The sequence below is a fragment of the Populus nigra genome, chromosome 7 (genome assembly GCF_951802175.1).
Source record: "Populus nigra chromosome 7, ddPopNigr1.1, whole genome shotgun sequence".
Taxonomy (NCBI): Eukaryota; Viridiplantae; Streptophyta; class Magnoliopsida; order Malpighiales; family Salicaceae; genus Populus; species Populus nigra.
Window position 1 is genome coordinate 12013511 of NC_084858.1, and position 72089 is coordinate 12085599.

At 32.7% G+C, this 72089-nt stretch overlaps 3 protein-coding genes, 3 non-coding genes and 3 pseudogenes across 9 annotated transcripts; 7 read left to right on the plus strand and 2 right to left on the minus strand.

Moving 5' to 3' along the window:
• Positions 1–26567: 26567 nt before the first annotated feature.
• On the plus strand, positions 26568–33689 carry LOC133698124 (tRNA (guanine(26)-N(2))-dimethyltransferase 2-like). Of its 3 annotated transcripts, XM_062120951.1 has the most exons (14): positions 26568–26714; positions 26839–26938; positions 27481–27783; positions 27922–28009; positions 28214–28335; positions 28577–28716; positions 28802–28874; positions 29061–29149; positions 29242–29347; positions 29902–30114; positions 30660–30854; positions 32453–32507; positions 32842–32919; positions 33098–33239. In XM_062120951.1, coding segments are annotated over exons 1-13 (1521 nt in total). In that variant the 5' UTR covers positions 26568–26712; the 3' UTR covers positions 32877–32919; positions 33098–33239. The 3 variants fall into 3 exon arrangements, with proteins under 3 accessions (XP_061976935.1, XP_061976933.1, XP_061976934.1); XM_062120949.1 differs by lacking the exon at positions 32453–32507 and having other exon boundaries at positions 26570–26714; positions 33098–33689; XM_062120950.1 differs by lacking the exons at positions 26568–26714; positions 32453–32507 and having other exon boundaries at positions 26721–26938; positions 33098–33689.
• LOC133700276 (small nucleolar RNA snoR83) lies at positions 30902–31027 on the plus strand (annotated as a pseudogene).
• Positions 31208–31324, plus strand: LOC133700274 (small nucleolar RNA snoR83). Its single transcript, XR_009843373.1, has one exon. It is a non-coding gene; the product is annotated as a small nucleolar RNA snoR83 (small nucleolar RNA).
• LOC133700273 (small nucleolar RNA snoR83) lies at positions 31518–31639 on the plus strand. Its single transcript, XR_009843372.1, has one exon. It is a non-coding gene; the product is annotated as a small nucleolar RNA snoR83 (small nucleolar RNA).
• Positions 31803–31924, plus strand: LOC133700275 (small nucleolar RNA snoR83). Its single transcript, XR_009843374.1, has one exon. It is a non-coding gene; the product is annotated as a small nucleolar RNA snoR83 (small nucleolar RNA).
• Positions 32105–32230, plus strand: LOC133700272 (small nucleolar RNA snoR83; annotated as a pseudogene).
• On the plus strand, positions 32403–32536 carry LOC133700277 (small nucleolar RNA snoR83; annotated as a pseudogene).
• A 586-nt stretch (positions 33690–34275) lies between the features above and the next one.
• LOC133699551 (UDP-arabinopyranose mutase 1-like) lies at positions 34276–37115 on the minus strand. Its single transcript, XM_062122843.1, has 4 exons — positions 36514–37115; positions 35237–35487; positions 34985–35153; positions 34276–34819 (listed from the first exon to the last, which is right to left on the minus strand). Exons 1-4 carry the CDS (start codon positions 36853–36855, stop codon positions 34484–34486), a joined length of 1098 nt encoding a protein of 365 aa, XP_061978827.1. The 5' UTR covers positions 36856–37115; the 3' UTR covers positions 34276–34483.
• A 12346-nt stretch (positions 37116–49461) lies between these two features.
• LOC133698949 (cytochrome P450 85A-like) lies at positions 49462–53004 on the minus strand. Of its 2 annotated transcripts, XR_009843213.1 has the most exons (10): positions 52331–53004; positions 51507–51828; positions 51272–51421; positions 50933–51178; positions 50765–50851; positions 50603–50681; positions 50242–50348; positions 50034–50158; positions 49800–49948; positions 49462–49706 (listed from the first exon to the last, which is right to left on the minus strand). XR_009843213.1 is itself a non-coding variant. In XM_062122062.1 (9 exons), the coding sequence occupies exons 1-9, from the start codon at positions 52519–52521 to the stop codon at positions 49861–49863; spliced, it is 1395 nt and encodes a 464-aa protein (XP_061978046.1). In that variant the 5' UTR covers positions 52522–53004; the 3' UTR covers positions 49462–49860. The 2 variants fall into 2 exon arrangements, 1 of the variants encoding a protein (XP_061978046.1); XM_062122062.1 differs by having other exon boundaries at positions 49462–49948.
• Positions 53005–72089: the final 19085 nt, after the last annotated feature.

The window sequence follows — 72089 nt, forward strand, 5'->3', positions numbered from 1 at the left end:
AAAAGATATATAACAATAGGGTTTATGTTATGGGATCGATTTCTAATGAGTTTGAAGTTGACCATTATGGGAAATTAGAAGAGGTAATTGAATTGAAATATCATAACAAGCATAATAGAATATTTTTATTCAAATATTGGTATGACACCACTGACAAAGAAATCAGAGTAGATCCCTATCATGGTTTGGTCAAAATTAATTCAAAAGCTAGACTCTGCAATGTCTATGATGTCTTTATTTTCACCAAACAATACCAGTATGTTTATTACACATACACTCTTTCTTTTAGAAAGAATCGTTCAAGAGTTAATTAGTTATCTATATTGAAAATCAAACCCAAGGGTCGTGTCGAGGTTGTTCAAGATTAGAACAATGAATCAAATATGAAAGATGATGTCTTTCAAGTTAGTGAGTTAATTGATCCATTTCGAGTTGCTCTATCGATTGACTTAGAAGAAAATTCAAATTTTCATATCTTCGATAATATTTTTGTTGATGTTGACGCCGATGAGTTCAATGTTGTTCTAAATTCCAGCACACAAGCACAAGTCGATAAAGATAATGATAGCAATGAAATCAACATAGAAGATTGCGATGGAGCTAATGATGAGTCAATTGAAGAAGAAGAAGACAATGCTGACTAACTATAAAAACACAAAAGTGTACTGCCATAAATTATAATGTAATATTTATTGATGAAATTCTTTACAAAGAAGTATTTATTTTATTATTGTTATATGAACTTGTGTTATTGTGTTGTGTGTGTAGCTATCAATTTAAGTATTTACAGTATAAATAGATAAGGAATACATATATAATTTGACATCAGACACTGTTTCATACCAATGGAAATACCAATGTTTTGTTTTTGTTGGTATATTCCAGAGGTGAAGGGAATTGTTCCCCTTCCTCCTGGCATTATTCATGCAGCAAATTACACGCGGGTATATTGACAGTTTGTTTCCGTTGGTATATTTCAAAGGCAAAGAGAATTGTTCCCCTTCTTCCTGATACTATTCATGGAACAAATTAAACATGAGTATACCAATGGTTTGTTTTTGTCGGTGTATTCCATAGGTGAAGGGAATTGTTCCCTTCACATGTCGATGATGGCAATTAAAGTTTTCATATTGCCAATGAAATCTCTGATGGGCTGCGAATTACAACACGCTTAATGCTTTTACTAATTGAGTTCAAGGTTTCCCAATGGAATCACCGATGAAATGTGAACTCCAACACGCTAGTAATTAATGCATTTCTGACTGTTGACTATTTACTATTTTACCGATGAAATCACGAACAGAATTAAAAAATCTAGAGAGTTTTTTTGAAATTGTTAGTGCAAAACAAAAATTTCAAAATGACTTTACGGACGGAATCACTGATGAACTATTTAAAAATAATAATATTTAATATTTTTTCTGTAATTTTGTCTATAAAACATAGTTTAAAAACATAGCGAGCGCATCAGAACTTCATTTTTTTTCTTGACTAAATCTTAGTTTTTTCTCAAATTCTCTCCTCAATTCTCTACTATTACATTTTGTCTCTTAAACATCAAAGCTAGAAATCAAGTTTTCTTTCTCTTAACACAATCAATAGTTATCTGCAAGTGAATTTTTTAATGTGTTTTTTTTCATTTTATTTTTTTTCTAAGGTATATTAACAATGTATTTTTTTGTTTTTTGTATCACATCTACTTCAACTCCGAAATTAAGCATGCCATTAAGGTAAGAATTTTTCATTCCATAGGCCTATATTTGTTTTTGTATTTTTTTTGTCTATGTTTTTGTTCAATTATTTGTTCTTTATAATTTTATGAAGTAATAGTTGTGTTAAATTTTAGTTGTTATTGCAAAATTTTATATTGTTTTGTTGAATTTTAATTGTTATTTTCAAATTTGTTGTTCAATTTCAAGTGAATACAAAGGATTAAATTTAATTAGAAAAAATCTTGTCAATTTAGGATTAAAAATATTATCACATAGAAAATGAGAATTTTCTAAAATATTGAATTATTCAAAATTGTTGGTAGAAATAAAAAAAAAATCAACTGGTTTGTGGCATATATGTTGTCTATTTACATGATTAAAATTTTTGGATAGTTTCCTGTATAAAGGAGGTGCTACTGATTTTTTATAAAAAAATAAAAATTGTTGACTTTTTTGAAAATTTATGCAGATGCATAGGGGAAAATCAATTGAACATTGTGAACACATGATCACAACTAGTTCTTCTAGCAGCGATGATGACAACAATGTTTCATTAATTATCGACCAAGAAAAGGCACTTGATGCACATGTGTTGACTCACGACGCTGTCTCTTTGAGTGCGATGCTGCAACGTAAAGGCGGGGTCCCTTCACAACGGGATCCATTCACCCAAAAGTACAAGACAAAGTGGAAAGTTGACCTTTGAAGAGTTAGTTTATGTTTAACAATTTATGAACAAATAATATGTCATTAAATTTATTAATTTTCAGGTTCACAAACATTGAGGCTACTAGAATAATAACATCGACATTTAAATTGTCGATGAAAATTCCATTGTTTCAATGGAACCAGGTATCTAAACATCTTGAATGAAAACCACAAGCCGATGCATGATTTACAAGATTTAAGATTAGTATTAACTTAAAAATTGTACTATTTATTATGTTAATTCATTTACTTTATTGAAATTATTGAAATTTCTCTTTTTATAAGTTTTTACTGCAAGGCTTAATTTGAGTGTGATAGAGCAAATGATAATGTTGCGAGGAGGGTTTGGGAGAATCACGCTGCAACTAGGTAACATCAAAATCAAGATATTTTTTTATTCCAAATATTAAAATTTCATTTGTCATTTACTCATATATAATACGTTTGTACCATATAGGTTGTGTGATTTTGGCATGAGGCGCAAAAGAAATCTAAAAAATATGCCAAAGAAAGCGCTTTATCAGGCTGGAATGATGTGACGATTTGGAAGGATTTCAAGTCGTCATACATCCCGGAGAATATATATATAGCACGTGTTGTCCAAGCATTTCACACGATAGTCACAGTCTAGTGTGGGGAACCAGAGCTAGAAAATTCATGATTCGGTTACCACGCATACTAGCGGCTCCGTTTCGTTAGTTTCACATGTGAAGCGGATGGTAAGAGTTATTTTAATCACATCTATTTTTAATTAATTTGTTGTTATTTATAATATATTTAACTAACAATATTTTTATCTTACAGGCTACAACTCTTAAATGTGAGCCAAGCTCAATAGAGCTTTTTTATGAAATGCACATGTGGAGTGAAGGCCACCAAAAACATGTGCAGTAGTTCATGGACAACCGAACTCAACACTTTATAGTACGTTGGTATTTAACCATTTTCTTTCTTAAGTTATTATTTTCTTGAATTTGATGGTTTCATTTTTTATTTCCAAGAAACATATAATAGTTGGACGAAGAAGAGATATGGGGACAATCCTTCGACCCACCCGGATTTCGATCCAGATTTGTTGTTAGGGGCAGGATCGTTTGATGGACTCTATCACACCCGAGACATCGCGGCGACCAATTGAATATTTCTTTTGGAAAAAAAGAACAAATATATGATATCTTGTTTTTTTTTTGGGAGGGGGATGACTAATTTAAGGAGTCGCCACCTAATATTATGGTCACTAAGAACCCTAACTAGTTAACAAAGATTCTATGATACAAGACTGGTTACGCAAAAGGGAAGATGCTATCACCCCTTAAGCGTCTTACCTGAAGCGGGCTGATTTGCTGATTTTGTCTAAAATTGCTAAGAACTTGTTCTTCTTTTTTTGTTCTTCTTGTCATGTTCCTGACTTTGGCATTAGTGAACAGTATCTACAAATATTTCCAACTCTGGCGTTGGTATTTATAGCACAAACCCAAAAAATACAATATTCCTTACTCTAGCACTAATGAATAAGTTCGCAAAATTTTAAATTTTTTGATAGAGAGGAAAACAACTTTTTATGCCTTTTTCTTTTTGTTTACCTTTTTATTGTTTGCTCTTTTTAGACAAGAATAAAAGAAAGCATTCCACAATAGTTTTACATTTAATAGTAATGGTCCACAGATTGAGCATATATTAGTGTGAGGGGCCCATAAATAAATCAACAAAAATTTTTAAATATTTTTGGGATTTTCTTATATTGAAAATGGCTCGTTTGACCAGATATCAAAATAAAAGGGGCATAAATTGCATGGGAAAGGCATAAGCATATGTTTTGCCAAACACACCCTTAACAAAAGTAGTTTGGGCTGGCTAGGCCTGAGACCCAAACTCGACCCGCTTTTCTTCTTTTTTTTTACTGGGCTAGACCTAGCTAGGCCAACCTGGTTTCTGGTTCAAACCAGTAACCGGCCCAGGCAACAGGCATGCGTGAATTAACTCACGCGTGCACTACACAATGCGAAGGTAATTATAATTACCTTCGCACTATTTTGAAAAGTTTAAAAATGCAAGATGGGGGAGGAAAACAAAGACTTACCTGGGTAAAGATGAAGACAAAGACGAAGGCAATGGTCTTCACACTGGCCAGAGAATGTCCTTCTCTTCCTCCTCCTTTCAATCTCTCTTCCCTTCGTCTCTAGTTTTGTTTTTGTTCTATGGGTTCTCTCTTATTCCCTCGGTCTCTTTGTTTTTCTAGTCTTCTCTATTTTCCTTTGCTCATTATTTTTTTTCTTTGACCAATATGTGTTGTTAAAAATTAGGTTATGACAGACTCGATAAAAATCAGGTGTACAGACTCTCCAACACTACTATCAAGAACTTGTGGATGGCTCGTAGTGTTTCAATCATTGGGAGCTTACAATTGGTCACAAGCACTCAGTCTTTGGAGTTCACGACCTTGTTAGATCAAGGAGTGTAAGACCGTACCACCGATCTCAATGAAAAATATGAACAACTCTCTACGGTTAATGATTTTTAAGATAATTTGTAATAAATATTTGGCTTTTATATTAAGATAATTGATTTTTACATACTTGAATTTAATACAAATTTAATTTTTAAAAAAATTATTCTCTATTTTTGTTCAATAATTTTTTAAAATATATATATTTTTAAATTATTCCTGATGGGGTCACCGACAGAATGATTTAGTTGGCATATTCTAGAGAGTTAAAAAAAATTACTACAAATGCCATTGCAACTATTACATCACCGATGAAATTATTTCGTTAGTATATTCCAGAGAGTTAGAAAAAAATTATTGCAAATGCCACTACAAATTACCGAAGGAATTATTTCATCGGTAAAATCTAGCGGGTAAATTTTCGTAACGTGCATTGTTTGTTTGTAAAACCATCAGTAATTTTTTTATAATGACGGACTTACCGACAAATCAGAAATTATCGACAAGGTTTTTCCAACGGCCGGTTTCTATTCATGAATCTATCGGTAAAATAATCACCAGCAGTATATTAGAGTAAACACCGACAAAATTTTCATCGGAAAAACTGTTAAATGTGGTAGTGATGAAAGCTGAATTATTAATTATCAAGAAAGAAAGAAATAGCTTAAAATGTTAAATTACATGTTTTAAACTCATTGCAGTTCCATAGGCTCAGAAATGTTCTTGTAATAAATTAAATTATTAGAATATATAAGGTAATCTGGTTTTTGAAATGGTGATGAAGGGATAGATACTATGATTTAGAGCAAAGAAAGGAGAAAAATAAAACAAATAAATAAGTCTCATTGACGCTTTTAAATCATAATTAAACAAGAGCAAAGTATAGATAGTATATTATGATGTAGCATCTAACATCTATTGGAAAACGTGACATGATAGTTCACCCACTACAACGTGTACAAGAAACCAATGGATGCTAAACTTAACCTCCTTGGGATGTTATAGTTGTTTCCATATGAAAGGCAAGGCTCAAGCAGTTAAATAGATAATTAATGCGACCCTTAGGTGTTTCTTTCCCTCCTGGGGCAATAATTTTATATAGAAAAATCTAAATCTAAATCCAAATACGGGGACAATAAGAAGAGTTCAGTCAGTAATATTAAAGGATTATTTGTTTTTATGTTTCAAAAATGTTTTTTTAAAATTTAATTTTTTTTACTTCAAATTAATATATTTTTTATGTTTTCAGATTATTTTAAATTGCTGATATTAAAAATAATTTTTTAAAAATAAAAATAATATTATTTTGATGTATTTCCAAGCAAAAAACATTTTGAAAAATAACTGCTACTACACCCTCAAATACCTCTTAAGTTGATCAGCATATTAATTGAACCAATCAAACTTAAAAAGAAAATTGTGAAATAATGCCAAAGAAATAAGTATATTAACTATACCTTAAACAACCTTCCTTCTCGTAAAAAATATTTTACGTAGAAAAAAAAGAGAAGAAGACATTAACTCAAATCAACCTCCTTGGATTTGTGCTCTAATTAATAACACATTATAACTTTCCATATTTTCATCCCACAATTATATACAAAACATGGAAATAAATGAATTTTTTTATATTAAAAGATATAAATACTTCAACATTAATCTTTTATTTCTCTATGGTTTTTCAATCCATATCATGTACTTCTAAATTAAATAAATCAATATTTTTATATATGTAAAAATAACTCAAAATCATGATCATCATTTGAATAATCAATTTTCAATATTTTATTAACCCCTGGTCATAAATATATCTATGATTTTTATATCTTTAAAAGGAACTTTTGTTTTCACCTAAAATTTCTTATTGTTTTGATGAAAAACTTTAGCTTTTTAATTGCTAAATTTATTCTTATATGTTTAAAGAAACAAAAATATAAAAATATCTCAAAATGCAAAGTCTTTTTTTTAGTAAGTTAAGATATATATAAAGAAAAATATGAACAAGGATATGAGAGGCATACCCCTAAGAAATACAATGAATATGTTATTCAGATTCAAAAGTCATGAAACATATAAGATTAAGGAAAATAAACTACAAAAAAGCTTAAAAGCTAAACAACATCAAACCAAAATGAAACAACATAATTAAAACAATAATCAAAGTTTCCAAATAGATCTAATCTCTGCAAATATCTAGTATAGGGCTTCTATGTCTAGAAACCATAATTTCAACCAACTGAAAATCTCTTTCACCATTTCTTGTTGTGATAGGTTGCGCTAACAGAAGACATGAGTATTCCTCTCATACTATATAAGGTAAATTGTGGCAAAGAGTGACAAACATGCTAGAATATGCGCGAAGTCCTTCCTTTCTCGAAACTGAAGGGAAGCACATTGAAGAAAAGGGTGTCATGACATAAAAGGCCAATGTAATAAAGTCATGTTTGAGATCTCTCTTTATACTGAAGCTGAGAAAGAGCACTAAAAAAGTAAATGATCGTGAGTCTTCACATGTGAACCACATAAGATATATATTGTAGATGTGATGATCTGAAAATTCTATGGTGTGTCCATAGTATGTAAATAACCTAAAGAGGCAAGCCATAAGATGAAGAAGTGTCGTGGGACATGTCTTGGAAACCAGAGAAGATAATGCATAGTATTTTGGGCCTGGTATCTTGAAGTGCCTCCCAAGTTAAATTAATAGTGAACCTCCCTATAGAATGACCTATCCAGACATAATGATCTAGAGAGCTAACCTAGGGTGGAATCCAATGAGTCCCAGATCTGCTGGAGGTTCTGAATACCTAAAAGAAAGTCTCAACCACCATCTTTAACAATGTCTGCAACCTTTGCATCCCAAGAAAATCCAGTAGATGATAGAGTTCTGAAAGGTAAAAGGTCAAAATACAAAGTTGTATATAGTAATCGATGGATTTAGGATTTATATCAAAAATATTAAGCCTAAGATATAGAATATAAGGCACGATTTAGGCCTAAGACATATAATATGAGGCATAACCCAAGTCTAAAAACTAATGAATTAGGATGTGTACCTGAGATCATAAGCAATTGATTTTTAAAATGGGTTTAGGGTTTTTATCAAACCTAACAAAGTCATGTATCCAAGCAAAAACACAATTTCAGATATAGGAAGGTTAGAGACCTTCCTATCATAAGTGCTTTATTAGTTTATCTAGATCTCCAGTAACAAATTCATTAAGTGAGAATGTTCATGTAGGTCATCTTAACAAATTAAAAGAAATTGAGAGTTTTACCTCTTCTATAACATACAGTTCCTCTATTAGCACCATCTCCTACAACTTCTAATGGGTGAAACAACTTCAGTATAAGAAGAAGGCGAGTTAGAATAAGGTGCAAGAGAGTAGAAGAAAGAATCATTGCTCTTTTACCCTACCTAATAGCCATTCTCACCATCTTGAAAAATATTTGCTATGTTGATGCTCTAAACATGGAAAAGAAAATTCAAAGAACTTATTAGTAAATAGCCATAAAAGTTATCACTTATATTAACATTACTCCATATTCAGATCTTTCTTGGATAGCTTGGATAAGAGGATAACCTAAAAGGAAGTTAGGTCCATTGTGATACAAGACCTAAATATAGAAATGTATAAACCTCACTAGAAGAGAGGTTCTCTATTGGTTAAGCATGTGTTGGACACATATCTCCTAAAAGACATCAGCTCTATCATGATGAATTTAGACAGTTATGAGAGGCTAAAAGACCTAAAAGAGCATTTGTAAAATATATATAGTAGTTTAGAGTTGATATTGCAAGATTTTTCCCATCACTTTTTAAGGGCCAATCCAAATGTAATATCCTAATTAGGATTTAGGATCTATCTTTAATTTTAAGGATCTTTGTACAAAGCTCATAGCATATTTCAATATAAGTATCCGGGCCAAAAAAATCTCCACTAAATTGTTTAAAGAAGAATGAGAGCATCAATTACCACTTAAAGAGGTGTGATGAAGATATATTAAACATAGAGAATTTGTTTGAACTAGTTCTACCAAAGCCTTAATAAATAAGATCCATAACTTGATTTTATGAAAGAAGTTATACATCCTTCCATACAAAACCCTCTTGAGTGAAATAGATTATGGAAAATTATATTTGAATAGAAAAATAAGTATGGTCATATAGGCTCATCCATACTTTTAGAAGCATAAGGAACAACTCTCCAAATATAGTTAGTCTCTAGACAATCTTTAAGCTCGTAAAAGAAACCCTAGAAGGTTGGTTTATAGCCACCTTTTATTTCCTAACTCTTTATCATACTCTCAAATATAACTTAGACAAATATTTTTACTACCATTAAAGATAAAGAGTTCGTGCAATACCTCCTCTCATGAAAGGTGATCCTCACACTTGTAACTAGAAGAATTATTATATGTTCCATAAAGATAAGGGACATAACATAGAGAGTTACTAAGCATTAAAAAAGAAGATAGAAAGGATAATTAACAAGGACTATCTCTAATTGTTTGTAAAAAAAAAAAGATAACTAGTTTAAATGAAGGGTGAGAGGTCAACACATATCATAAAATATTTCTTAAGATTAACATGATCTTAGATAGGATGTCTATAATGAAAGCTCTCCCTAGTGGGAGAGAAGAGCTTATGAGAAGTTGGTACTACTTGCTTTATATGACCCTAACAAGAGCCTATTATCTTTACTTTGGAGGATGAAGATAGTGTGGCTTCCTTCTAAGAACACGCCTTGGTAATAACCACCATCCTCTCTAACCATAAAATACATTAGGTGTTGATGGATGTCAAAAGGGTGATTAATATTCTCTCATAAGAAGTGATCATAAGTAACATGGGTGTTGATAACTCCGAATTGGTTTCTATTAAGACTCAATTGATTGAGATAGAAAAGGTAAAAACATGCCCATAGAGGGCATCATTGAGATGTCAATCGTTATTGGTACCTATTTGATATAGAACTTTTTAATATACGTTTATGATGATCGAGATTAACTTGGCCTATAACTCCATCATTGGTAGACCTATTCTATATAAGATTAGTGTTGCTATTAACACATAGTAACTAACCTTGAAATTAAATATTAAAAAAGAGATAGTGATAATTAAGGGGAAACAAATGGCATTAAGGAGGTACATCTCAAAATATATTAAAAGGAAGAAAACTCTAGTTGTGGACTAGGAATAGTTTATTAAATAATAAAAGGAGATACATGTCGATATTATTGAAAAGTTACAAAAGGTTAATCTTTATAAGATAAAAACTAATGTTACTACTAAGATTGGGTCTAATTTAGACCCCAAGTAGGAAAAGGCCCTAATAAAGAATGAAACATCTAATAAGACAACTTATCTTTTGAGTCCTCAAATATGCCCAACATCAACCCTAAAGTGTTCTTTATAAGTTGAATGTAAACCCATATTTCCCTCTCAACACTAGAAAAAGATAAATTTTAAAAGGAAAGAAAAAAGGTCATATCTAAAAAAGTGGACAAACTTTTATGAATGGGTTTCATTCGTTAAGTGATGTATCTTAAGTGGTTTGTTAATATGGTCATGGTGAAGAAAGCAAACAAAAAGTGAAAAATATGTGTACCTTTATTGATCTCAATACACCTTGCCCAATAAATAGTGTCTCCCTATAGAATATTGATAAACTAGTGGACTTTATAGCCGAGTTTGAATTCCTAAGCTCATTGGATGCAAAGTCAAGTTAGCACTAGATCTTCACGCACCCAAAATATAAAGAAAAAACTTATTTTGTGATAGATAAAGGGGCATCTTGTTATAAGACCATTATGTTTAAGCTCAATAAGATAGGAACCACCAACTATAACATGGTGAATCAGGTCTTTAAATACTAGTAGGGTAGGAGCATGAAAGTTTATGGTTATGACACACTAGTGAAGAACAACCTTTAAGAAACATATCTAGGATCTCTAAAAGATTTTCTTTATTCTTCACTCGTAAACGATGAAGTTGAACTGGTTAAGTGAGTATTTTTTTTATTAAAGGATGAAAATTCTTAGGGATTTTGGTCATTAGTGAAGGGTGGTTCCCAATTCTAAGAAATTTTAAGCCATCATAAACATGATGTATTCTAAGTGTGTGTAACATATACAAGGACTGACATGAAGAGTAGTTGCTCTCAACATATTCATTTTCTATTTGATGTAATGATGTTTTTCATTCTTTAAAACACTCAAGAGCATCTTCAACTACTGGTGGAATCTAGAATACTAACAATTGTTTTCAAAGCTCAAAGAACATTTGTCTTCTCTAAAGGTTCTTTCAAAACTCTAAAAAGGTGAAAATCTTTTCCTTATGACCTAATCATAAGCTTTATTTTGGTTAGGAAAGAGAATGGGTTGCATAAACTAGTATGTCATACTAGCAAGACCCTTCATATATTGAAACAAGATATATAAAAGTAAAAAAAATATACTTAACTTTGGTATGTACAATAAGAAGCTAAAGCCTTCTGTTTAGACACACCAAATGATTATCTTGACTAGTTAGCTTCTTAGATAAATTCTTTATAAGCTAGACATATTTGAATGATTGGTCAACTGGAGCATTAAATTAAGAGTGTTAGGTCTCTAATTCAACCAAGATCAGCTATAAAAGCTTAGTTTTTAGTAAAATTTATCATCAAGTGTATTGATAATCCCCTAAAAGAAAAAAAGAAGAAAAACATAGACTTCGATTTGAATTCTCCTCTACCAACATGGTTGAGTGTGTAACTCTTCTAGCTAGGCTTATTTGGGTTGAGGATCTAAATTCCTAACCCTTCATGTCTATTGTGACTTATAACTTATTATGTGCCAATATGAGGGATAATTTGATTTCAATGAGCCTTGTATAATTAAGTACTAGTAGAGAACATTAGGATAGTTTGCTTTTAGAAAAAAAAAATGAAAGAAATCTTTATTACTAGGATCCCCCGATAAGAAATGACAAGGATGACCTCTTATTAAATTAGAAATCTCCAATCTTAAGAAACTCTATTTTAATCCTTAGATAAGATTTTTTTAAAAAGAACATGTATTGAACAAAAAACAAAATAATTAGGCATTATTCAAGTCGCCATGGATATAAAAGAATATATAACACTAATTAAACAATATCTACTCGCAAAATGCATTTTCTTGGATAGAAATGAAGTTATCTTCCTAAAAGAAAGAGGGGTAAGATATTGTCTTATAGATGATAACTTGTATAAAAGGTTAGCAATGACTTCACTTATAAAGTACTTGTCTATAAAGAAAAGAAATTATGTATTAAAAGAGATTTATGAAAAGGATTGCAACATATATATAGGTGCAATGGTCGTTGTTAAGAATTATGATGAGTGTTATAGATTAGCTCTAGTGTCATTCTAGCTCTTAGCAAAAATAACCAGTATTGCCTTCCCCTAGTCTTTCTCTTAATAGAGGATGAACATCTTAGAACTATTCATAAGAAGATAAGAGAGCACTGCAAAAGGCTACATGTTAAACATAGATTATCCTTTATGTACCATCCCTAAAAAAAAGAAAAATAAAAAAAGGAATAAACATATCTCCTAGATAAAATCCTATAGGAAAATAAGACCACCAAGAAAGAGTAAAACGCCATTTCTCCTTACCTATGGTATCGAGGCCATAGTACTAGCTAATATTGGTGCTCTAGTTATAGAGTGCCCTACTATTCTTTCTAAAAAAAAGAAAAAGAAAAACCTCTAGGACAAACTTGGATTTGTTAAAAAGTACTTCACTACTAGCCTTTTATAAGAAATGAGGTTTATAGATAAAGAACATCCCAATATCATGATTGTAAACCCCTAAAAAGAAACTCATAAAATTAATGAATGGAATATTATGATAAGTGAGAAAAAAGAATAATTAACTCATGGGAATGATGAAAAATGGAAGAAATTAAAATAAAATGTTTTAGGTATGGTTTTAAAAAATAAGTTATGAAAAATAGCTAAAATATAAAAAATACAGAAACACAAATAAAAACTAAATGAAAATATTTTTTTGGGGAAAATTCATGTGATATAAATTTTAATGAAATTCAAATTCACCTATTTTAAGTCTAGTATAAATCGAATTTAGGACCTGGGAAATAGTACCCATAAGAAATAAAAGGTTTAAAGGAAAGGATATAAAGGGAAGTTTTTAAATTGTTCTTTATGTGTGTGTGTGTGTGTGTGTGTGTGTGTGTGTGTGTGTGTGTTTGTATGTGGCCAACCATTGGGAGAAGAAAACTAAGAAAAAAAAGTGTGAGGAATAGAGAGAAAATTATGAGAAAAAATGAAAAATTTTGTGAGAGTGCACCAAATCATACATTATCTCTTAAGAAAACTATAATTTATGATTGGTTAATTGAGATTTAGGAAGAGTAAGTAAGGTATTAGAGACAGAAAGTAAGGAAGTTGAAGAAAAAAGGTGAAAGCCTAGGGAAATTCTCATTTGGCTAGTATTTTGAGGCCACATTAGTTTGTGGTAATAAGTTCTACGCTTGTTCTAGGGAGTTCAATGGAAAATTAACATTAATTTTGTGTAATTGTTAGAATTGTTAGCTAGGGTTCTTAAGTGTAAAATTTATGGATTTTTAAATTTATGGTTAGTCATGCTTAAACATGGAAGAATGAATGTTAAGAGGTGAAATTTAAGGTTATTGAAAAAGAAATACTAGGGGGAAAAGGTATATGTGGTCGCCATACTAGAGAGAGAATGAAAAAGTATGGTTTTGAATGTATATGTGTTAATATTGTGAGAACTAGTGTAAACTGATATGTTAAAGAATTTGATAGTTTTTATTAATATTGATGAATATATTGAAATTGTTGTAAATTTTAATAAATTATTAGTATAATGAGTGTGGTTTGGTTACATAATAGATTTCAATGTGAAGTTGAAAATTTACATTATGGTATAATGTAAAAGAAAAAAGAAAAAGGCATCATGGCTAAATAAGTATAAATAGTGGAAAATGGACTTTAAAATGTGGTGTTGTTGAATTTGATTTAATAGAAATTTATAGAAGGAGAAATGAATAAAATGAATAAATGTGTGAGAAATATAATTAGAGTGACTATGAATAAATAGAGAAACGAAAGAATATGATTTGATGTATATAATGTGATTAACGAGCTAAAATGATGATGGATTACGAGGTGATAAAAGTATTAATTTATGGTACCTTATCTGGATTCAAGAAAGGCACCAGGAGCAACATCATCTGTTGCAGGAGGAGCGCACACCGCTAGAGCAAGTAGGTGCCTTGCACCTTGCTTTTTGTTTACCTAAATTTCTTAAAATTCCGTGTTATTGGTATGTATATTCTTATTAAATTACTAAAAATGTAAAGTTATGTGATGTGGGGAATATAATGCTAGAAAGTTAGAAAGAAAAAGAGAAATATAAATTTTGTGTCTATGACAATGAATGGATGACTGGTTGTATTGAGTTACTGAGATTATTACGTGGTTGTGGAAGCAAGGCACTGCAGTATTACCTGGTTGTGGAACCAAGATGGTGAATTCTTCCTAGTTGGTATTACCTGGTTGTGGAACCAAGATGGTGAATTATGACTTGCTCGTGGAACCAAGGTGGTGGAGTATTACTTGGTTTGTCATTATGGAACCAAGGTAAAGAATTATTACTTGGTTGACCCGGGGTGGAACCGAAGTTGTGGATATTATGGAGTCACCCTCGTAGTAGGGTTAGGGTAATAAATGATCTGAAGTGTAAAAACAACATAATACATGAGATATATAGGAAAGGAATGGAATCATAGAGATTGAGAATTTAATATTAATAGACATAAAAAGACAAGGTTAAGTTACAATATTGACCTAAATAAAATAAAAGAGTTATGATTGTTAATGTCGCATATTGTTTTAAAAGAATCTTCTCTGTTGAAACTATAAATATATCTCTTGTTGACTGATGTAAAATATAATTTGATATTTTTTATAGGCCCATCTTATACCGTAAGACAAGGATGATATAGTTTTAGGAGTAGCTTTTGTCTTAGGTATAATTGTGTGATTTTAACCTATCATGTATAATTAATCAAATTTATATTTTTCTTGTAATTATTCCTTTTTTTTATAAACTTTGTGAACGTTTGAATTTAGTATCAACTTTACGTATTTCTATTTATCTTTCTTTCCTTTTATTTTTTTTTATATTTTATGTTTTTAATTATATACTTCTAGATTATGTTGTATGTTTACATCGATATTTCTAATAAGTGTTTTGTGTGTTAACGTGGAATGATATTGAGTTTTATGTGGATTAAAGTCTAAGATGGTTGGAATAGGGTATGATGGAGTTGGTTGTTGTGTTATTTATGAAATGGTCAACAACTTGGCATGGTTTGGATATAGAGAAAACTTTGCTGAAATTTTGGTTGAATAATTAACATGGACTTTAAGAAAAAAAATTGACCCTCCTAATTCCATTGTATATGTATTATGTATATGTGCAATTACGCTGAAAATTAGGGATAATACAATAATGCAAAAGTATAAGTGTGTGTGTGTGTGTAATTCAAGGTATGGGATATGGTTTTAAGAAAATTAGAAGTAATTGGCAACTCAGAGAGGATAGGGAAAATTGGCTCTAAACTAGATGGACAATACAAACTTAATTGAGTGATCAGGACCAACAATTACCATCTCTAAAGAGATAAATGAACACATCTACTATTGATATCTTAGTTTGCTACCGAATAGTGGGGTTTCTCTTGAAAATGGAATGACCAGGCACGAGCCTCCTATTTGATTGGTCAACCCTAAAAGAAAGAATATGCCTTAATCTTTGCTCTCCAAATTAAAGTATCATCTCTGATCAAGGTACCACCACTTTAATTCATTTGGGGGGGTTATGGGAGTCATATTGTTGCTTCTAAGTAGAGTGATAGTTGAAGTTGGAACTATAAGAAAGGAAAGATGAGAATAGTCCCAAAAGGGCTTTAGCTGCTCGAAGAACTAAGAAAGCGCGTCATCATTCCTTTTTCTCTTTTTAGACCAAGTTGTCATCCTAGCTACAATACCCTTAAATTCCATTATAGCTTCATCATCTACTTTTTCTTCTTTGTTTTTTATGGCTTTATTTGTTCAACCATTATCTTTAAAAAACAAGTAGCTAGCTCTTTAGTTAACTATAAGAGTTGTATTCTTTAGAGGATGAATAATCTCTTAACTAAAAGAAAATGAGAAATAAGATATGACAAATATAAAAATTCCTAAGTACATATCCACAACATTCTCCTCCATTAAGAGTCATTGATCTAAGTTATTAATGTTGTACTTAGTCATGAACTTTTGTAATTTGCTATATAACAACCTCTCGCCTCCATTAAGGCTTGTATCATATTATAATAGCTAGTTGTGGTCCTTTAGAAACTCAAACATCCTTATATCTCTTAAGGCCTAACTATAGGAACAAATTTATTATATGTCATGACCAACCAATATCCTTACATGGTCGGTGTTTTCCTAAATAATTCTTTTAAAAGAACTCTTTACATGAAGAATAAATATATAAAACAAATACATTTCTGGAGCATCACTTACACACCATAATAATTAGTAGTAGTATTTAAAAACTGCTACAAATGAATCTTTTACATGCTACCTTATGTAGTTCTCAATGACAGCCAATGTGGCCTCCTCGTTTAACTGTAACTAACCAGCACAGAGGTTGCCCATTTGTTCCAATGTAACTAGCCAGCATAGATATTTTAATGGTGTAACAAACTTTATGCAACCCTTGATAGATGAAATATATATATATATATATATATATATATATATATATATATATATATTTGTGTGTGCGCGCGCATGTGCGTGCACGTGTAACTAAACATACAAAGGGGTATTGTGATTTATTTTCCTTTATATGTGTTTTCAGAGCTAACTATCTTGATAGGGTAGTTGAGCTTGATATCCCTTTTTTATAAATAGATTTGAACCCTATTATATAAGCTAAGGACATATCATTAGAAAATTTATCCTTCAATTAGTTGTGGTCTATGGTCTATCTAATCACCCCCATGAGTCTACTATTCTCCATTAGAAGTCCCTTAACCCCTCTTTATGCCCTCTAGCCTAGCTATAATGACTAACTCTCTTTAGTAATGTAACATCCCCTTCAGAGCAATTTCTTAGTTAAATATAAAAAATTAGGGTAAATTTGTTTTTTTTAATAATTCTAACATTTATAATCATATAAGCAAACATTATAGAATGCAATTACTTTATTAGCACAAAAACATTCATAAGTATGACATTCACATTAACTATATATAAAAATTTTGTTTTACAACTAAAAGGATTCATTGAATATCATTTACATCATTTATTAATTTCATGATACATATTGATCAACATAAATATACAAAAAGTATCTAATATTCAAATAGGATCTACTCTACTGCTATGAGGGTCATGAAAATAAGATTGATATATTATCAACATAATTATCAATAAATGCAATGCATCATTTCACTATACCCATATGAAAATATTTCTCTTATACATTTTATAATGAATTATTATTATTTTACACCTCCATATCCATCCAATTAATTTCATTCTTAGTCCTTTTCATTAGGGTACCACTCCCGTATTAGGGATGCTAATCCATTCACCCAAATATGAGGCATTAGTTCCTTCGCCTAATTGTCGGGCACTGGTCCTCAATAGGGATACTAGTTCATCCGTCCAATTACCAAATACTAGTTTATACATCCAAATGTCAGGCACTAGTCCCTAAATAGGGAAACCAATTCATCCACCCAATTACCCAGTATTAGTTCATCTGTCTAATTGCCAGGCACTAGTTCATCCGTTGACATCAAAATATAAAATTGCAGAATTTGTAATTAAAATTAACACATGCTTTCAATTAATCTCTCTACAAAGATTCAAGATGTTAGGCACATACCTACTGGCGGTGCTCGACTAGTAGCTCCTTACTGCTATCTGAAGCCTCTAACCTCTCCTATTTCATTTAAAAGATCTCATGATTTCAATACTTTATAATCCAATAATTTACTTAAAACTTCTTCACATAATAAATTTTTTTATCAATACAATTTTAACACCTAAAATTATTATTATTATAACATAGTTTCATGTTCTTTAATAATCCGCAAATATTTCATACAATGCTACATCCACTTTTAATTCACCATAATTATAAGGGAATCTTGTATTACTATAAAACAAATTTCCAATCCTTCACACCTAATTCAACACATCATTGTTTTTCCTTTTTTCCCATTATTTAAATAGACTTCATTAATTTCTTCAAGTTTAAAGTTTTATTTCTTCTATTGGCCATTTGGCTGAAACTTCCCCATCTGGAAGGAAGTTTCATTTTCACAATTCTTTCAAGGTATAATTTATTTATCCATCACATAATTCCATTAAGTAATTTCTACTCATAATTAATTTCATTTAAATTAAAACATTTTTTTCCATGGCCAAATTCACATTTCTAAGAGGAGGATAAATTCCCTTTCACTCTAAATTTAAATCCATTATCCAAACTTAATTCATTCATTTAAGTCATGAAAAATCTCCAATTACATCAATTCAATCCATCCCCCAAATTCTTTACCCTTACTGAAATTCAAGTAAAAACGATGGCATGATTTCTTCAACTTTTAACCCATTTATTTTTCATGTCAACAAATAAGATTCTAACATAACTTCACAAATTACTTCAACCATTTTATTCATTTAAGGGGTTCATAATCACATGTAACAACAACTAAGCATCCAAGCATGAAATTTCACTAATCAACACAAAAAGATCATACTTATAAAAAAAAGGAGGGATTAATAGTAAACCCAAGGTGGAAACTACTCTTTATCCCCCTCTTCTTTCTTCTCTTTTTTTTTTAATAATTACACATTATTAAACCACCAATTAATCCATTAGTATAACTAAACATAATTTGCTTATCATTAACTCAACAACTTAATCATCCAAAAAATGTACTATTGGCCGAAATTCCCATTACTAAGATGAGGGATTTTTTTTGGCAAATTAACCTAATTAATGACAAGCCCAATCATTTATCCCTTAACAAACATATAATCAACATAACTCTATGCATTCAAACCACTACAACATCAAGAACTCACCTTCACATAATACAAATTCTACTCAATCCAAGAACAAACATGAAAAGCAACACAGTGAATCATCATAGAGAGTTTTCTTACCCTTAAAGAATGAAGAATCAAAAGCCAAAATAATTTGCATCAAGTTCTCCTCCACACTTCCCTCTAAGAACAAACATAAAAAGTAACACAATGAATCATCATGGAGAGTTTAACATAATGAATCATTATGGAGAGTTTTCTTACCCTTAAAGAATGAAGAATCAAAAGCCAAAACAATTAAATCAAGTTCTCCTCCACACTTCCCTCTAAGCTCAATTTTCCTTCTCTAAAAGCACAATTTAACCCTTAAACTCCTTGTAGACTCCTTGACATATCAAACCCTCTCTTTAATTACTCAGCACTTTTCCTATCATACTTGCTTTTTATTTTTCAAGTAATTTCCATGAAAAATGACAAAAGCCCTCTTTTCTGTATTTTCTTCTCTTGCTTGGCTGCACACTCTTCTTTTTTTTTTTTGCACTGCTAGTAGCTTATAAGGAGGGCTTTTTTTGGGAAAGTTTTCAATTTGGTCCTTGAAGAAATTTCTAGACACTCATTTGTGCCATTTGTTTTTTTATTTGTTTGATGTACTTAACTTGAAAACAATTCATATCGAACTCCAAAAATTTTGAAACTTTAAACTAAATTAAAAACATATTCTAGAAGGCTCCATGCAAAATTTCAACTTAATCTGATGACCAAATTGAAAGTTATGTGCAACAATGTAAAACTAGTCGGTTTGTGATTTTCCGTCAAAAATCCAAATTTTCTTATTTCATTCTTGTACAAATCATATCAATTATTTTACTCAATTCTCGAGACCATTTTCTTATCTCAAAAATATTTATTTTTATTTTTACCATTTATTTCCTTTACAGACTTATTATTGTTCCTCGATAATGTTACTTATTTTTTCAACCGGAGCTTACAGTACAATTTTTTTTCTTAAATTTTCTTTTCTTTATAATTCCTTAGAACCATTATCTATCCTCAATACATATTTATTTCAAATTTTCCATAAAACATTAATTTAACTAATCATTAAATTGTTTTATTACTCGGGGTTTACAAGTTATCCCTACTCAAAGTAACTCTAAATCCACTAGTCAAAAAATCAAATGAATGATCTTTATACTGGCTTACAAAGATTTGGTGGTAGATTTGTATGATTTATAGTTTTTCTCACAAAAAGGATAATCATTGAAAATCTTTTAAACATAAAGAGAGAAAAACTAAAATTGTTAAAGATGAAAAATGACAATTGATGGCTTTATAGTGGCTTTAAACAAGTATGGGGGTACAATTTAATAAACCTAATAATCTTCATCCACATGTCATACTATGTAATATATGGCAATATTAAAACAACAAACACAAAATTTAAAAGGCACCAACCCTTTGGCTCTTTTCTTTGGGCCAATGTTCTAGCCTTTAAAATTCTCACATGCCTAATCATAAATTCACTCATGTAGCAAAATAAAAAGACAACTAAAAAAGCAAGAAATCATGTTCGAGGCATACAATCTTAATCACATACAAACCTAAACATAAAGTGTAATGAATAAAATCTTTACGTTTCTCCACTATAAAAACTTATGCAGGAAATTCATGAGTCCGAGATTTATACTAAAAACATCAAGCCCAAAATACAAAACATGAGGCATAACCTAGGACTAAGATATAAAACACTAGGAATAACCTAAGCCTAAAAATTATTATCCTAAGGGGTGCAACCTAGGGTTACAGAGCTTGAACACAAATCATCTCGATCATAGTATATAACTCAATGTTGTATTGGACATATGTGAGGTGACATATCTTCCAACAGGCCCTATTTGACCTTAATGACTCTTAATTAATTGATCTTTATGATAGTTTTAGGATTTAAACCAAGCTCAACAAGGTCACATATTGGAGAAAATACATAGTTTTGGATACACTTATACCTAGAAGGCATCCAAAGCTAGATAAAAAAAAATGTTTAACCCTAAAATTCTCCAACTACCCTTCATATAGTTGATATTCAATATTAAATAGTTTCACTTCTTTATTTTATAATTAGGCCTATAAAGAGGTGCTAGTCATGTCTACATCCAATGAATGGCCTATATCATGTCATTTCTTCTTTATGGTGCATCACTAATCATTAGGGTTTATAATCCTAAATGATTGTAATGAAATCAGGTGTCGTAATATGTAAACCCCTGATCGAAAAATTTTACGGTACTTCTAAAACTTGAAGGAAAATATCATCGTGTTATTTAAATAATTGGAAAATAAAATATAAATATAAGTAGTTGGAATGAGATTTTAAATTATTAAATATTTACTTTTGACATTAAAAATGCAAAGGAGATAAAGCTTCCAGGTCATAAGTCCCCGATTGAAAATTTTTGGTGTTACTGAAACATTGGAAAATTTACCCAGTGATGAAATGGGTTATAAACCCCTGTGTAAATGTAGGACCAAAGGTAGAAATTACCTGATGAATAATAGAAACTTGGGATGAAAGTAAAGATGAGTAAGCGACATAAATAATAGAGAATATGATGTGAAATGAAGAGAATGGTGTTCATGATTAAATTTAAAAGTATGGATGGGTTCCTACAAGAATTATAAATTTTAGTTTAAAATTCATAAAATCAACGAAATCGGTAATGACTTTTGAGTGATAAAAGAATAAGAAAAATAAAAAAAATGATCCCAAGAAATTAATATGGTAGTAAGGAATTAAACGATAAGAAAGTATGGTACAAAAGAAAGGAAAAGAGTTATGGTGTAAACACTGATTAAAAATCAATAACGTTACCGTGAAATAGTAAAATAATTTGTAAATGAAATAAATGATGAAAAGGAAATTAAAAATATTATGGGAAAATAAAATGGCCTCAAGATCTAGAGTAATGATTGATATGATTTATGCAAGGATGAAATAAAAAAAATTCAGATTTATAAAAAATCACGAACCGACCAATTTTACATTATCCCATATAACTTTCAATTTGATTGTTATATCGGGTTAAAATTTGTATGTATTCTTCTGACATGTTGAACCCAACATTATACTTCAAGGACTTAGCTTTATTCAAGTTTCCTCCTTCCCTTCTTCAATTATTTATTTCAACATTATACTTTAAGGATGAAATTTGTGTGAAAGATACTTTAAGGATAGTTTAGGATACCCAGAAACATATTCATTTTATGCTTCTTTTGCAATTTCTCCTTGATTCCTTGTGTTTAGAAGGTAAGAAACTCATCTAAAGTGATTTTTTAAGATGATTTTGTATTTGGTGAAAGAATGAATATGTTTGTGTTATGTAAATTTGACTTATAATGCTGGGTTGTATAGATTTGTTTTTGTTGTAATGATGTTTATGGGTATGGAAAATGATTGGGTAATGGATTCATTACAAGAAATTGAAAGAAAACCCACATCCGTTATTAATGGGAAATTTGGCGTAGGTGTGGGAAAGGAAAATTGGGTTTGTTTGAAGTAATTGTTATATAAATTAAGTAGAATTTTGTTGGTATAAGTATGAAATGATTGGGTATTATCTTCATTTGCAAAATATGAAAAGTAAAACCATACCTTCATTTAAAGAGTAAGTTTCGGCCTAGGGACTAAAAATTACAAGGATGAGTTTGTTGATTTAATTGTTATGAAATATTAGTTGAATCAAGTTATTTAGGTACAATATGAATGGGGGATGAAAGATTTTAAGAGAAAATTGAAGAAAATAATGAGCTATTTTGGAATGCATATTTCAACCACAACTAGTGTAAAGGGTTTGAATTTGGTGGTTCAAATTGGCATGGAATTTATGTTTAATTATGATGTATAATGTATTTAATGGTTGGGTAAGTTAATTTGCATAAAAATTAAAGAAAAACTTATACTCTTTTTAATGGTAGGTTCAACATAGGAGCAATATGTTAAGGATTGGATGGGAATGAATGATTTATTGTTTTTTTTTTGTTTGGTGATGCTAAATAAGGATATTAATATATGTAAGTGTGAAAGAAAGAAGGGATGAATTTCCTTATCTTGGCCGAAACGTTTTATGATGTAGGGGGAATTGTCTGAAATTATTGACTTATAATTGATTTGAATTGTTATATAATGATGATAAATGACCTTGGACAATGTAGTTTATACAAAGAAATAAGTTAGAAGTTGAATTTGTTAACTTGACTTGTGAATAGAATTGGCAAAAGGATGAAATTGAGGTTGTATGCATGTGTTATGATTCAATTATAGTTAAATATAAATCTAGAAAATGTTATTAAGAATTTTGTATACTTAACCTAAAGGTATGTTTAGTTTAAGATTGATTGAAATGGGATAATGAATAAAGGTTTACAATAAATATGTTGTTAACATTATATGTTATGTATGCTAATGTGGTATTTTCATAAAGATAATTAAATGTGTTGTAATGAGAAAATGATGTTAATGTCGGGCTCGTAAACTTAAATAGGAACATATATGTAATATGGTAGAAACGAATGATAAGTTAAGTTTAAATATATGTAGGAATGGTTAAGTAAAACATGATTTTGTGAGTTAAGGGCTTAAATTGAATAAGAAAAATTAATGTGGAACAAGAATATAGGCATTTACATTAAACAAATGGATTAGTGATAGATCTATAATTTTGATGTTACAAGAGAGGTTTTTAGAGCAAGACCCAGACTAAAAGGGGAAAATCTTCGTAAGTAACGGGTAGGTGCTTTACACCTTATTCTACCTATCGAATTTTCTTAGGCTTGTAATACCCTAAATTCTTTAAATGTGTGTGTGTCTAGGAGTGAGAAACTTGACTAGCTGTCCTAAGAGAAGTTTATGGCGTCAGCGTGGCTGACATGTCGAGTTACTGCTGAAATATTTAGAGCAAAATTTGATAGTTATGTATGGGAATAAGATTATGTAGTTGTGAACAAAATTTCAATTTTAGTTAATAAAGTGAAAATGTTAAATATATTTGGGATGTTTTTATTGAATTGAATGCACCAGTAAAGGATTAATTTTATTAACTGGCCTATTTAGAGCTAGTGGCATCAACAAGGTTGATAACTAGGATATTTAATTTGACTATATAACTTGTTTTGGGGCTAGTGACATCAACAAGGTTTAATTTAAAAGTTTTTTAATTTAAAAATTCATTAAAATTATTTTTTTATTTTTAACATTAACACATCGAAATCAACAAATAATATATTAAAAAAACATCAATTTGATATTTTTTCAAGGCAAACATCCTTTTAAAAAGCATATAAAAACAAAAGCTATCACGCTTCTAAAGAAGGTCGAAGAACTAAAGAGTGGGAGTTCATTCTTTACTGTTATATTTATTGAACTTTTTTCTTCGCTATCTACTTTGCATGATATTCATTTGTGGGTTATGTGATTTTTATCATCCTTCCTCAATACTTCTTAAAATATTTGAGAATGCAAGTTCTATAAGCACAATCACTATTAACAGAAAACAAATAGTGGGTGGGAGAAAACATTGTAGCACTATAAGAGATTATTGTAGATGATAATAATTAATTGATGATTTTGCCCTTCACCAAATTAGTCTAGATGACTAAACTCAAGGAAGTTCAAAATGAAATATTATTTCCATATTCATCCATAAATTCGACTAGGAAAAAATCAAGAGATTTATAGATTATTATTTTTTAATTGAAAACTTAGTTATGATGCTGAAATGAAAAATTTGGATTATATGTGGAAGAAGGTTTGAAATTCATACAATGTACGTGTTGATACAGATTAGACTGCTAGTACCATTTAACAGTAAGGGATGGCTAGCAGAGCACAGGTTATAGGTTGATGTTAAACACCATAACATTTTTAATTATTTATTAGAAGTTAAGATTGTTTTTGAAATCTTGTTTAATTTAAAATTCATGTTGCCAAATAATTTTTCAAGTTAGTTATCCCAGTTTAACTAACACCCAATTTGGGCACGTTGAGTTAGATGTCCCAGTTTAGGGACTAGCATCTAGATTGGGAAAATATGAATAACTATCCTGAATAAGGAGCTATGCTGCTGGGTTGTGGTCTAAGATAAAAACTCATTATAATAATGAAAAAGGTGTTCAAGAGAGGACTAAGATTATTAGTAACCTAGAGGTGTGAAGGCTATCAATAGTTGATTTAATTAAATTGAATTAAAGAACTCTTACTTAATGCCTATTTTATCTTATATTATATTTAAATGTGATTAATCTTATATGAAATAAATTTTAGGTACCTTGCAGTAGCACATTTATCCATAGTTTGTTTTAGGAATTTTATCTTTGTATTCAATTTTGCAATGTAACAAATTGTTAGGTCATTTTGTATGTAAACATGTCCTAAGATGTTATATTTTGATTTATTTTAGAATGTTAGACATTATTATGAATGATGTAATGTTAATTAGTTTGAAACTCGAATGATTTAAATTATTTTTTTCCATAAATTTGCTTTAAATCCTTAGATAGAATATGCCATGAACTATGCTTAAATTATATATAATAATATTAATAATATTAATAATAAAAATTATCCTTTGATAAGTGTTGAATGTTTTTGAATTGAACCATAAATTAAGAATACTAAAAATTGAATGTTTTGGAATTGAACCATAAATTAAGAATGCTAAAAATTAATTGTTGATGATACTGAGAAAGTCAGAGTCTTGAAAGATGGGACACTAGAAAATGTTGAAATTTTTTTTACAGGTTGTGGAAATTGGTTGAATCAATAACTTGGTGATGAAATAATCAAGGAAAATCTGCTGATTTTTTTTTTAAAGAATTTCTTGTTCTTTTAACAATAATATATTAGGTGTAATGGAATAGCATGTAATTGAATTTGCGATTGTTATAATCAAGGAAATTATTTGTTTTGATTTCTGTAAGATTAATTGGTGTTGATTTTTTTTTAATAATATTTTTATCATGATTTTTTTAAAATCCAAATCATATTATTATTTATCGCCCAATTTGTTGGGTTTAATGATTATAAAAAAAGATTCTCCCAAATCTTGATATTTTTTTATATATATTTTTAAAAAATGGTCCATCCATAGTGAAGTGCTGGCTAGCACTCTCCTATTTGTACATATTAAGAAAAATGCTTCACTATTTTTATTGGTAAACAATAAGTTAAATGGGACAGTGAGACTTGAAAGAGAAATTTTTTTTTGTTTTTCACACACACACACACATATATATATATATATATATATATATATATATATATATTAAAGTGTTAACATCACTATATGTATTTTAGGACAAGAACCAAACCTAGCGATAATTCTTACAACATTATAAATTATAACCGATTAATCAATTCTTCCCATGATACCTTGAACAAATTAAAATTGGTGACTAATATTATGAGAGTCAAGAACGCCCGGGTTGCAAAATTTTTGATTTAGACATAGCAAGAGGGAAGGCCCATTAAGCTTACAGTCTAGGCCATCCTTTCTTTGAATTGCAAGAGAGGTTTTCAAACTAACCCACCCAATCAAAACACAACCCTCCAGTTCACATTAGCAAAAAACACCAAGAAGTATCTAACGTGCCCTAGGGTCAGAAATTAGGGTTTAAGGAGATCCACTCGCAGTTTTGAAGAGCAGACATATGACAGACTCACATGTATAAATAAAGCTCTTTACTTGACACTGATGCATGTTCTTGTTGATTTCAAGAGCTCTTAACTATCAGAATATTTTTTTACTTTCAGTTCTTAAGAGGTTGTCTTTGGTTCATAAATACATAGGAAAATGGCAGAAGATCTGCAAGATTATACCATTATTAAAGAAGGAGAGGCTGATATACTTATGAATGTTAAGAACCAAGTGTTTTTCAACAAAGCCCAGGTTCCAAAATCTTGCCTTTTGTTGGTTACTTTTTGTAAATTGTGTCTAATGGATATGTAAAGTTTGAATCTTTGAAATATCTAAGGAAGAGAAAAGGACTGAAAATTTTTGTATTTTGGAGAATGATTGTGTTGCTTTATCTTTTATTGTACATGTTAACATGATTTTTAATCATTGCTAAGCTTTTTCTAGCTTGTAATAAAAGGGGAATGATTGTTTTACATTCAATGGTCCACACTTTTGCCTTTTTAAATTTTTTATCTTTGATGACTTTGAATGGAGAAACTAAACTGTAATTGGTTGAAGTGAAAGCTCTCAAAGAACTGTAATCAAGTAGCCTTCTCTATTGTCAATCAATTTGTGGGGTTTTGATTGTCTTTTCAGTGACTGATTTAGAACTTCTACTTTCACATGACAATGTAGTCTACTAATTTTTCTTTGCCTGAGTTACAATTTTTTTTCTGTTTGTTTTACTGTTTCTGTGCATTGTGCCTGCCTTGTGCAATAAGAGGATCCTCATAATTTGGCTCTATAATTGCCAGGTTAACAACAGAGATTTGTCCATTGCTGTCCTGAGGACATTTATCTCCAAACGACAAGAGGAGCATGAAGCAATGTTGTCCAGAAGAACAAAATCAACAAAAAAGGCATCTGAGAAGGATGCCTCTGGACCTGCTGTGGAAGAAGCATCTACCGGGTCTGCTTTGGATAATGAAAAATCTAATGGTGAGTGCGAAGTGCATGAAGAGATATCTCAAAATGAACCTTGCAGCATCTCAGAAGAATCAGTGAAGAACACAGAGGGAAATCATCATGGGGAGCTGAAACCACCAAAAGTTCTTGAGGTTCTATAGCGGATCTCTTATTTCTATATATTTGTATGCTCTCTTAATTAATGAGCTGTTATATTTTTGGGTTTATTTTTTTATGATTCTATAGGATCATTAAATCATTTCGCAAGTATGTTCCTTCTTGATATGCAGGCATTGTCAGCTTCTGGGTTAAGAGCTCTACGATATGCTCGTGAGGTAGAAGGGATTGGTAAAGTTGTGGCCTTGGATAATGATAAAGGTATATCTAGACTTTCTGGAAGCTTTTGCCTGTTGGTTGGTTTTGAAAAGACACATTCTTGCACCAAATGGCCACATGAATAGATCTAGATTCTGCTTCTTATATCAGATGGTCATTAACATAGACATTCTCACATATAAGTATGTTCTGTAACTTTATATGGACAAAATAAGAAACTGTTTGCCGGAACATTTTTTTCTGCAGCGTCAGTTGAAGCTTGTCAGAAGAATATTAAGTTCAATGGTTCGGTGGCAATTTCAAAGGTTGAATCACATCTTGCTGATGCTCGTGTATATATGCTCACTCACCCAAAAGAATTTGATGTGGTATGCATCTTATTTACTTGTTTAATTTAGATTTCTGAAAATCTTTATCTGGAGGTAGTTTCTCTTGAAAATGTGTTTGCTATCTCCATTATAAACAAAGTAGAATACTTTTAGCTATTTCCATGGCGATTAGTTCAATTCTTTCAGAAAGTCCAATCAGTTTTTTCTGTATATGTCAAATCAGAAAAAGACAAAACAGCTACTGAACTGCTCATTTCTTCATTGGTTAATATTGTTTCAGGTTGATCTTGATCCTTATGGGTCACCTTCAGTATTTCTGGACTCTGCAGTTCAATCTGTTGTTGATGGTGGAATGCTGATGTGTACAGCAACTGATATGGCAGTGCTTTGTGGAGGCAATGGCGAAGTTTGTTATTCGAAGTAAGATTACACCGTCTTTACCCTCTTGGTAGCAGTTTTTTCTGAGACCGATGGCATACCTTCTAACAAATACTGGTGGAATTAGGTATGGTTCTTACCCTTTGAGAGGGAAATACTGCCACGAAATGGCTTTAAGGATCCTCCTTGCCTCAATTGAGGTACATTCATGCTCTTGAAAAGATTTTTTCCCCCTTCTTTTGTAGAGCTTTGTCAAGCTATTTGCATGATTTTGGTCTAAAGAAATGTTAGACAAATTGCTGGGGAGATGAGCACCAAGAGTTTCTTTCTTGAATTGGGACCTCTTTTTTTTATTCAAATGATTATTTGTTTCTTTCTTAATGCAGAGTCATGCAAATCGCTACAAGCGTTACATTGTTCCTGTTCTGTCTGTTCAGATGAACTTTTATGTTCGGGTTTTTGTTCGCGTGTACACGTAGGTAGCCTGTTTCCTTTCGTTAAGGTTTGCTAAAAATAGAAGATAGCAGTTCCAGATGAAGTTGACTGAACTGAAATCATTGACTGCAGTTCTGCAAGTGCTATGAAAAACACTCCTCTTAAGCTCTCATATGTTTATCAGTGCATTGGTTGTGATTCTTATCATCTTCAGCCTATTGGGAGGACTATGTCCAAGGTATGCATCCTCTTTTGATGTCATTTGTGCCTAGTTATTGACATGTATGCATGCATTATATTGATTTAATTCTTTTGCATGTCATCACTTTATTGGTGATCTTGCTTGTACCATGGCTAGCAGTGTTTTAAGATTGGTTGATTTTGAGTGGGGGGGAACATTCCAACGTTGTATGGCTCAATTTGGTAGTGAGCTCCTAGGTTGGCAAGTGTGAACAATTCCTTTAATGCACTTCCAACCTGACAAACTCTGTTGGTGGATATCTAATTAAGTTTGAAACATAAATGCAAATCGCTGGGCTCTAGCAATTTAAAATTTCAAAATATGAGAAGGGTGCATGTACCAGCATATATGTTGACCCACCAAGTTAAAAATGAGTAGTGCCTGTTGGTTTGTATCAAATTCTCTTGGCTGTAAAATATCTTGACATCTTTCATTACGGATCTCAATTTGTCAAGGAAAGAGTTTCAAATTATCATGGCTATTCTGGATAAGCAACTCTATTTTAGCCAGAAAATTTTCTTAATTGTTCAACATTTGGTTTCACTTTTCAGGGTAGTAGTGTAAGACATCTTCCTGGGTTTGGTCCTGTTGTTCCCCAAGGGTGCAGTGATTGTGGAAAGAAATACAACATGGGTGGACCTCTATGGTCTGCTCCCATTCATGATCAAGAATGGGTGACTTCTGTACTAGAAGGTGTGAAATCAATGAAGGACCGATATCCTGCATTTGATCGCATCTCTGCTGTACTGACAACAATATCTGAGGTAAGTCCTTGTGCTTCTTTTGCAGCCTTGTGTCCGTTTTCTTCAGCTGTTCCATTCCTTTGCTAGTGTTGTGCAAAGGGTTGAACTGTTAGAAAATTTCGTTGCTGCTGGAAATTTGATGCTAGAGATGTATATTCCTTTCAATGCAACAAAGAATTAGGAATGCATATTTTTAAGATGCATTTTTGTACTTCAACTTCTTGGCTGATGCTTTTTCCTTGAAAAATGATTGTTGGTGTTTGTATTCCAACTAGCAGTTCAGTGTGATGCGTTATGTTTTGCATAATGGAGTAACAATAATCTTTCAGATGGGGAAAAAGGGTGGGAAACCAAAAAAAATAAATCAAACTTGATTGCTTCATTTTATAGTGTTACATGTTGCCTATTCTTTCCAAAAATTTATGTTCTGAAAAAAAGAAAAAGACCAAATATTTTTTTGAGTCTGCCATGCTTTAATCAGGTGGGAAAATTTAAAAAAAAAAGTATCTTTACTACTACTATCTTAATGATATAGGTGTTCTTATTCCAAACATTACTGTTTGCAGGAATTGCCTGATGTTCCACTCTTTTTGAGTCTGCACAACCTCTGTGCAACACTAAAATGCACCTCGCCTTCAGCAGTAATTTTCCGTTCTGCTGTGATCAATGCAGGATATCGTATCTCCGGGACACATGTGAATCCCCTGGGGCTAAAATCTGATGCCCCCATGGATGTCATTTGGGACATAATGAGATGCTGGGTAAGACTTATGTCCAAGGCTTTTCTTCATGTATTGCCACCTTCATAATCCCAGATAGGGTTGTTTTTATTTTTGTGATTATCTGATTCATGGGAGGGAAATAACAATGGGAGTTCTCTGATAGCACCTTTTGATCTTAGAAAGGTGTTTTACTAGTACCTCATGGTACATGTGTGCCTTTCTTTTCTTCAAAAAAGGTTTCCTTTCCTTTCTGATACATAAAGTTAGAATAGACTGAAGAAATAGCAACTGGTTTGAGCTTCCTGGATTTTCTTCCTCCTCTGGGACATAATGAGATGCTTGGTAAAGGTTCATGTATGATGTTTTCCTTAGCCTACTGATTTGTCATCATAATCCCAGATAGTGCTGTTTTCTGTCTATCTGATTCATGGGAGGCATATATCAAAATGGGAGTTTGCTGATAACACCTTTTTTAGAAAGGTGTTTTACTAGTACCTCACCATACGTGTGCAGGGTTTTTTTTTTTTTTTTCAAGAAAGAAAAATGTTTTCCTCTCCTTCCTGATGCATTGAGTTGAAATCGATTGAAGATGATTGCAATTTGTTTGGGCTTCCTGCAATTTTTCTTTCTTTGGGACATGATACTATACCGGGCAATGACTCCTGCCCGAGGTTTTCATTTACTTCCTGTTATGCCTTCATAATCCTAGATAAGGTTGTTTGTTGTGCTTATCTGATTCATGGGAGGCAAAAATTATAATGGGAATTCGCTAATAGCACCTTTTGGTTTTAGAAGGTGTTTTACTAGTACTTCACCATACATGAGCGTGTGCATGGTTCTTTTTGAAAATAAAAAAGGTTTCCTTTCCTTCATTCATAGGTTGCAGTTTGTTTGAGCTTCCTGCATGTGTCTTTCTTCTTTGGGACATGGTATGATGTAGATAACTCCTGTCCAAGGTTTTCCTTTACTTCTTGTTTTGCTTTCAAAATTCCAGATAAGGTTGTTTTTCTGATTATCTGATTCATGGGAGGCGAATAACAAAATGTTAATTTGCTGATAGCACCTTTTGATCTTAGAAAGGTGTTCTACTAGTATTTCACCATACATGCGTGTCTGTGTGGCTCTCTCTCTTTTTCTAAAAAATAGTTTCCCTTTTTTGCCTGATGCATAATGTAAACTAGATCAAAGAAATCACAATTTGGTTGAGCTTCCTGGATTTTCTCTTTCTTCTTTGGCTGGGTAAGGACTTATGTCAAAGGTTCTCCTATCTTCCTGCTTTCGCCTTCATAATCCCAGATAATGTTCATTTTTTGGTGATTATCTGATTCATGGGAGGCAAATAACAAAATGGGAGTTCGCTGATAGCACCTTTTGATCTTTGAAAAGGTGTTTTACTAGTACCTCACCATACATTTGTGTGTGTGTGGTTCTCTCTCTCTCTCTCTCTCTCTTTCTTTCTTTTTTTCATCTTTTTTAAAGGTTTCATATTCTTCATGATGCATACTAAATTGATCGAACAATAAGCTTTTTGTTTGAGCTTCCTGGACTTTTTTCTCTTCTTTTTTCTCTTCATGCTTTTCCTTGATAATCCCAGATAATATAATTTTTTCCCTCTTTGGTGATTATTTGATTCATAGGAGGCAAATAACAAAAATGAGAGTTCGCTGCTATCACCATTTGATATCAGGAAAGGTGTTTTACTAGTACCTTTCCATGTGCATGTGCAATATTTATTTTTTCAAAATAAAAAACAAAATAGCTTTCCATTCATTATAGATGAGTGAAGTTGAAATAGATTGAAGAAGTTAGCTTATTCGTTTGAGATTGCTGAAGTTCTCTTTTTTCTTTTGTTATGTTTTTTTCAATTCCCTTAATATATCATGGATATAATCTTTTTAAAGTGACTATTATAACTGTGTTCTATTGTTTGAAGTTTTGCAAAATGGATTAATGTACATGTAAAGAATAACAGCCTTTTCCTGCCATTGAAAACATTTTTGAATTGATGAGATGTATCTTCATGTAGGTGAAAAATCATCCCGTGAAAGCTCAAGCGCCTGATCAGCCAGGAAGCATTATACTCGCAAAAGAACCAGTCCTTCAAGTATGTTTGCTTCCCAAGCTGCAAATCATAAATTTTTTCCCCTTTGTAATTTTTGTTCTTAATTCCATGTTAGAGCAATTCTTCAACACGTTACCCATATTTGTACTTTAAGATGCACATTGTGTTGTGGGTTAATGTCATGAGGCAGTTCTCTTAACTTCAGTTTCTTCTTGTCTAGGCGAACTTTGCCCGAGCTGTTGCATCTCTTAGCAAGGCACAAGCCAAAAAGGTTGCACGCTTCCTTCCAAATCCTGAAAGACATTGGGGGCCAAAACTAAGGGCAGGTCGTCAAATTACCACCAAGCACATATCTCTTTTAGGTCCGGAGGCAGTGAATGGACATCTTAACCATGAAAATAGTGAAGAGACTAAAGCCAAACGTCCAAAAACAGGGGATATCAATGATCCAACCTCAAGCTCTTAAGAATTAACCCTTGAGGCTACAGCATAATCAAAATTCACTATCTGCTTAGTAGAAGGTTTCGCATATCCTCGGATGTGCTCCACTGATCACACGAGTTCTCAGTTGCCATTGCAGTTGAGGAGCAACTTTGAGGTGCTGAAAGCAATCTTGTGTTTCTATTGAATAATCCTGTGCCAATTTTGAGTGGTGTGAGATGTTATTTATTACCTCAACGTTTTTGCATTTGTTAATCCGCTGTGACAATTTGGATTCTTTTCTTTTAAAAAAACTGTACAGCCATCAAGGTGCTGGGTGCCTCATGACATTTGCCATGGAAGAAATAACAGCACAAGTTTCATTTCATTCATCATGGACTAGTGTTTGTGCCATTAGACTTGTAAAACTCCCAGTAATTGACCCAAAAAAATATTCAAAAGAAGTTGAGTGATTGTTCTGGTTTTTCTTGGCTCATCTGACCAACTGAAATCTGGCATGCATAATTTGACTACTCTGCTTGTTTACGAAGTCCAAGTTAAAGGATCTCAAAGTCTTGCTGCCTGGATACCTTTTGTTTTTGTCTCCAATTCTTATTTCACTTGTGTGGGACTAAGGGTGACAAATAAAATAATAATATTATTATTTTCATTCATTTTTAATTAAATTTAATATATTTTTCAACAAAAAATACAGTAATTACAACACTCCCCTACACTCTATCCAGCTAATGGACAGTGGAATATGCGCTAAGGGACAGTGGAACATGCTGGGGAGAATTAAGATCTTGATAGATTCATAATTCAAATCCCATCAACTCTACACGGTACAACGTATTGATGGAAGAAAGGGAATGAAACAAGAAGCCTGCCCCACTTAAATTTTGTTTCTCAATACCTGGGAAGAAGTTTCACTATAATCATTCATCTTAACTTTTACCAAATCCAAGAAGGCATATCTTATTGCTGAACTAAATGTATTTTATTCCGGTTAAACTCAAAACAAGAAGTTTATAAATTACTAAAAAAATATTACATCCACCAATCTGAAAATCCAAGTATTGACCACACAGCTCGGGTTTTTTTTTCTTAAAAAAAAAATGACTTGAACGCGTAAATTCTTCTCTCTTCCTGGCTGAAGCACCTAGCCACCTAATCAAAATTTCAATTAAGCTTTGCCATTGGAAACCTTAGCAGGAGCTCCGGCGGGGTTAAGCTCATCCCAGGCCTCAATCCAAGTAACCATGGCATCAGCAAGCTTGTCAAAGTATGGATCAACCTTTCCAAGCTTTTCCTTTACCTGCTTGGACAGTTCAATGTAGCACTTTTGAACACTGGTGCAGTCTTTTGGAAGAGTAGCAGCTTGGAAGAAGGGAATGATCTCTTCCTGCCAGAAGATGCCCTTGTACTCCTTCTTCAGGTTCACAAACGGGTTGCTAGCCTTGCTGTGATAGATATATGGCAAACCAGTCTTGACTCCTAGTCCCAGATGGTCACAGATGACCTGAAAACAAACATCATTTAAATACCTTGACAGGTTGTGTAATGTTACATTACATGTCTTGCTAGTAGCAAGGTATTAACAAGTTGAAAAGCCTACAGGAAAACAAGGAAAATGATAACAAAAAAAAAATTTCTATTTTTTAAGAGCATAGATGCGCATGTATACCTTGGTGCACCAGCCAGCCCACATATCGTCGTAGCGACCAATTGGTTGACCATCACCCATGAGACCAAAGTACATTGCAGGTCCGATCAAGTCACGGTCGAAACACAAATTCATACCACACATGGGGAACAGGGTGCCCTTTGGAATGGTCAAAACAGCATCCACATACCTGATAAATCATAAGCATATTGTTGGAATATAATTAAACAAGAGGCCAAATTAAGTCTTTTATTTCATCAATGTATCACATACCTAGTGTTCCTCTCAAGAGGCTTGACAAGCTGAGTAGGTGCATCATAATCAGGAATGTTGAGCCAGAGGCCATGAGAAACAGCAGTAGGGGCACCCTCACGAAGACTGAAGGGGTACCCACGCACAAAATCTGCTCCTTCTCTGTAAGGATCATAGAGGGTGTTGAAGAAAAATGGAGTTGACGGTGAGAGAATGTTCTTGATGTGCTGCTCAAGTGCATTGATAGCTTTGCCAGATGGATCCTTAGCAACCTATCCACATGTTAACAGTTAAACATGGCAAGATTCTTAAGACGCAAACATGGCGAGGGAAAAAAAAAACTTTTCAAGTTTATTTTAAAAGAATATTAGCCAGCTTAAAAGTATCACTACTCGAGAACTAGCTTTCAATTGACTAGTCATTTTAGGAATTCAAGTGGACAGGTGGAGCACTAGCTTTCAAATCCAATGCATCACCTTTTCTAGTTTATTGTAAACAAGGACCCACCAATCAAAAAAGAGAAAAAGTAAAGCTTCATTTAATTATTAATTAGAAATAACATGCGAGATCACAGAAAATTCAAACATAGAACAGATTCAGAACTCGCAGCTGTCCATCATTATCATGATACCTCTTTGTGCAAAGTTGTAAACATTACTTTCCATGGGCCACTTGTTTGAATTTGTTTAACAATTCCATATTGATTAGGTATGAGAAAATGATAGGAAAGTGTCATGAATAATAACAGAACAGACAGATCCTTTAGCTCATCGGACTGAAAAGGTCTAAAGCATGACAAATTCTAAACCAAATGCCCCACTATCAGAATGAAAAGGAAGCAAAAATCAAAACACATTAACACATCATAATGCTTCAGATCCAGCATAATTGGATTCAGTTTGCTAGTACAAATCTTTAAGGCTTATAGATTCATAAATATGTAATGTGTCAATTCAAATTTCATGACGAAGATTTAAACAAGACTATGCCAATGTACATCAATTAACAAATGTGCTACGAATCACTCACGATTGTGATAAAGAAAATACAGAAATCCACTAACAGGCTTTGCAGATCAGAAACAAGCAACAGTTACAGAATTGGCATACAGATTTATCAGCACACATAACACAAACAGATCCAAAATCAAGAAAACCCAAATCACACAACAGATCAAATCCATCTCTAAATTCAACAGCAAACCATAAAGATCTAAACTTTAGCCAAAAAACCAAAAACCCAGATGCAGAATTCCGTCAAAAAACAAAACAGAGAAAGCATAGATCAAAAGAACTTACAAAGCAATCATCATCAATAGTGAAGATATACTTCTTCTTAGAAACCATGTAACCAAAGCAACGACAAGCAGAGTCCTTGAAAGAGATACAGGAGGCCTTAGGACCGAGAATCCGGTTAATATCATTCCTATTATAAAGCTCATAATCAAAACCGTCAGGGACCTTAATAATCTTAGATGGATCGCCATCTTGAACAATGATAAGATGGTATGGCTCAAAGAAAGGCCTCCACATCTCCAAGAAATCCAAGTTCCTTATAGTTGGTATAACAATGTCAAGCTCATCTTTCAACAAAGGCACAAGCTTTGTTGCTGCTATGGTATCAGTTGCAGGCTCAACCATTGTTGTTGTTTCAAAAAATAAGAGAGAGAGTTTGTGTGTGTTTTTGTGTAGAGAAGGAGATGCTTGTGGTGAGATGTATGAACGTAGAATTGCGGGGGGTGTGTATATATAAGGAGAGGTGTGGGTTGGCACGTGCAATTCCGGGAAAAGTGGCAGAAGTGGAAGGGAAGTAGGAGACGTGTCCGAAGGCTCAAGGTTAGAATGTGAGAGGACTTGTTCAAAAACAAGAGACGACGAAGTTGCAGGGGAGGCCGCCTTTCATGAGTTTCCTTCTCTTCACTTTCTGAGGTTATTAGCTGTCATAAAAAAATGGGTCAGTTCCTTCTATGGTCCTTCAATTTTCTTAAGCTGGTTGAATCAGCCATCCTACCTCAACTTTAACCCAGTTTGGGATTGCAGCCCGACAATGGATGACCAAAATTCATTTTATTTTTGCTTAAAATTATTACTTTTTTATTTTCGGATCTTTGTAATATGCTATAGCAAAAATAAATTTTAAAAAGTAAAAAAAATATTATTGTAATGTATTTTTAAATGAAAAATATTTTAAAAAATAACTGTTATTACACTTTTAAACACCTCTTATATGGATGAATTGATCATTCCATAAAGATTATTATACCTAAAATTAAAGTAGAAAAATTGATTTAACAAGTTGTCGTTGATGATGAATTTAAACCCTCATGGAAGGAAGGAAAGAGGTTCTTGGTTGTTGAGTATTAGTCTTAAGAATCAGTTTGTTTTTGCATTTCAAAAGTGTTTTTGAAAGAATCTGAAATTTTTTTATTTTTTTCTTGTTTCAAATTAATTTTTTTTAGTATTTGTATGTCTTTTTATATCAAAAATAATTTTTTTAAAATAAAAAAAATTATTTTGATATGTTTCCAAACAAAAAGCAACAATTTTTCCTTTTCAAAAGGGTTTTTGTACCATTTTGAAACAGCACCCTCATTTGGGGTCCTTACATGTGTGTTGGACAGTGATATGTGATGGTCTAAGATCCTCTTGGCTGGGGCAGGCTGTCTTGAGTTTTTTGTGTGATGTAATCTTGGTGTCTTGTAGGTAGGTTTTGGGTTAAAAGTGAAGGAGACATGCACTTGGAAAACACTCTCATTATTTTCTCATTTTCATTGAATTAACTAATTAGAGATGAGAGAAGAAATATAAATAATCTTTAACCCCATGAATTAAAATAACCCCAAAAAATAAATGTACGTAAAATTGCCTTCAAGTTAAGCATTGCATTAATCGTCTATAATGGCACTTTGCTTGAGTTTTCAGTGTCAGTTTTTTTTTTTTTTAATTTTTATTGTTATTATTCATTTTATGACATGGTCCTGCATGTGACTGTTGATATTTATTCATTGTCCTGGAGTTACTTCTTCCCTGGCATGGCATCAGAAAGCTGCACTGCATGTGTCTGGAAACTCGGGTTCTCTTCTTGTTGCTTTCATTTTAATTAATTTAGACTAGTCCGATCATCTGCGCAATTGTACGTTACATCTAATCTCCTCCTCCTCCTCCTCCTCCTCTCAATTAATCAGTTTCCATTACATTTGTTTTAATGCTTAGCGTCGAAGTCGGAGGGATAAACTCCAGGGGTAGGAGTTATTTTTTATATTTCTTTTATTTTAACAGAGACAATTTTGAAGTTATTTGCAAATGCAAGCATAGCCTGACAATCTTTAACAATTAAACTGTATTCTATTATATCATCAACTAAACAAGTCGTAGTATCCAGTTCTAAAATGATATTTGTGCAGCCCAATCCAAGTAGCTGCTTAGGAACTACTCATCTTAATGCCAAAGCTTCAACAATTTTTGAAGAATATATAGCCCCTTTGATGTCAAGCAACCACACCTAGCAACAAATCGTTCATGATCTCTGATAACAAACTCAGTTCTCGTTGACAATTTAGCAGCAAAAACCGCAACATCCACATTACACTTGTGGTATCCTTCCTCAGGCTTCTGTCATCTTTGTTTCATTGAACCATTCGAATTGGTTTGAAGAGAAAGATTCTGAACTAAGATCTAGGCTTCCAAAGATGCAAGAGCCCCATGCACTACACGATAAACTCTTGAGATTTCATTGCTTCACACCCTCTCATTCCTCTGAGTCTATAGTATCCATAAGATAACTTGTACATTTATCTTTTCTTTTCTTTTCTTTGTTTACTTTCTATTCTATTTGATTGATTTTAAGATCTTGAACGTTGCCTCCAGAAAATTCACAAGCCTTGAGATATGGTTCATCCTGCAACTCAAAACCTATAATAAATGGATCTAAACCTGCATGCGAAGGCTTAAGAATATCATCAAAATTAACAAAACAAAACAAAAATGGAGAAGTCACAGTACAACACGATCATGCAGCAGCAGGATCTTTTCTGATTGGAAAACTCCATGGCAGTGGATTAAACATCTAATTAAGAGTTTATGGATCAACTCCATCGATCCTTTCTTGTCCTTCTCCAAGACGTTCAAGTTGTGTTAACGCAAAGGAAGTTTCTTTTAATTCAAATATCCCTTCAAGTCTTCTATATATTCATGTGTGTCTCAAACAGAAAAGAAGAAGGCGAAAACTAACAAGGGGGGAAGCTGAAGTGGGATTTGAATTTTAAATACAAGTAACATTATGATTGTGTTTTGTGGAGCCTCATTTTAAATAAATATTAGCTAAGCTGGAATGGCCACGTGTGTGATGCCACACTGGCAATAGAAGCATTATCTTTAAATTTTCTAATGATTATAATAGAATGGGTGTGGAAAAATATAACAGAATTACTAGATTCTCCCCTCTGTCTTTTCTCTCAACACGCCTTGAACGTGTAATTTCTTCTCCTGTTTTCCCAACTCCCTCCTTCATTGTTTTCGATTGTAATACTCGAAGGCTCCCTGTTAACTTGCAGCAAATTGGTATCAGAGCTCACGTCTTTGGACTTAGCAAGATGCCGCCAGAAACCAGATCCCAAGACGTAAGAAGACTGGATGATTCTTTGGAAGCTGCTAACCAAAAAGTCAATGGAATAGAGGTTAAATTGCATGCTCAATCGAATGACCTTGCACAACTTAAAGCCATGATGAAGGAAATGGCGACTCAACAGATTTCCATTAAACAAACTTTGCAAACCTTAATTGGTGAGGCAAGTTCTTCCCAGAACATTCGTATTCCCCAACATCATGCTTCTGCCAGTAACCAAGACTGGATAAGGGAAGGACCCCAATCTACCTACAGATCATGCAGACCCAAAAGAGATTTCCCTACCTTTAAAGGGGAAGAAGTACACAAATGGTTGTATAAATGCAATCAGTATTTCGATCTGGAAGAAATACCTGAATCTGACAAGATGAAGTTAGCTTCATATTATTTGGATGGCTTGGCATTTTACTGGCATCAGAATTACACCAGAAACCTAGAGGGACATGATATAACATAGGCAAAGTATGTGGACACCTTGTGTTGTAGGTTTGGAGGGCAAAAAAATCCTTTAGAGGAGCTCATTGAACACAAGCAGGAAGGTGAATTAGAAAGTTATATCAAAGACTTTGATATATTATGGAACCGAGCCTAAATCTCTGAGAAGCAAGCCTTGGTGTTTTTCCTAGGGGGCTTGGAGATAGAGATTGAGAACTTGGTAAAGATGTTTGAACCTAAATCTCTTAAACAAGCCTATAACCTAGCTAGGTTACATAACAATACTCTTACCTACTGAAAAATAACTCCTCATTACCCAAAACATCATGCCCAGGCGAGTCCCAACCGACAGCCTGCAAAATTTAACTACCCTGCAAACACTCATAAAACAAACTTTAATCACACCCTCAACCCTGTGAAACCTTCCTCATAGACCTTGCTACCTACTTCTACAAATCCATCCCTCAACAACACTAATTTCTACCCCAACCATAAACCCACCAAACCTATTAGAACCAAAGAAATGGATGAGAGAAGAGTCAAGGGCCTATGCTTTTGGTGTGATGAGAAGTTTGTATTGAGGCATATGTGCAGAAACTGGAGGCTATACTCATTATTTATAGTCGAAGATGATGAAGACAATTCAGAGGAGGAGGAGCCAATAGAGACAATGAATGTGGAAGCTCTTACTCCTCATTTATCACCATAGGCAATCCAAGGCACATCGGGTTATTAAACCATTAAGGTATGGGGGAAGATAGACAAATGTCCCATCTTCATTTTGATTGATTCGGGTAGTACTCATAACTTCCTCCACGCTGATTTGGCTAGCAAACTGGGGTGTCCTATGACCCCAATAAAACCTATGGAGGTAGAGGCAGCTAATGGAGGTACCATGTCGTGCACAACAGTATGTAAAAACCTGTAATGAAAGATGCAGGGTATTCAGTTTCAGGCAGATGTCTTTGTTATGAAGTTGCAGAACTATGATATGGATCTTGGTATACAATGGTTGAAGCTATTAGGAAACATAATGTCCAACTATGAAGACAAATGGGTATCCTTTTGGTGGCAGAACAAGGAAGTAACATTGAGGGGAGAAAATCCTAAGTTAGCTCAATCCATACGGTTGGAAGAATTAAATGGACTGCTGAGCACTGAACCTTACTATCAGAGGTTAGACTCTGTAGTTTAAGAGTAGTGGGAAAGGCTGATCTGAAACTACCTACTCAGGAGATACCCTATTCTTTCGAGGACAAAGAGGAGTCAGCTTTACAGAATCTACTAGTAGCCTATCAACATATTTTTTGTGATCCAAAAAGGTCACCCCAAGTCAGGAGGCACAATCATAGAATACCTCTGAAGGATGAGAGCCAGACTATCAACTGGAGATCCTATAGATATTCGGGGTTATAGAAGGATACACTAGAGACTCTAGTTGTTGAAATGCTGAAGGCTGGCATTGTGCAACCCAGCAAAAGTCCCTTTGCTTCTCTAGTAGTGCTAGTTAAAAAGAAAGATCAGACACGGCGGTTTTGTGTTGATTTTCGAGCTCTCAACAAACTCACTGTCATAGATAAGTACCATATTCCTATAATTGATGAACTGTTAGAAGAGCTAGAAGGGGCAACCATTTTTTCTAAGATTGATCTAAGGGCAGGTTACCATCAGATCTAAATGGTGTTAGAAGATATTTTTAAAACAGACTTTAGAACACACAATGACCATTATGAATTCCTTGTCATGCTTTTTGGACTATCTAATACATCGGCCACCTTCCAGAGTCTAATGAATGATATTTTTCAAGATTATTTAAGAAAATTCATTTTGGTTTTCTTTAATGATATACTAGTTTACAATAAGAACATGATAGAGCATTTACATCACCTTAGGTTTGTTTTTGAACTAATATGTGCTCATCAATTAATGGCAAACAAAAATATGTTTGTGTTCGGTACAAGGCAAATAGAATACCTGGGGCATGTGATTACCAAGAAGGGAGTGGCAACAGACCCGCACAAAGTTCAAGCTATATTGCATTAGCCCATACCTACAACCATCAAGCAACTTAGGAGTTTCTTAGGATTAACGGGGTATTATAGAAAGTTTGTGAAAGGATATGGTGCTATTTGTAGACCTCTTACTCAGTTATTGCAGAAGGACTCCTTCGTATGGACAGACACGGCTACCATGACCTTCAAGCAACTTAAGCACGCGATGTCTCAACCCCCTATGCTAGCCTTGCCTAACTTTGACAAAACATTTGTAGTGGAGATTGAAGCTTCAGGGGTAGGTATAGGGGCAATTGTGATGCAAGAGGGGCACCCCGTTGCTTTTGTGAGCAAAGCATTAAGACCCCGACAGTTAGCCTTATCGACATATGAGAGGGAGTTGATGGCTATTGTCAATGTTGTCACAAAATGGAAGCACTACTTATGGGGCATGCGGTTTCTCATCAGAACAGACCATTTCAGCCTCAAATTCCTATTAGAACAGAAGACTAACCATGTAGCACAGCAGGTATGGCTAACTAAACTTTTGGGTTTCGATTATGAAATTAAATACAGAAGGGGCAAAGACAACTTGGATGCAGACGCCATCTCCAGGGTTTCTCACATCGAGTTGTGTGCCTTAACCCTTTCTTCAATTTCCACCAATATCATGGAGGAAATTATAAAGACTGGGAAACTAATCAGAACCTGCGATAATTAATAACAGAATTAAGCAAGGATACTAATTCACATCCCAACTACTCATGGGTTAATGACACTTTTATTCAAAAAAGGAAAGTGGTAATGGGACAAGATCCGAACCTGCAGAACCAGCTTATCAGCCTCTATTATGACTCTATTACGACTGTACAATGGAGGGCATTCAGGAGCTACGATGACTTCAAAAAGATTAGGGTAGGTGTTCTATTGGAAAAAAAACTCCAAAAGTTAGTAAGGCAATATGTTAGAGAATGCTCAGTTTGTCAATAAAATAAGGCTAAAAATGTTAAGTTCCCAGGTCTACTACAACCATTACCAGTGCCCTCTGCTCTTTTTATAGATATCAACATGGACTTTATTGAGGGGCTACTTAAGTCAAAGTGAAATGAAGTAATATTTGTGGTGGTCAATAGGTTTAGCAAGTATGCCCACCTTATGGCCCAAGCCCATCCCTACTCTACCATTATAGTAGCCAAGGTTTTTATGGAAAATGTTTATAAGTTGCATGGAATGCTAGCCACGATTGTGAGTGATAGAGATAACATATTTCTCAGCTAGTTTTGGAAAGAATTATTCAAGTAACAGGGGGTCAACTTGCAGTATTCCATTGCCTATCATTCCCAATCTAATAGACAGACGGAGTTGGTCAACAAATGTATAAAGGGATACCTAAGGTGCATGACTGGAACCATACCTGCACAATGGGGAAGGTGGCTGAGCTCCTGTGAATGGTGGTACAATACGAACTATCACAGTTCTACAAGAAAGACACCCTATGAGATACTATATGGAGTTGTGCCTCTAATTCACGTTCCTTATATGCCTAAAAACTCACTGGTGGATGATATGGATCATTATTTAACTTAAAGGAATGACATGTTCAAACTAATCAGGAACAATCTACTGCAGTTCCAGAACAGAATGACACAACAAACAAACAAGAAAAGGAGCGAAAGAATGTTCTTTGTGGGCGACTTAGTTTTCTGAAACTACAACCATATCGACAACAATCTGTTCATAAACGAAATTTTTATAAGCTATCAGCGAAGTACTACAACCCTTACACAGTCATCAAGAAAATTGGAACAGTTGCCTACGAATTACAATTACCTGCTACTGCTGTAGTACATCCTGTATTTCATGTGTCCTAGTTAAATAAACATGTAGGAAATCATGTTGTGCATTTTGATCTTCCCACTTTTTTGGAGAAGCCCCTACTGCAACCACAACAAATTATTGAGAGAAGAATGGTAAAACGAGGAAATGCTGCAACAACCTAGTTTTCTATGGAAAAACTTACCATTGACAAAAACAACCTGGGAGAATGCAGAGGAGTTTGGTTGGAGATTTCCTAAATTTCACCTTGAGGACAAGGTTGAAGTCATGGAGAAGGGATTGTTACAGACAGAAAAGAAGAAGGTGAAAACTAACAAGGAGGGAGCTGAAGTGGGATTTGAATTTTAAATACAAGTAACATTACGACTGCGTTTTGTGCAGCCTTGTTTTAAATAAACATTAGCTAAGCTGGAATGGCCACATGTGTGATGCCACACTGGCAATAAAAACATTGTCTTTAAATTCCCTAATGATTGCAACAGAATGGGTGTGGAAAAATATAATAGAATTACTAGATTCCCCCCTCTGTCCTTTCTCTCAACACGCCTTGAACGTGTAATTTCTTCTCATGTTTTCCCAATTCCCTCCTTCATCATTTTCGATTGTAATACTCAAAGGCTCCCTATTAACTTGCAGCAATGTGCTTCATATTCACTTAGAGTTTGCTCCAAGAAATATAACAGGTATCTTAAAAGTGGGTCACCTTGTCACAAACCCCTACCTAACTGAATTGATCCAACCTCTGCTCCATTCAAACACATAAAATAAGAAATCGATGTTACACATAACATAATTAGATCCACCTAATCACTATCAAATCCCACCTTCAAAAAAATTGACTGAAAGTAATCTTATTTTATTATGTCATAAGCTTTATTGATATCAATCGTTAGTACTATTAAGCCCTTATTACCTTTCCTGCATTACTTTATATGATGGATGGTTTCAAAGGCAACAACGACATTATTAGTAATTAACCTTCTTGGGACAAAATCTGTCTGTGTAAGTGAGATGATTTCGGGTAGAATTCCACTTAGTATGTTAGCTATAAACTTTACCATAATTTTATACAAGACATTGCATAAAGCAATTAACCTGTAGTCCTTCATGGAAATTGGATTGTCATCTTTGGGAATCAATACAAACATAATCTTGGTAAGTTTTGCTGGGAATTCCTTGCTCTCCATCCAATACCTGCAAGTAATATGGCCTTATTAAGTTCCAGAATTGTTGAAAGAACTTGGGATTTAAGCCATCAGTTCCTGGTGAAGTATCTGCTCCCATTTAAAATATAGCCCTTTTGAATTCCTCATCCTGGAATGGTGAAAGCAAAGTAGAGTTCATTGTTGCAGAAACACACGGGCCATATGGTATGTTACAAAGTCATTTAAGTCAAGACTTTCATAAAATAGTTGGTGAAAATAGTCCAACGCCACATTTTTCATACCCTCCTCGTCTTCAAATTCCACCCCGACATCATTAACTAGCCTCCCAATCCTGTTTCATCTCCTTTTCATAGATGTAGATGCATGAAAAAAAAATTGTATTAGTGCCCCCATCCCTTAGCCAATCCTTTTTTGCACGTTAATGCCACTACAAGTCCTTTTAGGATAAGAACTAAAATAACTTATATCGATACCTAAAATAAACCTCTGTTGATGCTACATCCCCAAGGCCACACAAAGCTTAGAGATGATTGTGACAGTTTGTAATCTCTTTCTTGAATTTCTTCGATAGGTTTCTTTCCTATTGAGAAAAACGATATGAGCATTGCTTAAATTTATCAAGAATTTGTTTGTCTGTTGGTTTTGTCCATGCCTGTTGAACCACAATTCCTAGTCTGGCTCTTTAGTCCATGCGTTTTTAAAATGAAACCTGGAGTGTTTATGATGGAAAAACAATTTATGAACTACCAAATAAATGAGATTATGATAAGAAGTCTTAATAATGAGGTTAAGGAGCTCTACATTCTGATAGTGAGATTGCCAAGAATTAGTACACAATGCTCTATCCAGACGTTCTTGGACCCAAACAGGAGTCCCTCTACCCCTTTCCCAAGTGAATGGATAACTCATCAAAGAAATATCAATCAGGTTGTAGTCTTCTACAATATTTCTGAAACCTTGTAACAAGGACAAAAGATGAGGATTATCTACCCTTTTATCTTCCAACTGAAGCAAATCATTAAAATCTCTAATGCATACCCAAGAAAGATTAGATCTTATACTAAGAGTTCTTATGAGATTCCATGATTCCCTACACCTATGTCAATCTTATAACCCATAAAAACTTGTTAATCTCCATCAAAAAGAGTTTGTACCCACCACTTCTAAATCCATATGGTTCCCAGAGTATCAAATTAATATAACAACCCTGGACTCTTTCAAAACACAACCAAACCAACCCCCTTCTTAATTTGTCAATTGCAAAACATTGATCAAACTTCATTTCCCCTCTAATAAATTCAATTCTACTACTATCAACTCTAGTCATTGAAAGAAAAATAACATCTAGTTTTTAGACAACACTAGCTTTTTAAGAGCTTGAACTACATGAGAGGTGTCAAGTCCTCAACAGTTTTAGCGTAAACAATTCATGGCTCATGGAAAACTTGGTCATCAGGTCCTGCCATTACTCTATGTCCATTAGATGTGCCCACAATCTCTATTGATGAGAAGTTGGCCCAGCAAAAGTAGTCTCATTTACAAAGTTCATTGGACTTGTATTTCCATGTCTTAAGCTCAGTTTTCTTTTTTCTTTTTTCTACCATCCAATAGCTGAAGGCCCAACTCTTCTAGCCCAAATAGCTTCTCCTGAACAACCTTAGCCCTTCCTTCTTTGCTATTAATGTCAGTTGTAATAGATGTAACCGAAATGCCTCGTGGAATTATGGAATTAAATGGCGTGCTTAATTGTTGGCCTGTGACAAATGTAACAGTTGTTAAGCCCTTCTCCTCCACCACATTATTGTCCCTTAACCACCTACCATTGTCCTCTCCCGTTAGCCTCCTTGTAACCGCCTTTAGCCATTCTCCCCACTCCTTGCAAACCTCACCATCTTGACTTAAGTATCGGAGAGTCCTCTATATACAAAATGGACTTTTTTTGTAGGATTACTTGGGGGAGAAAGATCTAGTCCACTTACTTAAAACGTGTTATAATCATCCGCTAAGACTCAAGACTTTTGAAGATGAACCTACGCTTCGTTACCTTTATTAATTTGTAGTTTACAAGATTTTTAGTTTCTTTATTATATGATGTTTATAATTCTAAACCTATTTATTAAATTGACATGTGAAACATCAAAAACTAAGTACTGAAGTTGAGAATTTTTAGTAAAAATCATCAAGTATATAATTATTTATACGAAAATTAAAACTTTCTCAATAAGAAAGATATTAGAAAAATTAGTTTTAAAAAGGAAATATTATTAATGCTATATATCCATATAAATTATATTAAAAAACACTAAAATATGAAAATATCCTAAGTTTCTTTTAGAAAAAAACAATTCTCTTTAATTATCTCGAGATCGTACTAGTCCCATGTTTTCATCACACTATAAAGTCATAAATTTTATAATTAGCATAAGATTTTCAACAATACTTTTTCAACAAGAGTATAAACTGTTAACTTAATTTCTTGATTATGCCAATTATTGACATAATTTGGAACTAGTTTGACATTGTTCTAATTCAAAATGCAGTCAAGTTCAAAATAATCTAATTGTTATCTCAACACTACTCCTTTTTATCGAATACATATTTTTATGGGATATAAGTCGCTACAATTCTTTGTATATTAAAATTATCATCTGAAATTGCTGTCCTGAAAGTCGACGATCAAAGTATGAGGATTGGAACTAAATTTTACAACTTTTAAGGTCAACTCATGTTTATGAAATGATGAATTAATTTCTTGAATGCTACTGCACTATTCAATCTATGAGTTTATGCCTTCATGCTGCAGCTTCCTATTCAGAAATTTCCACGCTCTAAAGAAGGAATTTAGAACCTGTGTTTGGCATCGCTACAGCCTAGGCGGCTAAGTGCTATGGTTGGCTCAATTGCACATACAATTGGCCAACATTTCTTATAGCACTTGGCTCTAATTGGCAGCTCCCCACTAAATTTATCAAAACTTTTCTTATAGCACTTGGGAAGCTCCCCACTAAACTTATCAAGTCCACTTCCATGATAGGACATGATAGGAGGTCCAGAGATGGTTTGTTTTTGTGGTTCAAATCATGTTTTATAATTTTATAATTTTTTTTATTTAAAATTATTATTTTTTTAGTGTTTTTTAAGTGTTTAAATAGGTTGGTATTAAAAATAATTATTAAAAAAATTATTTTTATGTATTTTTAACTAAAAAAATATTTTAAAAAATAATCACTATTATACTTTTAAATATTTGTTAGAGTCCTGAAATAGAGGTCCACCATCTTAATGGGATTTAGTGAGCTTATCAATTAATTCCTACTAGTGAGACATTTTGAAGTTTCAGAAAGTCTAGACCTAACTTGGAACCTTGTGGAGGACTAGAGGTTCAGCAGCCTTGGATGGCGGCGTGATACCATCGACTGATTATTCAATAATTGTAGACTTAATTTTGTTTTTAAATGAATATTCGATGGTGAACTTTCTCAACTATTTTTGAAGGGTCCTTCGATATTAAGACTTATCGTCGTTTTATGGGCCAGGAATTTATCCTTCCATACTTGGACAAGATAAAATGTCTTCTCCAAAAAAGCTATACCTTTTGTGTTTTGTTTACAGGAGGGCATCTTGAAATTTTAACTTGAACTGATTTGGTAGGTTAATTCAACAATTTAAAAATTAAATTTAATTAAGTTTATTAAAATATTAATTGGTATAACAATCCGGTCAGACTCGATCGATCCAAAATTATGCATTCTAAATTCTATTTAGAGACGGTAATGAGTATTCAAAAGTTGGGTTTTAGTATTATTGATACTCATACCCAAAATTAAAACTATTATCTATATTGGATCTATTATCCAGATGAATTTGGATTATAGATACCAAAACCAATCCAATTAGATTCGCGTATTCATTTAAGTATCCATTACTCAAGAATATAGTTTCTTATAAACATAAATATATATATATTATACAAAGAAATTCCGGATCAAGTATAAGTTGGGTTTTGAATCGGGTAAAGTAGCATCGACAATCCATTAAAAACCTGATTTTATGCGTTCAAGTTTTGCCCGAAATATAGTATTCATAGAATATTCAACCCATTCTGATTGGTTTTAATGGGTACCCATCTGGTTCGGGAGCCTCAGTCTTCCAATGAAAAAAGAAAGTGCAAACAAGTTGTAAGAGCATCTATGTGTTTGGGCATAAATGAAGCTGTCATTCTATTTCAAGGGCTTTACTTAATTACATGTTCAAAGTTCAAACATTCATTGAGCCTAGTCTTTCTTGTCTCTCGGGCTAGGCTTTAACAGCAGAGGGCTCAAGGCCCCATCTCTCTCAATCCCATTTTTATTTTCGTTAAATTGTGATAGCAAATTCTGCAGGAAGATGAAGGAATTCTCAGGCTTGGATACTGTGGCATTACTTGATAAGCTGTATATCCTACCAGAAAGGCAGAAAGGGGAAGAAATGGAAAATGAACAGGATTATTATATAGCCAAAAATGGAAATTAACACTAGCTTGAAGTCGCTCACTTTCTGTTAGAACATCATTATCTCCCTCTTCTTTTCTGTACATCCACAGGTCACTGATTAGTTAGTGAGATGAGACCCTTATGTGTAGCCCATTTGGTGCTTCAACTCTTGGAAATTTCATTAGTGTGTCCCCTCCAACCTCTTCCCATCTGCAAGCAAAAACCAGCCAATTAAGGTCATCTTTGTTTGCTGCTAAAGAATGTGATTTTGTATCTTGTGGGTTCTTGTAGTTACCTGTATCGAGTTACGAAATAATGAAGGAAAGTTGAGATTTCAGCTATTCCTAGCTCCTTCCCTGGACACTGCCTAGCACCTCCTCCAAAAATGAAGAGATAGTTTTGAGACTCCAGACTTTTGTCCTGCATTTGGCAAACATTACTGAAGGAAGTCGCGTTTTTTCAGAGAGAAGTAGTGCGCACTTTATCAACAACAAACGACTTACCAGCCATCTCCATGGATTGAAGGATAATGGTTCAGGATATATATGTGGATCATAGTTTATCTCTCTTGTGTAAACATAGATCCTCCATCCTTTTGGGATCACAAATCCTGAGTGAAAACAACAGAAAGAAAAGCAAATAATTAACAAATGTGGGGCCTCAAGTTTCTTGCTTGATGAACATGATTTTGGGTCAGCAAGAGAATGGGCTGGCTGGATTGGCTTTGGCATGTAGATCACAATAGCTGAAAGGCCCACAAGAGGAGATGATCCTATTCTCATGGCATGCTTTACATCAACAAAGTTGCTGCAAAAAGGCTTCCTGGGCCCACATAGACAAAGCATTAGACTTTTTGATACTTACCATTCAGTTCCATTTCTCGAGTAGTCTTCCTCAAAACCCCATTTACTATCGTCGCCATTCTTGAGGTCTCAAGAATCACCTGCATGAGATAAAACAACAGAACAAGTGATCGAGTTAAGCTCAGTAAGCAGACAATAATCGACCACTATAATCTCTACTTACGGCACGAGTAAAACGCATCGGTTTAAGATCATTCAAATCAATTGGGTCCTCAGGCCTTTTCTTTTCTCTTACTGCCAAATGCTCTTTCTGCATAAAGATGAAGTATGAAGTCGATAACACAGGAATGTGACAAAATGTATCAACACTAAACAGTGGGTCTAGGCTTACTCTTAGCTCTTGAAGGACTGTTGGGTGATCATGCAAATACTTGACTGCCATCATTGAAGTAGTCGAAACCGTTTCGTAGCCAGAGTACAGAATTGTGATTATCTGATCAATTATTTCTTCATCTGTTAATTTGTATTTATTTTCTTGAGTTCTCATCAGTTTACCAAGCATGTCCTGGTGCGATAAGCTTGACGCCCTCCTCTCTTGTATTACCTTCCTAATCATGCTTATGATCTTTTTTCTCGCCTGCGTAACGTGGTGAAACATTCAATACAGGAAGAAAAGCTTGAATAAAAAAACTGACATAGAAGTGTTCATATTCTTTATTAAATCAATTACCTGGACTCCACGCGTATAATTAGTGCCAGGAAGGTCAATCGGCAATGACAAAGTGCCTAAAACCAGCTTGAAAAACTCAGGCATGAATGCTTGAGATATTGAGCTAGAATCAATGCCAGCAATTTGTTTGAGTGCAGAAAGAAGGGCCATCTGCATAAAATAATGGTTACAAATGCACATTATCGATACGGGGAAACTTGGATCAAGTCCTGATATGTTGCGTAATGGCAGGTACCTCTTTAGTCATTTGTTGAATGTCAATAATTTTGGAATCCCAATCGCTGAGGTGGGTTCTCATGAACTCATCAATTGTTGGCAAAAGTTGTTCTCTGATCATGGTGGGGCTGATGAGGGATAACAATGCCCCTCTCATGTACTTGTGAGTGGAGCCATGAACTGCTGCAATGTTGCAATTGCCTAAGATATCCAACATGGACTGAGGGTAACCAGGAACAAGGCCTTTTGCCTCATTCATTAGTATGTACCTGTTGAGCTCTGGATCCATGGAAACAATGGTAGGACACCCCAGAATGTGGGATTTGAAAAAACTCCCATACCTGCAGTTTTACGAGAGAAGGTTAATCAAAAACAAACAAAAAACCATCTTATCTTAGAAGTACACTGAAGATAGATAGATTTCAAGGATGTGATGTCTAGTGGTTAGTATTATTACAAACCAAGTTAAATTTACAAGAAAACCCTCACGCAACTGTTCCAGGCTTCATAGGTATCTTTTGTGGGTTAGCAGGGACCAATCCCCACCCAAAAGGAAAACGAAGGTACAAGTCCTTGTTCTTTTGTTTTGATTGAAATGGAAAAAGAAAAAAAGGAAGATAACTTTAGAAGCAATTGTCAGCTAACCATAAACAAGCAGGGATGCAAACAAAAGAGGTGAACAGCTTCAACCAAGAAAAAATCACTTGAAAGTAATATATCAACAGTTGACACACCAAATGAACTAGAGCTAGGAACAGAACTCCTTCCGACATCAGCAAGAAACAACAACAACAACATCATCGATCAACATATCGAATTGAAAGTCATGCAAACAATCATCACCTTGCGCTCTGATTTTTCATGAAGTTCGGGCCTTGCTTTAGAAACTCAGTGGTCTCTCCAAAGATTGGCCATCCCATGGTGCCTGGAGGCAACCCTTTCTTCCTATATCTCACCTCATTCCACCTCAACAAAGCAGAGGAGATACCGAACAAAAAGAGAACTACCACAAGAACCACGAAGAAAACAGCCATTGGTGTTTCAAAGAAGAAAAAACAGCTCCAACCCCTCTTCACAAAGAGCTGTTAATGGTATGGAAATGCTCCAATTTGAGCCAGCCAAGAGGAATGCATAAGCACACACATATATATAGGACTTTGAACTAAGCATGTGAAAAGAGAGAGATAGAATAGCCACTTAGGCCAAACCATGCACCCTACTAGTAAGGGACCCTACTCTCTAATACCACAGGTAATAAAGACCCTTCACAGGAAATTAAAATGACAACAATATTTTAACTGAGCCAACTACTTGACTCAAAAAAGGACTTGGAACACCGTTCTTCAAGAATCGAGGCATGAATGCCTGTATTATCAGAAGTTTCATTTTAAAAAATATGGACATTTTGTGGATGGGGAGACTTCTTTATGATGGGGTGTTGGTGTTTTCGAGAAATCATTGGAGCACACTATATATTGGATATATTGAAGTAGTATAAAAACTAGCTTAGCTAGAGAGGAAAGGGCCTCACTGCTGAGTTAAAAGGGGGCCGGGGGATATATAGAGGCACATGCACACCGCCCCATTGGCCCCAAAAGAAAAGCCATTGCCCCTCACATGTCTGTCAACACGATCTGCATAAAATGGAATTACAATTACAAAAGCACTGAAAGACAGGCTCTTGGAAACAACGTGAATAAGAGAAGAGAGAGAGTATGTGAGTTTGTGTTCGTGTGGTTTTTTTGGTTCCACTCACTGCAAGACTCAAACGTGGACTGCTCCTCCTAGCACGTTGAAGTTGTGTGCAGAAACACCATCAAACTGTACAGCTGACTTTATTGGACAACATTATCTATTAGAGATATAATAAGTTTGTAATGATCCAAGTAGCTATTTACTCACTCTGTGTATATGGCTTGTAGTTTTTCGTTGGTTATTTGTGATATTAATTTTGTTCATAAATATATTTAATTTATTAATAAAATATTATTTATTTTTAATATTCATTTAATATTTTATTAATAAATATAATATTTAGTTAATGAATTTGAAGTAAAGATAATGTTCTTGGGACAAAAATATTTTACAAAGAAAATTATAAAGTTGTTATAATTATAGGATTCCTATTGCGTTAAAGTATTGTTCCTAAATGTCTCTGATCAATGCTCTATTAAGACTGAATTTTTATTAGAGCTGATGTTATTTCCTTTATAAAAAGAAATAGTTGTTCTCTTAAACTGAGATATGAGAGATATCTAGAACTAATATGTAGTTTCTTGTCAGATGACATGTATACTGAACTAACCCACATGAGAATTCCATATGAAGAGATCACTTATGTCTTTGGAAAGACTCACATGATAATTATGTAAGTGATTCTTAAATTTGATATCACTAAGTTATCTTACATACGGAGTGTTATGTTTGGATTCTGTTACACGTTGTTCTAATCAAAGGTAACAAATGAGCAGATATTGGTTATAACATAAACTATATGAAGATATTTAAGTAATCAAGATAGGATTCATCACCCTTGATGAATTAGGAGAAATGTTCCATATGTTCTTAAATAGTATTGATTGTAAATCCTTGTGTAAAGTGAAATGAGATTTGTAAAGAGTTTCAAATCTTATTCAAAGAATCAATGACTACGGTATTAAGAATAAACATGATTCGACATGGTAGACACACTCTATGTTATAATGTCTAAATCGAAAAATTATTGATAAAAGGATAATAATTATATTGAGAAACTAGGAACTAAAAGGTGGAGTCAAATCCCTTATAATTTTCTTAATATTTGAGGGGGCATGACAGGTTGCTAGATATTATACTTGATCTTCAAATAAAAATCAATCAATCATTGAGTTGATAATACATTAATTTGTTTAATTTATTTAACCTTATTTTATTTATGATAGTGATTTATATTTGAATCAACTTATTGGGAAACCTAATGTGTCATAACATAAGAACTGTTGACCAGAAATTAAAATGGAATGATTAATCAAATATGACTTGATTGTAAATAAATTTTAGAGAAATAAAAACTAGAATGTAATTAATACAGAGAATTATAATTGTAGACCTAAAAACAATCAAATAAAGACTTGATTGAATAAGTTTATAAAATTATCTTAAAATAATATATGTGATATTCAAGGGGAAACCTTATTTGTTGTAGGCAACACAATTCAGCAGTGAAAACTGATTCGTTGACATCACAAATTGGCAGTAAAACAATTCATTTACATATATGTATTTTAACTTTTTGTTAATGATCTTCTTGTATAGATTTAACAAAATTTAATGAAAAGAATTTTAAAAAAAAACTTAAGGAAACATGCAATAGAAGGATAGAATCCATAATAATAATAAAAAATCCGTACAAGAACAAAATAATAATAATAATAAAAAGTACTGGGGAAAACTAGCTATTAACCTGCTTGTTATTTGTTTTATCGTGATATGAACAACAACCACAGTTATCAGCATCAAATCACAGATCACAACTACCATCAATCCATTTTTGCCACACCATGGGCTAAATCTAGAATTACCCCAAAACAAAAAAACAAAAAACTTAAAAACCTAACGAGATTCAAATAAGGCCTGAACTCAAGGAGGCTAATAAATACACACACACACTTAAAAAATTATAAATATCATTAATTAACTTAGAAAATATTCTCTCAAATATACTTTTAAGAATATTTTGCTCATTTTTATATATTCATATTTTCTGTCATGTCTTTTTTGTCCGTTTTAATTAGACAAAAATACCTATTATAAAACTGAGAATAATAATAATGATTAATATACAAAAAAAAAAGAACTTAACAAAATTTTGAAAAACAATGAAAATAAATTTTTTTATAAATAAACAAAAATATAAAATCTAAAAACTTGGAACATGCCAAGATTTTGAAATAATCTATAAAAATATGAAAAAAAAAATTAAAATCATGAAAAAATAAAAAATAAATATCCTTCAAGGCTTATTTTATTGTGATAGACATATAAAGGCTTATTTTATTGTGATAGACATATATATTTCTTTTACGAGGTTTTATGAACATAGTTTTTTTTTATATAAATTTTTTTTCAAGTTATTTTCAATGTTTTGTTTTTATTTTTCTAGGTTTATAAAATCTTTTAAGTTGCTAGGTTTTTTTATAGGATTTTTAAGTTTGTTTAAATGCTTTTAAATTTTATTTTTTTTACTTTTTTTGAAAAATAATTTTTTTTAGATAGTTTGAGGGGTACTTTTATCTAATAAATAATAAGTGGCCATATGCGATAAAATATGAATATATGGATGTAATAGAGTGAAAAATCTTTAATATAATATACGAGAAAGATTTCCTATGAAAAATTCAAGTTTTAACCGACAATATATTTTTATACTCAAACCTCACCTGGTTTTTTAACTTTTAAACCTTTTGAATACATGAGCATTTATTAGAATATTGAAAAGTTTTAATGATAAATTAACCCATTAATTTATATAAGATTCAAGAAATTGAAGATAAGACCTCCAATAATGAATTATGTATTCATAGGATATGCATATAATAGTATTATATATCATTTTTTTAATCATATATCAAGTATTGTGGATATTCATTCCAATATAATAATAAAATGCAAGAATGTTATATTCTTTACAGTTATTTTTTCTTTTAAGAAAACACAAAAAAATTATTCACTAAAATAAATAAATAAAGCAAGCATATATTATAATCATCAAATTATAGACAAAAGATCTACAAAAATAAATATATGATGAAATCGAGTTGAGAATGAGTAAGAGGGAAAAAATGTCAAAACAATACAAAATTGTCTCTTGGCACTAGTTTTTTTTTTCCTCCAAGGACATTTTAATCTTTTCACTATACATTTCAAATGAGAAAGACTTATTTGTCCCCGATTAATTTGATAATGACTAATGAATCCTGTAAAAAGATCAAAATACCCTTGAAAGCTAGTGTTAAGTTTTTTGGATGAAAGATTTAAATCGTTATTATACTGTTTTAGTCAATAATATGAATAAGTTTAGATGATTAAAGAGAGTTTAGCTTTTGCTAATAAAGGAATAAGTGACTAAAATAGTTGTCGATTTGAATTTAAGAACCTATATTGAAATAACATGTACTTGTGTTACTTTCTTATTAATTAAAGCTACAGATCTTCATGTTGCTTCTAGCCAATAAAATTTCGTATGAAAAGGATAAGTGCTTAAGAATGCCTATGCCAAAGACTCACAAGAGCATGAGTTTACACTTCGCCAATAGGTTACTTAATATCGTAAACATGAAAATCAATCTATGGAAGAACACATTCCATCTTCAAATGCTTGTGTAATAGCCTTACAGCAATTGAAAAACCAGTTTCAGATAATGAAAAGGTTTTTTTTTTATCTTCTCAACAGCTTTGATCCACAGTATGAAAACTTCACAACAACCATGTTGAAGCCCTTAAGACCATCTCATTAAAAGCTAGTCTCTCAGCTCTAAAATTTTGATTAGCACTGTAATTGGTTCTCCTATTATACAAACATGACAAAACATGCAATTTCCCAAACAAGTTGCATTTTATAGGTAGCAACAACAACGCAATCAGCAGAGGTTTTTTTTTCACGGTTCGGTTTTTTCGGTTATATTTTTCGGTTTTCTCATTTTTTTTGCTCATCCCTAGTATAGAGATTTATTTATTAAATAAGATAATACTAAATTACCTATTAATGATGTTCTACTTGTTCCTGAATTGACCAAAAAATTTACTTTTAGTAAGTTAGCTTACAAAACAATTTCCTATGAACTGTGAGTTCTCTGACGTTGATTTTTGTATTAAGAAACAGAAAATAGGACAACCTCTTATCATATATAGACGTAAAGGTGATCTTTATATCTTGTACAACTCGTTAGAATTACATTTCTCTTATCATTTTAAAACTGGATCAACAGAAGTTTAGCATCAACGTTTAGGACATCCTTATTTTTCTATCTTGCAGTTATTAAAAAATAAAGGATTGATTGACGTCAGAAGAGTATGTAGACTGAGAAACTTTATGACAGTTGTTAATTAGAAAAACTTAGTAAATTACCTGTTTTGCATTCTGAACATTTAAGTAGTGATATTTTTGAGAAAATACATTGTGATTTATGAGGGTCTGCTCTTGTTTTATCTATTGAAAAATTCGAGTATTATGTCTGCATAATAGATGATTTCTATAAATATACATGGATATTTCCTCTTCAAAACATATTTGATTTTTTTAATAGTTTATATATCATTTGAAATGTATGTTAGTAGTTAATTCAATAAACAGATCAAAGTCTTCCACTTAAATGGAGGAAGAGAGTTCATTAACTTCAAATTATCGAGTCATTTTCACTCCACATGAATTGTTCATTAGGTATCTTACCCTTACACTCCTGAACAAACAAGTATGGTTAAAAAGCGACACAAAATTATAAGAGAACTAGGTATGACAATGATATTTCATAGTGGTACTCTTTTATTCTTATCGATAGAGGCTTTCATAACTGTTATTTATCTCATTAATAGATTTCTGTCATCTACTCTTAATTCTAACACTCCTTACTTTCTATTACATGGTAAACATCCTATTTATTCATCTTTTTGCATTTTTTGCTCACAATGTTTTCCCTACACTTAGGACACAAGACGAAATAAATTTTTGATATAAAAAATATTCAATATATTTTTGTAGGCTATAGTGATCAATATAAAGAATATAAATTTTTTCATCTAACAAGCAAGAAATTTTTTGTCTCGTGACATGTTGCCTTTAACAAATCAATCTTTCCATATAAACAAACTGATAACAACAACAATATTGATCTTTCTAATCATGTCAATAGCATTTTTGACTCGTGGCTAACTATTCCTACTTCAAGTTCTACTGTAGATACTTTAAAACATTAGCAGAACCGCCATGCTTAAGCTCTTTACCCACATTCACGCTTCATACTATGTCTTCAAACAAACCAGTATGTTCTTCCTCTAAATTTATTCCTCCAGCTGATGTTGCACTACAAATCCATGATGATAGTACTATAACTCAACAACAGCAGATGCAACATCACATTATAACTACTCAGCTAGAGACACTACACATTCAAGAGGAGATAATACATACCACTTGCCCTGACATCTCTAACTTTATCGCAACACAATCTTGTCATGATGACTCTCACACTAATGAGTATCTAGACAATGATTCCTCATTATAACACTCTAGTTTATAGGAGATTACACACACTCTCAATCGTGATACTTTTCACTCAACAGCAAAACATATTAATCAAAATCCTTTAGATCATCAGCAGCTTAAGCAGTCACGCTATAACACCTTAACTACTTAGTAGGAGACAAAACCCTCAATTCCAGTTCCTTACTCTATAGTCACTCATTCACAATGTGCTCTACAAGAAGCTGCATAAACTCTGTGTCATGATGCTTCCCACTATACTACATAAGAGCTTTTCCACGTTCCCTCAGTTTCAGTTCCTCGTCCTATGACCACTCGTTCACAACGTGGCATCATAAAGCCAAATCTCAAATATACATTAACATCTATTACCTCTACTGGTATACCCCGAGAACCTCGAATCGTGCGATTTGCACTAGTTCACCTAAGATGGAAAATAACAATGGAGGATGAACTCACATCCTTACATCAAAATCAGACATGACAGCTAGTACCTTGCACCACATATATGCATATCACGGGTGTTTAAAACTAAGCTCAAATCTGATGAAGCCTTGGATCGCCTCAAAGCTCGTGTTATTGCCAAAGGTTATCACTAGATTGATGGACTAAACTATACTGAAAAATTCTCTGCAATTGTTAAGCCAAGAACCATTTGGTTAATTATCACTATAGTTCTTGTTCATCATTGGCCCTTACGATAACTTGATGTTAAAAATGCATTTTTATATGGTTTAATTTATGAAAACATCTACATGGAACAACCACCAGGAATGACAAATCCTTATCTTTCACAACATGTATGCAAGCTTCAATGTGCACTCTATGGACTTAAACAAGCACTATAGAATATAGTGTTTGGTTTGATCTTTTTTATGTCTTCCTTCTCAAATATAGCTTTCATTGCAGTTTAGCAGATCCATCTTTGTTTATTTTTCATTATGATTATGGCTCTCTCATTCTTCTACTTTATGTTGATGACATACTTCTTACAGGAACTATTAATACATTTGTTGCAAACTTCATTACTCTTATCAACTAGGAATTTACCATAAAGGATTTTGGACCTGCTCATCATTTGCTTGGCATATAAATTTTACCAACAACCAGTGGTCTTCATTTATCACAATCTCATTATGCCTTTATAATTTTAAAATGTGCTGATATGGTTTTGACTATAAATCGATAAGTACACCACTTGAAGCAAGAACTAAAGCTTCATCAAATGCTCCTCTTATGGAAGATGCCAGCTTCTTTTGAGGGCTTATTACTCTCTATAGTACCTCACACTCAATCGACCAGACCTCTCCTTTAGTGTTAACTATGTCGCTTAATTCATACATGCTCCTACGATTGCTCATTTAAAAATGATTTCATGTATCTTACAATATGTCAAAAGAGCCATTAATAATGGTCTACATTTTACTTCTAATACTAAGCTTCATTTATCTGCCTTTTTAGATGCTAATTGGGCTGGATGCTACAAGACGTTCTGCCATTGGTTATTGTGTCTTTTTTAGTTGTAATCTCATCTCCTGGTGTGCCAAGAAACAACACACCATTTCACGCTCTAACACTAAAATAGAATATCATGTTATGGCCAACACGGTCATAGAACTTACATGGTTGACCTACATCCTTCGCGATTTACACATTCCACAAATATCTCCACTAGTGCTCTATTATGACAATATCATTGCTCTCCATATGATGGTCAATTATGTCTTCCATGCATACAGCAAGCATATTCAGATTGATTATCATTTTGTACGCGAACAAGTAGCTCTTGAAAAACTTATTACGCAACACATTCCCACTTCTAATTAGATTGCTAATCTATTTACTAAGCTAGTGTCTAAAGCTGCCCTTATTCGTTTACAGAGCAAACTTTGCCTCTAGCCCTAACAAAATTTGAGGGAGGGTATTAACAATGATACAACAACAACAACAAGCAATGCTATCCCATCTCCGTCATCTTCGTGCAGCTTCATAAATCAAAGATTTGGGGCAGCAATAATGGAAGATAGTAGCAGCAGCAACATCACAGGAGCAGTCACAACATCAAAACTCTACAGCAGCAACATCATAAAAGCAGCAGCAGCAGGAACGTAATAGGAGCAGCAGCAACATCACAACATCTCCTGACCAAATCTTAATCAACTCCTATCACGCCAACATCCAAGATTATAAGAAAAATACTCTAACGGCTACTGCACCCCAGAATGGTAACCCATCATACATGAAAACTATAGCTGGATGCAAATCAGAGACAAATCAACCTCCATAATTAATAAATTCTGTAACTATAGAAACATATATAGCTATGGAAAGTCAATAGTTACTCATTTTTATATATAGAACATCATGCACAAGTTGTAGTGTGTGCTCACGCTTATTCCTTCACTCCAATAAAAAGAGAATATTTACCACCATCCTCAGCTATATTTTTTTTCTCTTGTATTTAAATTTAAAATCAACAAACAAAGAAATAGATTTTATATGCTTAAAAAAATCCTTTTAAATTTCATCATAAGTTTTTTCTACATGTTTAGGTAATGACAGTCATGATACTTACAATTAAAATGAAAGTTGTTTTTCAAATTTATTTGAATAATATATCCATCAACCTTCATATATTGAGAATGTTTTCTCATGCATTTTTATATTCATATTTTTGATATGTTCTTCTGCCAATTTTTAAAAAACAAAAAAAAGCCTTCCCTTGTACACTAAACGAACACTTAATTTTCAAAAAAAAAAAAACTAATTTTCAATAATTTAAGTAAAATTGAAAAATTAAAAACAAAAAACTATAAAAAATGAAAAACCTAGAAAGATAAAAACTTGGAATATCCCAAAAAATTAAAATAAACTATTTTATATATAAAAAAACATTTCAAACTAATAAAAAACTTGAAAAACTTGTTTCTTGCATAAATTATTCAATTGCAGACATGTTTCTGTTTACAAAAACTTTATGGACGTGGCTTTGTAATTTTCTTAGATTATTAAAAAATAATTACTGAAATAATAATTCTATTGGCTATGGAAACTATTAAGTATTGAAAACCCAAATAGCATCTAAATAATAATTTATGGATTGAATTATATATATTCTCACCAAAGTTTACTCCTTTGGCTGGAGTAAACTTAATATATAGCCCAACTTTGAACTCCAATTTTAACTTTAAACTTCTGTTTCTCACTTTTCTCTGAAATCTGAGCCAAATATGTTAAAATATCAAATCGCTTTTAAACACATGCGAGCTCAAAAAAACCACTCAATCATCTTTTGGAATTATTTTTTTTTAATGCTCTTCCATCTATACGCATTAATGTTTTTATTCTAGTAAAATGATGTTCTCTTTCTTTGTCTACTCACACGCTCACTTGTCCTCTTGCCGAAGAAGTTCCTGTCAAGTTGATGCATGATAATACATTAATAAAAAATTAAAATGCATTAATCATTACTCCTTCAAACCCATCTGCCATGGCTAAGACATAATCCACGATTCCAATATATAGGTAATGAGTGACATTGATTACTTTCAGAGAGACAGCACAATGAGCGACAGTTTTTGTTGTTATTTTATTTTAAAGTTTCCTTGGACTTTTTTGTCTAGGTTTTTTTTGAAAGGTATATTTAAGGATCGTGGAGAGAAGAGATGGTTGGTGGCAACATTCTTTTTTTTTTTTTTTCTTACATTTATGATTTGTTATAATTAAAGTATTTTTCATATTAAAATGTATTAAAATAATATTTTTTTTATTTTAAAAAAATTATTTTTGATATTAGTACATCAAAATAATTCAAAACATATAAAAAAATTATTTTTAACAAAAAAATTGATTTTTTAAAAAACAAGAGTTGACTCGTATCTTCAAACGGGCTCTTAATCTTTTGAATTTTTTTTAATCCAAATTTTTAAGAAAAAATAACAATGGAAATTTAATCAACTATGACCTACCCTCAATGCTTATCTATTTTTTTTTAATCAACCAGGTTTGATTCAAATTAACCCTTTTAATCCCTAAACTAAAATTAACTTGACACGAGTTGTAATATCTCTAACTTTTAAATACATACATATTTGATCATTTAACCCTGTCAAAATTATGTAAAATGTGGTAATTGTTTTTTGAAAACAAGTTTTCTAAACTTTTTCTCTTACACTAAAAATTATTTATGCATAATCTTTAAACTTATATAAAAAAGCTCACCTGATACAAGAGTAAATTAACTGGAAAACTAGTATCAGGTTTGAAGTGCTGATTAAATGTACCTGCAAAATCCATAAAAAATAGCATTCACACTTTAAAAGTATGTGTATCCTTACCATTTAGGTGATGACCAAGTAGTAAGAACTTGAGACCAAGAGGTTTGCTTCCTCTGTGGTTTTAAGTTCGAGCCCTGTGATTGCTCATATAGTTGAACCAGTTGACCGATTGGGAATACATCGACCGAATGAGACAGAACAACCGAATGGAATAAGTTGAAGTAGTCAACCAGTTGAGAAATAGTAGACCAATTCAGTTGGCAAAATACAATTCTGTTTAGATTATGATTTCCTTATATTAGTTTAATTCCTTGATTGTCTAGGATTTTATGGCTATAAAAAGGCTTGTAATTCAGCATTATTAGGTGGTATAAAAAGACATTGAATATCCAAGAGAGTTTAGAGATAAACATTTAATAAAAGTATACATTCCTCTCAGTTGATCTTGTTCTTGAGTTTTTTTATTTTGTATCATTGTTTTTCTATTTTATACCACACCTATCTTTCTTCCAACATTTCTTACCCTTTAATCTTTGTCTCTTTGCTAACTGTCATCTCCATGCATGGTCCCTATTTAGTGCAATTGTACTGATCATAAAGTAGAGTAGTGCAATTTTACTGATCATAAAGTAGAGTAGAAGATTGTGATGGATATGACGATGATGAAATTGAAGAAGAAGGCAATTCTGATTAATTTGCACAACACGAACGTGTAATTTCATAAAATGTAATGTAATATTTTTGGATGAAATTAACTTTAATGTAAAGACAATGATATTTATTTATTATTAAATCACAATAAAACATTTATTTTATGTGATTTTATTATTATACACATAACTTGTGTTATTGTGTTGTGTGTGCTGTTATGATTTTAAGTATTTGTAGGATAGATACATAAGGAATACATATACAATTTGGCAACAGAAACTATTTTGCACCAATGGAAATACCATCGAACCTGTAAAATACAAACAAATATACTGACAAATTAAGTTCATTGATATATTTTAGAGAGCAGTGGAATTGTTCTCTTCTCATCGGGATCGTTCATTGTGTTCAATACATACGAGAGCATTGATAGTTAATGTATGTCGATAATTTTACAAGAGCTAAGGTATTGTTCACTTCTCACTTGCACTGTTTATTACTAATCAACACATACAGAATCATCGATGAGCGAAAAAAGTAGTGAGTGATAGTTATCGAGTTTCTGAAAATTTTTGATTAAATTGAAAATTTCAGTTATACTTTACTAATAGATACGTAAAAATTCAAAATATTAATATTTAATTATCCGTTGGTAAAACCTTTAGCAAACAAGCCTCAAATTAAAAGACCAGAATTTCTAAAATTAGAATGGACAAGCATATTTCTATTCTTCTCTCTTCCTCTACAACTTCTTCTTTCCTCCTCCCAAATCTTCATCTTTCTCTCTTTTCTCTCTCTCCTTCTATCCTCATCCCATTATCTTCTCTTCTCTTCTTCTCTGTGTGTAGATATGTGTTCCTCTACATGTATGTCTTGTTTTCTTCTCTATTTATTTAATGATTTGTTCAGATTTGTTTTTTTTCTTTTTAGGCTTGGGAAAACTCAACATTAAAGTGTAATTCTTTTTTTTTTTTTTGTATTTTGTATTTTTTCATTTTTTCATATGTTTTTGATATTTTTTTGTTATTAATAATTGTATAAATTTTATTGGGAATTTTTTATTTTTTATTTTTCTATTATTAATAATTGTATAAATGTCAATGAAAATATTTTATTTTTAAAATTTTTTATTATAAATAATTGTATAAATGTTTATGGAAAATTTTTAATTTTTTTTTAATTTTATGTTATAAATAATTGCATAAATGTTGATGGTGATTTTTTTAATTTTTATGTTATTCATAATTGCATAAATTTTATCAGAAATTTTTATTTTTTTTTAGTTTTTATGTTCTTTAATGATTGTATATAGATTGTTATATTTTTTTTATTTTTTTAAAATTTTAAATCCTTTAATGATTGTATATAGATTGGTGGAATTTTTCAATTTTCTCTTATTAATATGGTTAGCTAATTGATTTGTTGGTGTTAACAAATAATTTTTAATTTCATGAAAAATAAAAATTATTTAAAAATAAAAAAAACAAATAGTTTCCATCATAAATAAAAAATAAAAAATAGCTAAGATAATAGTTAGGATAAATGAATAATTTTTATTGTGAAATATTGATTTTACAAATCCTTTAATGTGTTTATATTAACCTCCTATGATTATTTCACAAATAACCGTAGTAAAGTTAATTATTTGGTTAAATTAACATAATTGAAATTATTCGATTAACATAAATTGAAATAAAATAAATTGTTTTTTGGCAATCCAATTTAAATTATTGTGTATTTGAAAGTTTAAAATTTTAAGTAGTTTTCCATATAAAGATGGAGTTGCTAATGTTTTTTTTTTTTAATAGGAATGGTTTACAGTACCTTAATTCTTTAATTTATATAGATATCTAGGGAAAAGTCAATAGCACATCATATAAGCAGGATTGTTGCTAGTTCTTCTAGCAGTGCTTTTGATGACCATGAGTTGTTAGGTGCCGATTAAGAACAAACACCTAAGATATAAGCATCCACTCACAACATAAGCTCGTCGAGTGCAATGCTGCCACATCAAGGGGGGTCACTTCACAATGAGATTCATTTACCTTAAAGTGTTAGGCTCAGTGGAAGAGCGATCTTTTAATGTAAGTTTTTTTTCCATTCACATCGATATGTTAATAATTTTTGAAAAATTAATATCAATTAACAAATGTAATTACAGGTTTACAAACATTGAGGCTGCTAGAACCATAACATCAGTGATGAAGTCATCGATGTAAATTTCATTATTTTAATGGAGTCAGGTTTTCAAACATCCTAAATGGAAACCTATGATGGATGCATGGTTTGGGTGGTTTAAGGATAGTTTTAACTTAAATATTTTTTTATTATGTTAATTTAGTTAGTTTATTAACTTATTAATGAAATTTTTCTTGTACAAATTTTAACTGCAATGAAAAATTTGAATGGGATAGAGTTGACAATGCTATTGCAAGGAAGATTTGAGAGAATCACGCTACAATTAGGTAAGATTGAAACCAAGATTAAAAATTTTAATGCTTTTATTCAATTTTATTATTCATTTACTAATATATAATTCATTTGTACCATATAGGTTGTGTGATTTTTGCTACGAGACGCAAAAGAAAGCCAAAAAATATGTGACAGAAAAAGAGCTTTCAGGCTTGAAGGATTTTAGACCTCCGTACATCTCAGAGGTTGTATGAGCGTAATATATTTAGCACGTGACATTCAATCATTTCGTGTGATGATCATACTCTGGTGCAAAAAACCAGAACCGACGTGTTCATGATTTCGTTACCACTCACACTAGTGGCTCCATTTCGTTTGTTTCATATATGAAGTTGATGGTAAGATTCTTTTTTAATCACATCAATTTTGTAATAAATATTTGAATTTTATATTAATTTAATTTTTTATTTGCCTTTTGTTTCTATTTAATAGATTATTTTTAAAAAATATATTTTTAAATTATTGTTGACGAGGTTAGCAATGGACATAGTCCATCGGTATATTCCAGAAAGTTGAAAAATAATTACTATAAATGCCACTGCTACTGTTTACTCACAAATGATTTGTTTGACGATTACATGTGAAATTCACCGATAGATGCAAAAAAAAATCATTGATGGAATAACATACAGTTTTTCTATCGGTGATATGTTATATTCAACGATAGAAGCACCGATGAAATGAAGTAGGTAAAGTTATTATCGACAGACCTACCAACACACCAAGTTAATTAATTTTTTGAAGTGCTTTGTTCATCAATAAATCCATCTGTAAAATTATCACCGACGGACCCACCAACAGACCAAAAATCATTGATGAAAGTTTTTCCGATAGATTATTTCTATCAATGATCACGTCGACAAGTTTTGTGCTAACAGATTGTGAGTATAAATATCGATAGAAAAATCCATTGGTAATTCTAAATATTTTAGTAGTGGAGAGGTACAAAGCAATGTTAGTGGCAAAAGGTTATAATCAAAAGCATAAGATTGACTATGATGAAGTATTTGCTCCAATTACTAGATTAGAGACCATTCGATTAATCATTGCCACCATTGCTTAACATAAATAGAGAATCTATTAAATGGATGTTAAATCAGCCTTGTATGCATTGAAGCAAGCCCCAATAGCTTGGTATAGTGGCATTGATGGCTATTTCTTAAAAAAAATGGATTTGTTAAATGCTCCTATGGATATGCTATCTATGTAATGATAAAAAAGAGTGGTGATACTCTTATTATATGTTTGTATGTGGATGACTTGATCTTTATAAGAAATAATCTAAAGATGTTTGGAGACTTCAAGCAAGTAATGATCAATTATGACACACTTCAAAACATTAAAGTGAATGCTTCGGTATATTAAAAGTACTATGATTTTGACTTGTTCTATAGTTATTCTAATAGTTTTGAACTTATAGGTTATAGTGATAGTGAATGGGCTGGAGATATGGATGATAGAAAGAGCACTATATGTTTTGTTTTCTACATAAAACACAACATTCGTATGGAGTTCAAATAAGCAATACATAGTCACTTTTTCAACATGAAGCTGAATATGTAGTTACTAGCATTCCATATAGCTAAGGAGATTATTGGAATTGTGAATGCCACAAGAAAGGCCTACTGAAATTTATATGAAAAACTCATTAGCCATTACATTAGCAAATAATCCAATATTTCATGATAGAAGTACGGATGCCGACACACAAGATTTCATTACCTATAAGATTGCATTGCAAATAAGGAAGTTGAAGTCAAGTAAGTGAAGACACAAGAACAAGTTGCGGATATCTTCACAAAGCCACTTAAATATGATGTTTTTATCAAGATAAGAGATATTTTAAAAGATATGAAGAAATCAAGTTTAAGAGGGGATGTTGAAAGCAAACTAATTTCAGAAAATTAGTTGAACTAGTTGATCAGTTGGGAATAAATTGACTAGGTGAAACAGAATAACCAAGTGGAATAAGTTGAAGCGGTGTACCAATTCAATCAGCAGAATATAATTCCTATTCAAATTAGAATTTCCTTGTATTAGTTTAATTTCTTGATTGTCTAGAACTTTATGCTTATAAAAAGGCTTGTAATTTAGCATTATTAAGTAGTATAAAAAGAGAAACAATAGCTAAGAAAGCTTAGAGAGAAACACTTAATAAAAGTATACCTTCCTCTCAATCTTCTTCTTGTTTTTGAGTTTTTTTTTTACTTTGCATTACTATTTTTGATCTTATACCACACATATCTTTCTTTCAATAAGTGGTATCAGAGCTTAGGTTTGGTTATTTAACATGGTTAATCCACACTTCTCACTTCAATATCCTAGTTTGACAAATGACAACTATAAAACTTAGTGTATTCGAGTAAATGCTTGGCTAGGTTCCTAAGATGTATAAGGGATAGTTGAAAAAGGCTTTGAGGAGCCTATAAATGGAGCAACATTGACTTCATCCTAAAAGGAGGTCATGCAAAAAGCACAAAAGAATGATAAAAAAAACACTAACAATCATCTAACAATGTCTAGATGATGCCACTTTTGAGATAGTGGCCAATGTAACCACCATTAAGCAAACATGAGAAGTTTTGTAGGAGTTAAACCAAAAAGCTAACAATATGAGAAAGATACGTCTATGAAAACTACATGGTGACTTTGAAAAGTTACACATGCTTGAATCAAAGAATATTTCAGAATACTTTACAAAAGTATTAACCATATATAATCAAATGAAGATATATAGGGAGAAGATGGAAGAGACACGTGTGGTAGAGAAGATCCTAGGCTCATTACAAAAAAAGTTCCATAATGTGGTGTTCATGATAAAGGAGTCCCAAAATATGAATGTTTTTTCAATCCAAGGTCTCATGGAAAAATTACAAGCCCATAAGGAAAGATTCAAGAGGATGTAGCTACACAAACACTTTTTTCAAAGTAAGATGGTTTTGGATATTTCCATAGGGGTAGAGGATGTAAACAAAGAAAATGAAGAAGAGGAAGAGGCAGATTTAGAAAAGAAGGTTGTGACAGCCTCAACAGGTCAACTAGTTGACCACATGAAGCAAACCAGTTGATTGGTTATACTAACGGTGGCAATCCAAAATCCAAGTTTGACGAATCAAAAGTTAAATGCTATAATTGTCAAAAGGTAAGTCATTATGCTAGGGATTGCTAAAGTCCAACCAAGAGAGTTGAGAAGAATGCAAATCTAGTGATAGAAGAGTAGAAGGAAGCCACTCTATTACTAGTGCATGATGAGAGAATGCAACATAAAGAGTGTTAATATATTCAAGCCAAAAGCAGAGTACCAAGAGAGTTAATCAATTTATTAACTTTTCAGAATGTTCTCCCGCCCTGCACTCGGCATAAAGCAGCCTCTTATACATTGCAGGTTATTTTGCCATACAAGGAGTCTACATAGAAGGTTATTTTGCTATACAAGGAGTCTATGATAAGATAATCTTTGATAGTTAATATTAAGAGTCCTAATTGTATACATATATGGTAACATCCCCCCTCAAATTGATGCTGGTAAGTCAACCAACAACAATTTGCCAATAAGAAATTGATGTTGCTGTCGAGTCATAGCTTTAGTGAAGACATCAGCTATTTGGAGATCGGAAGATATGTGAGGAAGAGATATCACCTGATTTTCCAAGGTGTTGCGAATAGAATGACAATCAACCTCAATATGTTTGGTGCGTTCATGGAAAACAGGATTGGTGGCAATCTGAATAGCACTAATATTATCAGCATGAAGTGGGGTAGAGGTGACTTGAGGAAACCCAAGCTCTTCGAGAAGACCGCGCAGCCATACAATTTCAGAACAAGCAGTAGACATGGCACGATACTCAGCCTCAGTGGAGGATTTAGAAACACGATCTTGTTTCTTACATTTCCAAGAAATTAAGGCATTACCTAAAAACATACACCAACCCGTAGTAGATCGACGTGTATCCGGACACCCAGCCCAATCAGCATCACTATAGGCAACAAGTTGAAGAGAGGAGCCAGTAAGGAAGAACAACCCACGATTAGGTGAGCCTCGAAGATAACGGATGATGCGTCGAACTGCAGCAAGATGGAGATGCCGAGGAGAAGACATAAATTGACTGACCTGATGGACAACATAGGATATATCAGGTCGAGTAGTGGTCAAGTATATAAGACTTCCAACCAGGCTCCTATAGAGAGTAGGATCATCTAGTAAGTCCCCTTCATCTTTTCTGTATTTGACATTTACTTCCATAGGAGTATCAACAGAAGAAGTGTCCACCAATCCAGCCAAGGTGATAAGATCTTGAATATACTTATGCTGATTCACAAAAATACCATTGGGTCGGTGATGAACTTCTAATCCTAAGAAGTATGTGAGCTGGCCAAGATCTTTCATATGGAAAGTTGCATGTAATTGCTGCTGAAGCTTAGTAATCAAATCACAGTCAGTGCCAGTAATGATAATATCATCCACATAAACCAGGAGAAGGACTATACCTGACACAGATATGTGGAAGAAGAGAGAAGGATCATACTGACTTTGTATAAAACTGAATGAAAGAATTGTACTGCGAAACTTCTTAAACCAAGCTCGGGGAGCCTGTTTGAGCCCATACAAAGAACGTCTTAGTTTACAGACATTGTGAGGAGAAGAAGTAACCATACCAGAGGGGAGCTTCATGTAAATCTCTTCATGGAGATCACCATGAAGAAAGGCATTCTTCACATCCATTTGATGCAGTTGCCATGACTGTGAAGCGGCAATAGCTAAGATGGTTCGAACCGTGGTCATTTTGGCAAAAGGAGAAAATGTCTCCTCATAGTCAACCCCATATTCCTGCTTGTTACCCAGAGCTACGAGGCGAGCTTTATAACGTTCTAAAGACCCATCAGAACGTAGTTTTATAGAGAAGACCCATTTACTCCCAATAGGTTTGACTGTAGAAGGACAAGGAACAATATCCCAAGTATGATTCTCCTCAAGTGCTTGAAGTTCTGCTTGCATTGCATTTTGCCAACATGTATGTTTCATGGCCTGTTTATAACAAGAGGGAATGGAAATAGTGGATAAAGTAGTGACAAGAGAGACAGGAGTGAAAAATCCATACCAATCAGGGGGTCGAGAAAGACGAGTAGACCGACGAAGAGTGGTAGAAATAGGAGCAGGATCAGGCACCAGGTCAAGATCGGAAAGGGGCACAAGAGAAGTGGAATCAGACTCATGTCGACGACGTCTTTCATAAACAAAACCAGGTCTAAACCTTTCCACCATTGTTGTGGAATCAGAAAAACTAGGCAAAAGAGGTAAAGATGTAGATGGCAATTCAACATGAGATGGAAAGAAATATTGATTTTCAAAGAAAATCACATTCCTAAAAACCCGTATACGACAAGCATGAGGATCATAACAAATATAACCCTTTTGAGGGATAGCATAACCAAGAAAAACACACTTAACAGATTGAGCAATAAGTTTATGTCGTTCATGAGCAGGGAGATGCACAAAACAAACACAACCAAATGTACGAAGATCAGAATATAAAGGAGAATGACCAAATAACTTAAAGAAAGGGGAAACATTATTTAATGTAGGAGAAGGTAAACGATTAATCAAATGAACTGAAGTAGAAAGAGCTTCACACCAAAAACGAGGAGGAACAGATGATTCAAGTAAAAGAGTTCTTACTACATCAAGAAGGTGACGATTTTTTCTCTCAGCTACACCGTTTTGTTGTGGTGTCGAAGGACAAGAACGTTGAGAGATGATTCCTTTGCTTTGAAGAAAGCCTTGAAACTCATTAGACATGCATTCACCACCAGAATCAGAGCGCAAGACTTTGATGCTGACAGAAAATTGAGTTTCAAGAAGTGCAAGAAATCGCTTAAAAACTGAAAAAACTTCAGCTTTAGCTCGGAGGAAGTAAACCCACGTAAAACGACTAAAGTCATCAATGAAAGTAACAAAGTATTTATA

Coding starts and splice junctions, on each gene's coding strand:
- LOC133698124 (XM_062120949.1), top strand. Junction 26,939..27,480: donor TGTTTTTCAACAAAGCCCAG/GTTCCAAAATCT, acceptor TATAATTGCCAG/GTTAACAACAGAGATTTGTC. Junction 29,348..29,901: donor TTGGGAGGACTATGTCCAAG/GTATGCATCCTC, acceptor TTCACTTTTCAG/GGTAGTAGTGTAAGACATCT.
- LOC133699551 (XM_062122843.1), bottom strand. CDS start 36,855: ATGGTTGAGCCTGCAACTGATACCATAGCAGCAACAAAGCTTGTGCCT. Junction 35,488..36,513: donor CTATTGATGATGATTGCTTT/GTAAGTTCTTTT, acceptor ACATGTGGATAG/GTTGCTAAGGATCCATCTGG. Junction 35,154..35,236: donor CCTCTTGAGAGGAACACTAG/GTATGTGATACA, acceptor ATGATTTATCAG/GTATGTGGATGCTGTTTTGA.
- LOC133698949 (XM_062122062.1), bottom strand. CDS start 52,521: ATGGCTGTTTTCTTCGTGGTTCTTGTGGTAGTTCTCTTTTTGTTCGGT. Junction 51,422..51,506: donor TTCAACAAATGACTAAAGAG/GTACCTGCCATT, acceptor TATTTTATGCAG/ATGGCCCTTCTTTCTGCACT. Junction 50,852..50,932: donor CAGTCCTTCAAGAGCTAAGA/GTAAGCCTAGAC, acceptor ATCTTTATGCAG/AAAGAGCATTTGGCAGTAAG.